Below are 72,089 nucleotides of genomic sequence, written 5' to 3' on the forward strand. Positions count from 1 at the left end.
ACAGCACACAAATTATGAAATATACAGCAGCATAGACACACAAAACCAACGCATGTTTGAAGCTGCTAGAAAGCAGAATGTATGTTATCCTTTCTTATTTGGTTATCTTCACGAAGTCAGTAATAAAGTGTTCTGCTTTTAAATTTCCCCAACTCTAGTGAGCAGCCAGCAAAACTTGTCAAGTATGTGCAAAGTTTTTGACTAACCTTAGGGAAAACACTGTGCAACTGATGGTTAAGCACACTACCTCTGCACATTACACATTTATGTAGAAAGTGAGAAACCTGAATTCTTTCCTTTCCCATGTCATGCTTATGTCACTGAAAACTGCACTCACCTCCACAAAATAATTATTTCTGAATATCATGATCTTTCTATCCTGGCTCTAACCATACTTCAGGTGCTTAAAACCAATACAATCCTGGTTGTTGCTTGTTCTAGTATTGTGAATTCACTTGTTTGCTTCTATTCACTCTGACATGAATAGAAAGTATGTTATATTTTCAGTTTCCGTAAGAAGTGTACTGCCGTATATTAGTTTGTTACAAAATTATGACATTCGAAGCTATATTCTTTCCCTACTTTAAGTCGTAACTGCAACTTTGCATCACTCTAGGTTAGTTGGACCAGCTGACTGGCCAGTGCTCTTCAGAGTTAAATGCAGCAGTAAAGCTGTCTTCTCACATCAAGTCAAAAATAAAACATACCTTATCAGACTTTACTAATCAAGACAGCTTTGCTTCCTCTCCACCTGAAACTAAATCCAACAAGCCTCCTAATATTAAAGCATGCATAGTGTAATGTCTGCATCAGGTTTACTCTTCATGAACACAGTATAGTAATAATTGTAACAGTGGCACTTCGTATCTCCTGGAATCATACAGACTCCATCAATGACAGTTTACTGGGAGTAAAGTGCTGCCATGACATCTTGCTCTCCTTAATTTTAGAACTATGCTCTCAAAATCAATAGACTACATTGATTATTTTCTGCTATTTTGCCTATAACTGACATGGTGAGGTGTGAGACCATGGCTGTGTACAACTAATGTAGGCTGATTCTTACAAATACAGCAACAGCAGTATTAACAGTGGCTTGTTGCTGTCTGTTGTACGAATCTACCTACAGTGATTACTTCCTGCAAGGAAAGGTCAAAACAGGCCATAACCACCTTCAAAGTGGCAAGTTGTGAAATAATGAAAGCCTTTCGAGTTCCATAGCTTTTTCTTCCTACTCCAGCTTTGAAAAATAAATAATTGTTTAAACACTAGGGTTTGCTCTTACAACCATGATTTACCATTCAGATGTATACTTCTGTCAATAAGTTTACAAAATGAATTCAAATTTAAGACTATTCAGACTACTGCAAAGGCAATCTTTAACATTGCATGTTATCTTACACTATTTTAAATAAGGTGTTAATTTGTCTGATGGTTCAAGCATAACACCATCATTTCTAAGCATAACACTATCATTTCTAAGAAATTGAAGGTTTAAAGAGTTACTGCATTCTTCAAAACAAGTAACCCACATTAATCTAAAGTGAATGTTTCCCACCAAAATACAATTGAGTAATTGAAGACTTTAGTAATGTTTCTGTCCCTATAGTGTCGGTTTGGAATTTCCATGTATCAATAAGCATTGCAGAGTTTTCACTATACAACTAACATTCAAAACTGTTCATAATATATTAATATGAATTGCAATGACATTGCTGTATACAGAAAATTTGAGACACAGGCAATTAATGTCACAAGCTTATTGAAATAGCACAGAGCGAACATGTGCACGTGCACACAGTCTCATGTACTTAAACATTCTGACAAACACCATGGCACCTTTATACCTCTTGTGACCTACACCAATTCACAACCATTTTGTCAATAGAACTTTGACAACCACCTTTTTAAATTTCACTATCAATTTGAAATTAAATTTATCAAGTTGTGTGAACAGCAGCATTTAGAGAATCACCTGATCTTGCATGACAGAACTGATTAAAGAATCTTAATTATCAATACCTCTATCAGACATACCCATTAAGTCCAGAACAAATTTAAAGAAAACCAAGTACTGGTGACAACCATCAGTTTCCTGTGCTACAGAAGTTATGAAAACTTAAAACTAAAATTTAATTCAGCATCAAAACTTTGCTTGACATCAAGCCTACATACCATAAACACCTGAAACTTTTACAACTCCATGGAATAGCAACAACTGCACTGCCAAGATGCAAAACTAACAACCACTGCACTGAAAGATGTACATACTTCTTACCATGCAAGACTTGTCTCCTGTTACACAATCCCAAATACTTCTGCCAACACTACCACAGTGAGAAAGTTCGACACCTAGCGACAAAACTGGGTGATCAAGAAACTAAAACCAATAAAAAGTGATTCATATTTATTTAAAATTTGTAGTCCCTTTATTCTAACAAATGGCAAAGATTCTTGAAGTCTACATATTTAAGAACAAACATTTGTATACAGTTTCCACTAAAACACAAATTGATAGTGACATACACACACAAAGCAAGTGAAACTGGCTGACAAATATAAAATGCAGATAAAAAAATGAACTCTGTGGGACGTCCTTCCCTACTCCCACTGTTATGAATACAATAAGGAAAAAACCACCGCAGTTCATTTTCTCGTTCGGCCAAACACTAGGGCAACCTTCTGAGAGATGATACTTGCAGAACCCTAGACTCCGGCAATGACCCTGTCTGTCAGCTATCCTAAGGTGAGCGGTGGTTCGAGCCTGGACAAAACAACACACATAACAGGAAACTATCAAAACACAATAAATTTAAAGTAAGCATTACACTCTTCTTCCTACAGATACAAGTACTTCAAATTTAAGAACTACAGATCCTCAAGCAAGAGCTAAGGCTTCATTTATAAACTTAATTGCAAAATAAGATTGACGACCTCTCAACACACGAATGACTTTGATAAATTCTGCGGTGTTGCCTCACAAAGAAAGCATATGGGTAATTAATTTTAAAAAAGCAGGCACCTAAATGTACCAATTAAGTAACATGAAATATGACATGGTGTACACAATTTCAGAATGCATCTAAAACCTAATTAAGATAGAAGTTGAGCTTTACCAGCCTTCAAAACCTGGGGTTCCTTCATCTAATCCCAATATTACCAACTCTTACAAAAGGAAAGACACCCTGCCCCTCAAAACCGAAGGCTACTTTCCAACATGATTCTCAAAGTGTTTCCTCCGCCTATTTCCAAAGCAATCCCAGGTTAGAAAAGCTAGTGAATCTAACTGATGTATAGTTACATTTCTCATATTTGATAACTGTACTATAGTTTTTAAATACTGCACTGAGGCCAAGCAACCACCTTTAAATTTGGTGCATTTCATTTATGCCTTTATAATAAAAAACAGCAAATTTGCCACACCAATCACTTGTGCAGTGTTGACAATACTTACCTCTGGCTCAGGTTTATTAGTAACGTCGACCACCATAGCCACCACCTCCATAGCCTCCACCTAAATGCAATTATGGACATTTAGAAATGAAGCACACCCAACAATGTCTTAAGTCTAGTTCTATTGCTTATTTAAGTGGATAATGCAAAGACCTTACACCACTCAAAATCTATGTTCATAATTTCTGTTCTTTGACCTGATTCCTTTCTTAATCGAATATACAGTCCTTTTACAACTAGCAACAGTTTCCCCTTTTCAAAACTTACCATCTACTTGCACTTAATTTTAAAGCCTTATCTTTGCAAATATTTGAAATAAGTACAACAAATGTGGAATTATTTCTACAATTTCAATGCATACAGGTGGCAATTTCTGAAAAGTTATGCTTGCCGAATATTTTCGTGGAAAGGATATACTCATGCTTTACAGTACACTTAAGTGCAATTTTTATAACAAAATAATCTCCCTCACAATCAGTATTTTGTATCAGGTGTGGATTCACACAATGGAAGATTCCACCAACTGTCAATAAACAATTGAAATTAACAGGAAACTATAAAGTGATTTGATGTAACTGCTTACTTATGCCTGGCATCAAGAGCCAATTTCACTGCAGCCGAAAGATGTAAAACTCACAAAAGTGCTAGGTCACACAAAGTTAAAGAAACAGCAGAAAAGGGCTGCCTATTTTTGCAACAAGTGGATTCTCAAGCTGGGATCTGAGTGACCTACTCTAACTTTCCTATTAGAGAAAACTATTAGTTCCAAAACACAAATTAATTGTGTGTACTAGCTGTATTGAAATTACACCTGCTGAAAAGTACTTGTCAACAAGTACTAAATTTACATTGGATGTTCAATCTGTGGTAAATGTCAATATATTGCACAAACATTACCAATGGCATACACTATGGTTCTATGAATTAGCCATTTCTTTTAAGAACATTTTTGCTGGCACTAAGACATCACAACCATAACTCACCTCCTCCGGAGTACGGTGTTGCACGGCTACCGCCACCATAACCTCCACCAGCTCCATAGTTGCTGCCACCTCTGACTGGGCCACCACCATAGCTCTGTTGGTAACTGCCACCAAAACCTGTGTCTCCAGCCCAGCTGCCACCACCAGCACTAGCTCCACCGCCCCAGCCACCTTTCTCCCAAGGATCAATGCCACCTGTAAACACAACCTTTCTCAACTTTTCTACATCGCCAGCACAACTAATACAATCTTAATGTAACAAATTAACAGTCTGTGCACAACACCAATCAGATGTTAGGCAATTAACATATTATATATAATAAACAAGTCACATTATATACTGGAACTATAACCAGTTTACAGCATACAGGTACTGTGTTACTAGTGCTGAGTATCCAGCAGCATATCAGTAAATGGTTTGACTATGTTACAGCATCCTTAATTGTGCATTAATGAGCAAAGAGCTTAACACTTGTTCCCAATACCATTTCACTGACATTTACATACAATTTAGAGACCTGATTACATGCATTTGAATGTTGCATATAGTGTTTGCATATTTGATTTCTTGTCATTAGTACTGAATATTTGAACTAAAAACTAATGTGTATTTTGGTTCATTACAATATTTTAAAAATCTAGATGGGTGGATCCTGGGGCTCAACCTTGTTTTGATGTCTCAGTGACAACCTACAACTGCATGTTATCACTAACACAGAGGCTACTAACTGGCAGTTTAGCAGGTACAGGCAGTCAACACACCTGCCACTGACACCCACCACTTAATTCCATCCCATCATACTGCAAGCACTGACAAATTACAGACATTACACAAGTATCCATTGTTTCAGTTCAGTTTTTTAATTTAAAGTTCAGTGTGTATGTGTAGTTGTGTAATGTGTCATGCACCATACCACAAGAAAAAGTTTTGTGGATAGCTTACCATCAAAGAACTTTTACAAATGAAATGTTTTGTATTGTCTCATGTCTACAAGGAAGTTTCAAATAGACCACAGAAAGTCAAGAAAAATCTACATGTCAGAAATGCAACATGAAGGCCCAAAACTTAACAGCAGCAAGTAACAACAGCTGGGATGTGACAGCAGCAAGTAACAGGGATTTAACCTACTATGGTAAACAAAAATCACTTGCTCAAAATACAAAAGATTAATCAACACTGCCTAAAAATTACACACCAACAATTAACCTACATTTTCTAGAAGAAATACATAATGAATTCAAGGACATAATTTGTATTTCAGTCAACTAAACTACCAACACTTGTGACTGTTACACTTCATATTTAATTGTTGGTGCATTAAAACATGTCTTCTTCCTATTTACCACCCTGCAAACAACTCAAAGAAATCATTTGGGAATGAGGATATAGAGAAAATATTTCCAGAACCTTCTGGATTAATCTTTTTCAGATGTTACTTCCTACATGATCTAAGTAGGAAAAGCCCTCCAAGTATTTTATAACATAGTACATTGTCTTGCTGAAGTATAATCCATGGTTGGAAATGTACATGAACAGACTGGATCCACAAAGAAAATGTTTACTGCACCTGCTTGCAACAAGCCCTGTAAAAAACTATTAAATGCACCTTTACATCCCAAACCAGTGGTAACTTGTTGGGGTACATGGGTCAAAGCTGTGTTTTACAATGCACATTTAGAAGCCAGGAGAGGTGAGGTAAAAAACTTCAGGCTTTGGCAATTTGCAAGTGCAACAAAACATTTAATGATTCAGTATTAAAACATTTCTATGATTGTCACCCATTTCCCCATATACCTATGAATATTAAACAGTTTGAAACTAAAGCTGGCTCTGGTATTCAAGTTAATCCAGTGCCAACATAGCACCCAGGGAACTCAAATATTCCCAGTTACCTCAGTTTATGTACAACAGCCCTTTTTTGCCCATAAAAATATTTTTAGTGAGCAACGACACTACTGAACATTAAGAACAGTACTTCGTCTATGTTCACACCACCACCACCACCACCACCACCACCACAGGCTGATTATGCCTTTCAGCATTCAGTCTGGAGCATAGCCCCCTAATAAAATTCCTCCACAATCCCCTATTCAGTGCTAAGATTGGTGCCTCTTCTGATGTTAAACCTATTACTTCAAAATCATTCTTAACCGAATCTAGATACCTTCTCCTTGGTCTGTCCCGACTCCTACCCTCTACTGCTGAACCCATGAGTCTCTTGGGTAACCTTTCTTCTCCCATGCGTCTAACATGACCATCTAAGCCTGTTCATCCTGACTGCTACATCTAGAGTTCATTCCCAGTTTTTCTTTGACTTCCTCATTGTGGACACCCTCCTGCCATTGCTCCCATCTATTAGTACCTGCTATCATCCTAGCTACTTTCATATCTGTAACCTCAACCTTGATAAGGTAACCTGAATCCAACCAGCTTTCGCTCTCATACAACAAAGTTGGTCGAAAGATTGAACGGTACACAGATAACTTAGTCTTGGTACTGACTTCTTCCTTGCAGAAGAGAGTAGATCGTAGCAGAGCACTCATTGCATTAGTTTTGCTACACCTCACTTCCAGTTCTTTCACTATGTTGCCATCCCATGAGAATATGCATCCAAAGTACTTGAAACCATCCACCTGTTCTAACTTTGTTTCTCCTATTTGGCACTTAATCCGTTTATATTTCTTCCCCACTGACATTACTTTCATTCTGGAGATGCTAATCTTCATACCATAGTCCGTACATTTCTGATCTAGCTCTGAAATATTACTTTGCAAACTTTCAATCGAATGTGCCATCACAAATAAGTCATCTGCATATGCAAGACTGCTTATTTTGTGTTCACATATCTCAATCCCACCCAGCCAGTCTATTGTTTTCAACATATGATCCATAAATAATATGAACAACAGTGGAGACAGGTTGCAGCCTTGTCTTACCCCTGAAACTACTCTGAACCATGAACTCAATTTACCGTCAACTCTAACTGCAGCCTGACTATCCATGTAAAGAACTTGAATTGCTTGCAAAAGTTTGCCTCCTATTCTATAATCTCTTAGAACAGACTAACTTTCTCCTAGGAACCTGGCCATATGCCTTTTCCAGATCTATAAAGCATAGATACAGTTCCCTGTTCCACTCATAACACTTCTCTATTTGCCGTACTAAAGATCTGGTCCTGACAACCTCTAAGAGGCCTAAACCCACACTGATTTTCATCCAATTGGTCCTCAACAAATACTTGCACTTTCCTTTCAACAATACCTGAGATGATTGTACCCACAATGCTGATTAAAGAGATACCTCTGTAATTGTTACAATCTTTTTGTTTCCATGTTTAAAGATTGGTGTGATTACTGCTTTTGTCCAGTCTGATGGAACCTGTCCCAACCCCACCCATTTCAATTATCCTGTGTAGCCATTTAAGACCAGGCATTCCACTGTATTTGATGAGTTCCGACTTAATTTCATCCACCCCAGTTGCTTTATTGCACTGCAATCTACTGACCATTTTTTTCCACTTCCTCCAATGTGATCCTATTTCCATCATAATATCTATCCCATTCTACCTCGAAATCTGAAACATTACTGATCGTATTTTCAGCATCCACAGGATTCACCAGCAGTTTTCCTGACCTGTCCAAAATACTTGTCATTTCCTCCTTACCTCCCTTTTGAAGACTGCTAATTACACTCCAGAATGGTTTTCCAGCAGCTTGACCCATAGTCTCCAACCTGTTTCCAAAGTCTTCCCAAGATTTCTTCTTGGATGCTGCTATTATCTGTTTGGCTTTGTTTCTTTCTTCAACATAACTCTGTCTACCTGAGTTCTAGTATGTAGCCATTTTTGATACAACTTTTTCCTTTTACAGGCTGCCTTGACTATGTCATTCCACTAAGCTGTTTGCTTCATCCTACTTTTACACACCACTGTTTCAAGACATTCTTTAGCCACTTCTAGTGCTGTGTCCCTGTACCTTGTCCATTCCTTTTCCAATGACTGTAATTGACTACATTCAACTAACTGGTACGTTTCTGAGATCACTGTTATGTACTTGTGCCTGATTTCCTTATCCTGAAGTTTCTCCATTCTTATCCTACATATGGACCTGACCTCGTGCACTTTCGGCCTCACAATCTCAATTTCACTGCAGATTAAATAATGATCAGTGTCAACAAAGAATCCCTGAATACACGTTTGTCCCTCACAGCCTTCATGTATTCCTGATCTGTTATTATATAGTCAATGACAGATCTGGTTCCCCTGCCTTCCCAAGTATACCAGTGAATGTTCTTATGTTTAAAAAAGGAGTTTGTGATTACTAAGCCCATACTGGCACAGAAATCCAAGAGTTGTTTACCGTTCCTGTTGGCCTCCATATCCTCTCCAAATTTACCCATAACCTTTTCACAGCCTTCTGTTTGATTTCCAATCCTGGCATTAAAATCGCCCATGAGCAGAACACTGTCCTTGTCCTTTACTCTAACAACTACATCAGTGAGTGCCTCATAAAAATTATCTTATTTTGATCTGTCCCTTCACAATGCGAATATATTGACAATCCTAATTTTCTTGCTAGACACTGTCAAATCTATTCACATCAGTCATTCATTTAGATACCTTATTGCAACTATGCTGGGTTCCATTTCTTTCCTGATGTACAGCCCTACACCCCATTGTGCTATTCCTTCTTTGACTCCTGACACTTAAACCTTGTATTCTCCAACTTCCTCTTCTTTCTCACCCCTTACCCAAATGTCACAGCTAAAACATCCAGCCACATCTTACCTGCAGCCTCTACCAGCTCTACCTTCTTCCCAGAGTAGCCCCCATTGATATTAATAGCTCCCCATCTCATTACCATTAGTTTGCCAAGTCATATCTTAGGAGTCCCTGGTTTGTCAGAGCGACTCCGTCACCTCCAAAGGTCCGAGGCATTTTGCTCTGATTGTTGCCAGCATCATATTTAAAGTATCAGGGAAGCAGGTTGCTAGCCTTACTTGCTCCGAGTCCCATTGAGCTTTACCCCTAACACTTGAGGGACTAACCGGTGGATTTGGTAGTCTTTGCTGTATGAGCACAAAGGTGACCACGACTCAGAATATGTCCGAGATGCCCAGCTTTATGCCAAAGTAACTGGTATCCCAACTGTCGGGACCACTTATTTGGCCACTCATACATTGCCTATGGTTCATGAACTAGGACACAACTACAGGAACCCACACTATGAACAATAACATTTACAATAATAAATTTTAAATTTGTAAATGACCTTATTCATTTAATGTTAGTGCTAATCAAAAATTCCTAATTTAAATTTCTTAAATAAAATAATATGTATATCCCACACAAGAAATATGTAAGTTGGATCTGCACATATCAATTTTTTGCAGTGATTTACTTTATCACATTCACTTGTTACCAATGTTATCACAGAAAGAACAATATTTGAAATATTGCAAGAAACTGCAGAAGGATGATGTACACAAACTTATCTCAGAAAGGATGCAGATAATGAGATTGGCTTTCTAAATGTAATAATTTCAAATGTGGCCAGAACTTCCTCAAAATCTATATGCACAGGTCCAACTTCAAGATACATCACACTCAGCCATTTATTTTATCTTTAATGCATCAACAATTTCCATGCATATTTAAGCATTTGAGCTTTTTACATAGTATAGGAAGAGACAAGAAAGGGCAATATATATTTATTTCTTTGAATAACTTTCACACCTATTCTTATAGCACTATCCCTCCAAATCAATTAGCAATGCCCTAATATCGAGTGTCAATCATCTATTCATTCTCTCAACAACCACACCAGCACCAAAACTGAAGGTAACAGAAGGCCTAAACACTGAATTTGGTATTCCTAAGTAGTTTCTCCACAGAAGATCAGAACACTGCCCCTCCTTTCAATAGTCTTACAAAATTCAAAATGGCAGATTACAATAACAGATTGCAGAATTTAAAATCAGCTGAAATTGCTCAATAGCAGAAAGGCTTCAGGACCCAATGAGATACCTATAAGATTCTATAAAGATTAGGGGAACAAATTTCTCCCCTTCTAGCAATAATTTATCATACATTACTTAGGCAACGAAAGGTACCTAACAAACAGAAAAAGCCCTTACTCTTTAAGAAAGGCCATGAGACAGGTGCACACAATTATAAGCCTATACTGTTGACAGTTTTAGAATAATGCAACAGGTTTTACACTCAAGAACTATGGCATTTTTGGAAAATGATCTATAGAAATCAACATGGTTTCACAAACAAATATCCTGCCAAAAACAGCTCATTCTGTTCCTCCATAACATGGTGGGCAATTGCACTCAGGTTTATGCCATGTTCCTTGATGTAAGTGAGGCATTTAACACTGTCCCCCACTGCCATTTATTGGAAAACATACAAGCTTACGGAGTATTGTAGCTGACCTGCGTTTGGAACGAAGACTGTCTTGGGAGATAGAACTCAACACCTTGCTCTTAACACAAACCAACATAGTACCACAGGGAAGTGTGAAAGGACCATTTCTGTTTACAATATATATAAATGATTAGAACACATGGGATGCTCTGTATGGCTATTTGCAGATGATGCAGTTGTCTATACAGAAGTAGCAACAGCAGAAGATCTTAATTTGCAGAACATCATGCAGAGAATTTATGAATGGTGCAGGCTCTGGCAGTTGGCCCTGAATGTAAATAAGTAACACACACACACACACACACACACACACACACACACACACACACACACACACACACAGGAAAAGAAATCCTCTACTGTGCAGCTACACCACAGATGACAAGAGCTGAAGACTGCTGTAAAATATCTAAGCATAACTAGTGCAACCTGAAGTGGAATGACCATACAAAGCATAGTGGGAACAGCAGACACCAAGCTCAGTTACACCAGAAGAAGCTTAAGGAAATTAATTCAACCACACAAGTGGCTTATAAGGCACTCACTCAACTCTTGAGTATTGTTCATCTAACTGGGATCCCTATCAGGTAGGACAAATAAGATCTAATGAAGAGCAGCACATTTCAGCACAGGATTGTTTAGATGGCAAGAGAGCATTACAGAGATGCTAAACTCCACTGGCAGACATATCCGAAGACTCATTGTGCATCACATGAGATACTATTGAAATTTGGGGACAGCACTTCAGGAGTCAGACAACATTGCTCCCCCATATCTCATATTGAGCACAGTGAGAAAAATCAAGAAATTAGAGAGCCAATATAGAGCCTTACGAACAATCTTTCTTCCTACACACTATTTGCTAGTGGAACAGGGTTGGAGGTATCTGATAATGGTACTGAAAGTACCCTCCACCACACACCATTACGGGGCTTCCACAGTACCATGCAGATATGTACAGAGCACACCTCCCTATCCCAAAATTTTTCAAACAGTTTGAAATACAAGCACATTCTGACCAGCCAAGTAAAGTGAATTAAGAGCATGTTTAACAGAAAACTGGTCACCAGACATCACTGAACCAACAAAACTTCCTCTATAAATATCAATCGCACCATAGTCACCTCCCCATCCTCCGCCACGTCCACCCCAGTCGCCAGTTCCTCCTCGACCACCCCACGGCCCCGAGCTGCCACCACCTCGCACATCCCTGCCACCAGCTCCACCACCTCTTACTGCATCTTTCTTGAGAGCCTTCTTCACATCGACTTTCTTCCCTTTGACTTCATGGGTACGTTGCACTGAAAACAGAACAGTAAATGTCATGCCACAGTTTATTATGAGAGAGTTAAGTTGAAGCAGAAAATTTTACTCACTGCATATTTTGTCAACTGGGTCATAGTCATCAAACTCTACAAAAGCAAAGCCCCGCTTCTTGCGGGTTTCTTTGTCAACAACAATTGCCACAGAGACAATCTTGCCAAATGTCTTGAAGTACTCTTTGAGATCATCTTCTTCAATGTCATCTTTCAAACCACCCACAAACAATTTCTGAACTGTAGCACTTGCTTCAGGTCTTCCAACATCCTGCAATTAATAAACACTGATATATTAGGAGTACCTTAACTGAAAATGTGAAGAAACTTCTGGAAATCAGTACTACAGAACATTAAGGGCACCTTTGCACCTTACAGCTAAGTAAGAGTCTGCACAACTGTAACAGGAGACAGTACAAACAGATGTGAATGGAATCACATGCTTATTATCAAGAGGCATGCACCTACACAAATGTTTGTGTGTGGTGGCCAGCAGTCACATGACAAACCACACAGGGTAACAACATTTAAGCAGCACTAACACAAACAGAAAAATCAAAGTTTAAATTAACATACACTTAACCATGGACCATGCCGTTGGTGGGGAGGCTTGCGTGCCTCAGTGATACAGATAGCCGTACCATAGGTTCAACCACAACAGAGGGGTATCTGTTGAGAGGCCAAACAAACATGTGGTTCAAGGAGAGGGGCAGCAGCCTTTTCAGTAGTTGCAGGGGCAACAGCCTGGATGCTTGAAATGGTCTTTTTAACATTAACCAAAACAGCCTTGCTGTGCTGGCACTGCAAACAGTTGAAAGCAAGGAGAAACTACAGGTGTAATTTTTCCTGAGCGCATACAGCTTTACTGTATGGTTAAATGATAATGTCCTCTTGGGTAAAATATTCCAGAGGTAATATAGTCCTCCCACTTGGATTTCCAGGTGGGGAGTACTCAAGAGGATGTCATTATCAGGAGAAAAAACTGGCATTCTACAGATCGGAGCATGGAATGTCAGATCCCTTAATCGGGCAGGTAGGTTAGAAAATTTAAAAAAGGAAGTGGGTAAGTTCAGGTTAGATATAGTGGTAATTTGTGAAGTGGCAGGAAAAACAAGACTTCTGGTCAGGTGACTACAGGGTTATAAACAAAATCAAATAGGGGTAATGCAGGAGTAGGTTTAATAATGAATAGGAAAATAGGAATGCAGGTAAGCTACTATGAACAGCATAGGGAACACATTGTGACCACAACAGACACTAAGCCCACACCTACAGTAGTATAACTTTATATGCCAACTAGCTCCGCAGATGAAGAAACTGAAACATATGATGAAATAAATTATTCAGGTAGTGAAGGGAGACGAAAATTTAATAGTCATGGGTAACGAATTCGGTAGCAGGAAAAGGGAGAGAAGTAAACGTAGGTGAATATGGATTGAGGCTAAGAAATGAAAGAGGAAGCCACCTGGTAGAATTTTGCACAGAGCACAACTTAATCATAGCCAATACTTGGTTCAAGAATCATAAAAGAAGGTTGTACACATGGAAGAAGCCTGGAGATACTGACAGGTTTCAGATAGATTATATAATGGTAAGACAGATTTAGAATCAGGTTTTACATTGTAATCTAACTAATTAATGGAAAATCTCATATAAAGATGTGAAACAATTACTAACAAAGAGAGGGGCTGGCCAGTACTTACCTCAGCTCAGTACAGCCGATAGAAACACAAAAAACAACCGAAAATTTAAGCTCCTAGCTTTCGGAATAAATGTTCCTTCATCAGGGAGGAGAGAGGGGAAAGAAAGGGAAGAAGGGAAAGTGGATTTAGTTACTCACAACCCGGGTTATGAAGCAACAGGGAAAGGAAAACAGGGAAGGTAGCAAGGATGGAGGCATGGTTGTCAGAGGGAAGCTTCTGTTTCTCAGATCAAACAATTTACCTATTGAAGAAATGATTTTTCTTGTATCACACTCCTTTAAGTGTTTCAGTTTTGTGAGACTTGCTCTACTTACAGACTGGAAGAGTGATAACTGTACTTGCAGATGCTCTGGCAGTTTAAGAAGTTTTTCTGAGGTTGCCTCAGAAAAAAGTAACAAAAGTCTTTGCAAGGTCACCAAGCTTAGACTCCAGAAGATGAATTAACAGTATCTTGGAGCCCTCTAATGTCAGCAACAAATTGCAACATTTTGAGCAGTGCTCAACAAGATAAACAGCTAGACATGGAATTTGTTTCAGCAGAAGTCAAAGCTTTAAAATAATTGACAGCTACACTCATCTTTAACAGTTTCAACAAATTCTATTATCAAAGATTCTCAAAGGTATTCAACACTTTCGAACCACGAGTTTCACCAGGTGACGACAGGAATAGGGAAAAGTTTGGCTTTTGTGGGAACACCTACATATTTCTGAGCTAATAACTGTACACATGCTCTTTTTCAGGTAGTAAGGAAGATGTGTTTTGTGTGCAAAACACAATGGTTCAAATCACAAAGCTCCGCAGCCCATACACAACCAACCAAATTTATTTAGGAGCCCAGCAGAGTGGTGGGAGAACGCACACTAACCCTTCTGAAACAAACCCTAACTGCATTTACACACTTGCCCATATAACAGGCTGAATCTGAGGTTATAGAAACTAAGTTTCTGCACTGAATTTCAAGTTCAACCCTAACTCCCAATAAATGATTTCTTACACAATTATAAGACTTCTAGAGTGAGCTCAGGGAAAAATTATTTTTAATATAGGCCTATTCTGAACAAAAATTATTGGCTATCATTATTACCTATTCTTTGCTGCAATTAGCAGACAGTAAAATAATTATTACACAAACGTATGTATTTGTTCATCCATTCTCTCAGCTTCGGATAATCAACTTCATCCATCAGAATGTAAGCCTCAATGAAGGCTCGAGTAGTCAAAATTAATTCTTTATCATTTTTTTGCTCATTTTGCTGCTGCAGTGGCTTCTGTGAGCATAGCTTGTCTATACCAGTAGTTAGCACCTTCCTGCTGTTATGGTAAGAACTGTTAAAGTGTTTCAGGCACATGTCCCTCTGCAACTCAATACTTACATTGCAGTATCTGCACATAAATATCTTCCTACTTTTGTTGAAAACATAAAATCATGATAATTAGTTTTCCCCAGTTGAAAACAGTCACTACCATATTAATCATCTGTAGCACGAAAACAAAATACCACACTCAATGCACCGCTGATCCACGATTTCCAACATGCAATACCGAATACACTGCCAGAACATTATAGAATGTCTTCAGAATACTCAATATATTATATATATTTAAATGGTGTATGATTGATATCTAGACCATATTACCATAACTACATTTAAATTTCTGCAGTTGCGTTCAAATGATGAGAGTTTGCAAAGTTTGATCAATTTTTTGCGATGTCTTAAAAGTAAATAGTTTCAATTTTTCAGCAAACATTGGCAGCTTTAATTCGAGATCCATGTACAAAACTTGGAGAAATGTTAATAACAAACCCTGACTTGACTAAGATATCAGGCACTAAAACCACTACACGAGTCCAGTCCATGTTGCAAATACCCAGGTGTGGTACATGTTCTCAATAATCATTGCAGTATCACAAATGTCAGTGATATTGCCTTTCAATCAACTGCCATCACACCAACACTACAGACTAGTTTACAAAATTTCTATACTCTATGAAATTTTCTAAATGAAAAAACAAAGAAGCTTAAAGTATTAAGCAGTATTTACAAACCTGGCGAGAGATAGCTCGCTTTGTTTCCACAGTTCTCCCATCAATCTTGTGAGGTCTAGCTGCTTGAGCTTGGTCAACCATAGATGCCCTTGAATAGGTGATGAATCCAAATCCCCGAGACCTACAAAAAAGGTAAAGTAATACCTCCCTCACAAAGCAGAAATTACAGGGGGCATGTTCAAGTGTATGCAATAAAAACAGCTTGCCTTTTGGTGACTGGATCTTTCATAACAACAACATCAACAATGTCTCCCCATTGTTCAAAGTGTTTCTTCAATGATTCATCTGTGGTCTTATAGTTCAGACCACCTATAAACAACTTCCTCATTGGTTCAGGTTCTGGTCTTCCATCCTGCTGAAATAACATGACATTGTAATAAATAATCTCAGTCTAATCTCGGAAAGCTTCAGAATACTCAACTTCTATTTCAAATTTTACACTTTAGAAGTCACTAAGTGATAAAATTACTATACAACCCCCATGAGAAATTTCACAATTGACAAAAATAAAATTTAAAATATGAAATCGTTGGAGAACTAGTTCACATGTTTCACATCCAAGTCATGCGACAGTACATGTAATCACTGGCTACTTTATTTCCAGTAATTACTACCCCTCTGCTCAAGACGCCGTTACATCAGGAAGTAACTTTCAGCGTTAGCTGTTTACAGGAAATGAGAGCCAGACTTCAATAAACCCTATATTCAAAATTTTACGAAAATAAAGGAATTTACAAGATTATGCATAGTTTCACCAAATAACTGTATCGCCAGCGCCACAACGCCAGAACGCGAAACACGTGGACCGCATCACGGGGCCCCTATAGCACAACGGACTCCACACCACACAATTTTTCCCAACCCACTACCAATCTATCGCAAATTTTTTAATAGAAATCACCCACAGGCCTGACATGGTGCAAAACTATTGCTTTCAGCAGTATCCACTCGAATGGCCTATACAATAGTTACCTTAACATATATACATAATTAATAATTAAATTCGTTACGAATAAAATGCTTTTACTCCAACCTTTATCACCATCCTAGAAAAAAAAAGCAAACCAAAATAAACTATAGTGTGTCCCAACTCCCGAGTTCACAGAAAACATGTCCGTCTACCGCTACATAGCGGGCAGATGACATAGTTTAAATTTCGTATCATTTACCTCGTGCTCCATCTTCACCATCGTCTAGAACAACAGACTTAGTCAAAATACCAAATGCGCGATGGAATGTTATTTCTCGTACACGAATGCACACTCAGCAACCAAAATACATCGCCAACTACCCTTCGGCTTGGTGTACGAACAATGGCAGCTTTCCGCCAAAGAGACTTCGGGATGGCGTCAGACAAAGATATACGACTAGTTCAACTTCCTGTGGTTGACACGCTTCCGGCAAAGACAAAACACAAGCTACAAATCAAAAAGTTTATACTACTACTTTGTTATTTTATTGAGACCATTTGTAGATTATAAAATTTCATTTTCAATTAGAAGCATAATCTGAAGATAAAGTACAAAGATGGATATGGCGAATGTATTTCGTTAGACATAAAAAAAGAATAATTCGTGAAGCTCTCAAATATTATCTCTGATAGTTTTCGAAATTTTGCAATTTTGTAAACATGAAAAATAAATTTATGATAACTTACAGAACATACTCTTTTTTCTTTATTGACGAAAGATACTTTGATATATGTAGCTCTTACTGTTGATGAATACGCTTTATTATTTCTATGTGTTTTCACACTATACGATAACGTAACTACTAACTTAACTTAACTGCTAAATTAAATTATGATATTTCTTTTTCACTGAAAAATACGTTATATTCACTTCAATTTAGTTTTTGAGAAAATTCGTTGTGGCGCTAACAACTTTGGTGTTTTGAGAGTGAATACCTTTGTTTAGAATTTAGAAGCTAAAGCAGGTTCATCCCGCCAACTTCTCTTTGGCGCCGAAAAATTTCTGAAGGCTCAAATCAGGCGAAGATAAAAAGGTTTGTAGCTTTATGAAACATCGTTTATTATAATGTAGTCTATTTAAAAATAAATTACAAGCTTCCTTTTACGTAATTGTTGTTTTCATTGCTATTTAATTATTAACGCTATTATTATGTCACGCTTTCAAATCGTAAAATATAGAAATTAATATATATGCGACGCAGAGCAGACATTCGTTTTAATGCAAATTTACTAGTATTGCTAATAAATCATATGTTAAAATTTTGCTGTTGTTTCAGGTCTTCTGCACCCTCTCAGCAAAATGTCGAAAAGTAAGTAATACATAAATTAATAGTATTTTAATTGAACAAAAGACTTGCTTGTATGTAGTAGATTCAAATTATTCGTCATTTTCACTATTCATGTGAAGAATCAACATGTGTTGTCGTCCCTGCAATGTCGGTAGTATTTGAATTGAAATATGTTTAATTAAAGACTAATTAATTCATTTGCAGTGTGTAGTTTGCTAATTCTGTTTTATGTTCTCCGCTCTCCAGTTTTCATAGTTTGTGTACGGTATGTTTAAGTAATACGCGTTGGAACACCTGCTGTAGCCTCCTAAATAATCCAATGTAGATTTTCTCGTTTTAACATGCAGATTTATTTTTTTATGACGAACGGTACTTCCGATATGACGCGAACGTGAAGATTACTACGTTAAGATTGGCAGATTTTTTAACCATTGATCGTTGGTGTCTGTTGTTATGCAGTGTCCTTTATATTTTTTTTTGTTACTGTTCACTGCGCAGGCCATTATGTCATAATTTTAAAAAGGTAATTAGTTTCATTGCTCATTTAAGGAAGGCGGAGAGGGAACTTTATTTTTTTTTATAGGTTATTGCGGTGGAGGGAGAATGTAACCTGTTGTCTATTGCCTCTTTTGTTATGTGCCATGATTGGTGGTCACCGTGAATGAAAAGTTAACAGCTGTTTACCAACTGCTGGACATCGGCTGTGTGGCGGCAGTTACTTGCCAGTAGTGCTCGTGCCTTGTGTTGACATTGCGGGCAGCCAAGACGGGGCAAGCCTGAGTACATCCTCCCTGTTCATGTTATTAGTGTGTTCAAGTGTTTCGATGGCCCCTCTGATTTTGTGTTTCGTCATAACTGGCTGTTTGGCCAAAACACGCGCTTCGCTGAATTTTATTTCTTTTCTGCAGTCTTGCTGATGTTCTGCCACTGCCGATTAGTTGTGTTGCCCTAGACGAATATAGCGCTCATGTTCCCGAATGTGTGTTGCTGTTGGGCTACCAGTCTGACCGATGTATGCCTCTCCACAATCACATTCCACGTTGTAAACTCCTGCAGTGTGTAATGTATCCATCTTATCCTTAGGGGAGCCTAGCACGTCCTGGATCCTAAGACCACTATAGAAGACAAGCTGCACACCAACGCTGTGAAGGTGTTTGCCTATTTGGTCAGTAACATTTTTCACATAAGTTAAGCACACTGTTGGCTTCAGTTTGTCTATTTCTTGCTTATCCTTCTTGTGTTTATCGACTTATGGCTGTAGCCGTTAGTTAGAAACATTGTGCGTAGCCTTTTAAGCTCAGGTGTGATGTTTTGAGCATCACTTAGGCACTGCACACAGATTGCCAAATAACGGAAGACGGAGTTCTTCTGCGCTGGGTGGTGGTGGGATTGGGTGTGCAGATACTTGTTTCTGTATGTGTAGGCTTGCGACTCACTCTGTGCTCCAGTGTGCCCTTCGTTCTCCTGTATACTTCGACATCTGGAAAAGGAATTTCACCATTCTTATCTACTTCGAGCACGAACTGTGTCTTCCTGTGCATATTGTTCATATATTCATGGAACTTGTGTAGCTCCGTTTCACCATTAGGTCATATAGTGAATGTGTTGTCCACTTATCTGAACCAGCAACTTGGGTGTGAAGGAACTGAACCAAGGGCTGTTGCTTCAAAGGCTTCCATGAATATGTTGGCTGCCAGGGGGAGACCCCCTTGCTACACCGTCTGTCTGCTCGTAGTATTTTCCTTGCCATTTGAAGTACGTTGAGGCAGGTCGTATATGTCTAGCTGGACGTGCTCCTAAAGGATGTGGATACTTTCATCACTATTTATGAATGTGCCAGTAGATAAAACTATTCGCATCCTTCAGGACCGTGTCTCCCCAGACATATGTGACCTGGTTGAGTTGTGCCTGACTTACACGTATTTCAAATGGCAAGGAAAATACTACGTGCAGACAGACAGCACAGCAATGGGCTCTCCCCTCTCTCCGCAGACAGCCAAAATATTCATGGAAGCCTTTCAAGCAGTGGACCTCAGTTCAGCTCCTTTACGCCCACGTTGCTGGTTCAGATAATTGGATGACATGCTCACTATATGGCCTCATGGTGAAACAGAGCTACACAAGTTTCACAAACATTTGAACAAGATGCTCTGGAAGATATGGTTCATGCTCAAAGTAGAAAAGGATGGTGCATTTCTAGACACTTGAAGTAAACAGGAGAACGGATGTCTCACTGGGGCACAAAGTACATAGCAATCCTATACATACAGACAGGTATCTGCATGCCCAATCCTACCACCACCCAGCGCAGAAGAACTGTCATCCGTTCTTTGGTAAACCATGCACAGCACCTTAGTGATGCTCAAAACATCACACCTGAGCTTAAAAAGCTACGCACAACATTTCTAGCAAATGGCTACAGCCATAAGTCGATAAACACAGCCTTGTCGACGAACACAAGTAAGAAAGATAAGAAAGAAATAGACAAACTGCAGCCAACAGTGTGCTTACCTTATGTGAAAAATGTTACTGACTGTATAGGCAAACACCTACGCAGTGTTGGGGTGCAGCTTGTCTTCTATAGTGGTCGTAGGATCCAGGACATGCTAGGCTCCTCTAAGGACAAGGTCGATGCATTACACACTGCAGGAGTTTACAACGTGGAATGTGATTATGGAGAGGCATACATCGGTCAGACTGGTAGCCCAACAGCAACACACATTCGGGAACACGAGCGCTATATTCGTCTAGGGCAACACAACAAATCGGCAGTGGCAGAACATCAGCAAGACTGCGGAAAAGAAATAAAATTCAGCGAAGCCCGTGTTTTGGCCAAGCAGCCAGTTATGACGAAACACAAAATCAGTGGGGCCATCTAAAAACTTGAACACACTAACAACATGAACAGGGAGCATGTACTCAGGCTTGCCCCATCTTGGCTGCCCGCAATCAGAGCCCAACAGACCGCACTGTCAACACGAGGCACAAGCACTACTGGCAAGTAACTGCCGCTACACAACCGACTTCCAGCAGTTGGTAAACAGCTGCCAACTTCTCATTCACGGTGACCACCAATCATTGCATATAACACAAGAGGTTACATTCTCCCTCCGCCGCAATAACCTATAAAAATGAAGTCCCCTCTACTTCTTCCTTAAGTGACCAATGAAACTAACTACCTTTTTGAAATTGTCATCATGGCATGCTCAGTGAACAGTAACAACAAAATATAAAGGACACTGCATAGCTAGAACGCACCAGGAGGAGGCCTCTGCAACTGTGACTGAAACATTGTGTGTGTGTGTGTGTGTGTGTGGGGTTTTTTTTTTTTTTTTTTTTTTTTTTTTTTTTTTTTTTTTTTTTTTTTTTTTTTTTTTTTCCCCCCCAGCACCATTAGTCTTTTACATTATGGCACAGTATCATACCCAGCAAACTTTTATGTCGAATGTCAGCAGAAAGTTTTCATTAAGGCCGTAAAAATTAGTACACCAACATCTGATGATTATTCTGCAACTCCTAGTCAGGTGCCTGGCAGAGGATGTATCGAACCACCTTCAAACTGTTTCTTTACCTTTCCACTTTAAGTGCTGGGGGAAAAACACACATTAAAATCTTCCCGTATGAGCTCTGATTTCTATTATTTATTTCTCCCTATGTATGTGGGCATCGACAAAATATTCTCTCTCTCTGAAGAGAAAGTTAATGATTGAAATCTCATGAGAAAATCTTACCCAATGAAAAAGCCTTTATTTGTTGCACCCCCATTCTTATAACCGTAGCATTCCCCCCCCCCCCCCCCCCCTTCTACCCCCTAAGCGCTGCTTTGATGTGAACATTTCGAATGTCCTCGGTCAGTCCTACCTGATGATACCACACCACAGCAATACTCGAGGAGACAGCTGACAGCTGTAGTGTAAGCAGTCGGTTTACTAGACGTTTTGTATTTTCTAAGTGTTCTGCCAGTGAATTGCAGTCTTGTCTGTTGCCATTTCAGATTGTCTGTAATTGTAATTCCTGAGTGTTTGATTAAATTTACAGCCTTTAGATTTGTGTATTTTACCATGTAATTGAAATTTAGTGGATTGCTTTTAGTACTATGTTGGTGTCTTCATGCTCTCTGACATTCAGTCAACTGTCACTTTTCGTTCCGAGCAGCTATCTTGTCTAAATCATTTTGCACTTAGTTTTGATCATCTGATAACTGTACAAGACAGGAAATGATAGCATCATCTGCAAATAATCTAAGAGAGCTGCTCAGATGGTCACCTAAATCATTTATCTAGTCAAAGAACAGCAAAGAACCTATGATACTTCCTTAGGGAATGCTGGGTATTGTTTTATTCTGACTTCGTGACAGTTACTGTAACCATTCTGAAAGGAAATCACAAATCTTGAGCCTCACATCTGAGATGTTACTCCTTACGCATGCAATTTGATTTTGAGTTGCATATGAGGACTGGTGTGTAAAGCCGTATGGAAATATAAGAATTTGGAATCAAATTGACATTTCCTGTTGATAGCACTCGTTACTTTGTGAGAATATAGCTAGTTCTGTTTCACTAGAAAGATATTAAATGTATGTTGGCCATTTGTCAATAAATCCTGTTCTTTGAGGTAATTCATGGTGTTCAAACACAATATGTTTGTAATTCATTGCAACACTACTATATTCTTTCTTAGGTGTTTGTGTGACTTGTGGAGCTTTATCGTCTTTAGGTACAGATCTTTCAATGAACAAGCAGCTGTATATGGTTGCTGAGTATGGCCTGTTGTAGCAGCGTACTCTGAAAGGAACAGGACTCGTATGCGGTTTGGACTGGAGGCCTTCCATTATGATTTAAGTTGCTTTGCAGCACCGATGATACCTTCTCCTAAGTTACTCATGTTGGCAGTTCTTGATTTGAATTCTGTGATATTTACTCTCTTGGTGAAGGAATTGTGGAAAACTTTGACAACCCTACTTTAGTGTCACTGTCATCAATAACATACCCAATAGTATCACACAATGAATGAATTTCATTGAATCTTACCACTGGTGTACTTTACATACAATCAGAATCGGGTTTTGTCAGATTTCAAGACAGAGTTTCATTGTGGAAACAATTACTAACACCTCACATTTGAGCTTTCATAAAACTTTGGCATGCTATTTTCGTTACTTCTGCAACAGTATTCTGACCTGTTTGAGTACCGTGGGGGTCAGTATTATCTCTTATTAATTTGTTTGGAATATATTTCTCTATAGCCATTGCTACCATTTCCTTGGATTCAAACCGCATCAGGTCTATGCTTTCATAGTCAGATTGAATGGAGTAGAGACTGTTTTAGGAAGACGTCAAGCAAATTTTTATCTGCTTTGTTAGATAGACGTATTTTGCATTTGTCTTTGGTGGGTTTGGATGTTACAGTATTGTGATGTGTTATGATGCATCTTGTTTTCTCAGGATAATCTGTTGTTGTGAGGTCAAGCGTGTTTTCACAACCATTTATGTTTTTGTGGACTCCTGAACTAATTGTTCAAAATAACTTTCTCAGAAAGTACAGAGTACTATTTTGGACTTCGTCTTTTGTGTGCCATCGACTTTAAACTTATTTTCACCTAAATATGTATTTCCCCAAACATATTAAGGATAGATCAAAGTCATGATAAACTGTAACTCAAAGAGTGGGGTACCTATTTGAAGTAACTTCGATTTTCTTTGAACTGTGCAGCAACTGATTCATCAGAAGCCAGTAAAAGGAACCACTCATTTATTTCAGTTATCGCCTATAACCTCGTCATACTAACTCACAGGAACTATCTGCTTCAATTTCTCTACAAAGTAAACTATTTTGGCAGCAGTAAACACTCACCAAGAATTACATTTTGTCTGTCCTTCAGGAATATGGTTAAGCCCTTTGTAATAAAAATAAAAAAAATTCGCCTGAGTTTTTTTGGCTTTAGCCATCTGTGTGTACTTAAGATTTGAGCTTAATTACTTTGTTAGTGATTGGCGCTCTGGTTCTTTCCCAACACAGCTACGACAATTTACAGCAGTACTGATCATTGCTAGTAGTGCAGTCATCTTCTGTTTGCCCTGCACCATTTTGGACTGACAATGAGCTGTACCTGTCACAAGCCATTCTGGCAGTCTTCACCATTTCAGCTACCTACCCAAAACCATACAAAATTTCTTCTTATCCAAAGTGACACACATTGCTAGTAGTTACATGAGCCACTACCACAGTTGGCTGTACCCAGTGCTTTTCTTGGCATCTGGGAGCACCCATTCCACATCTGGGATGACTCTTGCTCATGTGCACACAGGCTTCCTTCGTCCCCTTTTGCAGCCATATCTCAATGCCCTATTACACGCCTACTATTGGTGCTCCGATATACCAGTAATCCCTCCCTCAATGAATTCCCATACCTTGCAGGCAGAGAGGTGTCCTCTGGAACAGGGCCAGTGACAGCACTCGGCTTGGGGGGGTTTTGGCAACCACACAGTGCTCAGAACCTGCTCATCCGACGAGCTAGAGAGGCCCTCCGATCGTCCCCTTGGAAAATTCTTCGCTGCCTGCTACATGTTGGACTAACCTTCCACTTAACCACTGGTAAGGGCAACCTCAGTGTGGGCACTACCTGGTGCAGCTGCAGTAGTTGACCAGTTAAGACACATTTGTGAGATGCTGCACTCCCTCAGATTACCATATCCGGTCCTCCACATTTATGCCTATTAGCAACAGCCTGAAGCTGTGTGACCAAACCCAACACCACCTTAAGCTGTAGGCAAAGGGTCACACACTCAGCTTGCATGTGTAAGAGCAAAGTTCTTATCCATACTAAAGACATTGGAAATATACAATAGACACTTCATAAAATGTGGACTTCCATCTATATACAACGAAAATAAGTTCAGAGATATTCAGAATTTCAATCTGGAAACCTAAAAGATATCCATTGCTGAAACAGTTGTCGATCTGAAGTAGCAGCAATGGGAAAAATCCTGTAAATTTCATCACAAAGATGCACTGTTATCTATGTTATATTCTGTTCTGCCACTGAATATCAAGCTCGTGTGATCTGATTTTATGGCTATCATCTTTTTCTGCAATTTTATTAAATTCTTAATGTTTGGCCAAGCCTTTTTTTAAATTAATTAGTAAGAATGTTTGATTTTGAAGTGTGACGTTGTAGATGTAATGACATGAACATAAAACTGTATTAGTAGAAGTAAAGGAGACCCTGACACACAATCATCTGCTGTGTAATTAAGAATATGCTGACAAATTGATAAGACTCCCTTTTTCATTATTTACCATTGATTTCTGGATCATTACATTTTATTTTTTCAGACGATGAACGATTAATCTTGAAATTTCAGGTAATATGAAAAAGATCTGTGACCCTGAGTAAAGATATAAAAAGTAAAATTACTATTTACAGAAATAGTGTGGGTGTTTACTTTGTATGTGTGAGGCATTTGGTTTGGCTATAAGTGGTATTCTGATCATTAGTGATGAAAATATTCATTGTGGAATTTTCTGTTAGACCTATTTAATAAGTGATAAATAGATATCTTTTTAATAACTACCTCGTATGGAGTGTAGCCGTGTATGGTAGTGAGACATGGACGATAAATAGTTTTGACAAGAAGAGAATTGAGGCTTTACAAATGTGCTACAGAAGAATGCTGAAGATTAGATGGGTAGATCACATAACTAATGAGATAAGTATTGAATAGGATTGGGGAGAAGAGGAGTTTGTGGCACAACTAGACTAGAAGATGGGATCGGTTTGTAGGACATGTTCTGAGGCATCAAGGGATCACAAATTTAGCATTGGAGGGCAGCGTGGAGGGTAAAAATCATAGAGGGAGACCAAGAGATGAATACACTAAGCAGATTCAGAAGGATGTAGGTTGCAGTAAGTACTGGGAGATGAAGCAGCTTGCACAGGATAGAGTAGCATGGAGAGCTGCATGAAACCAGTCTCAGGACTGAAGACGATGACAACAACAACCACCACCACCACCACCACCACCACCACCTTTATCTCGAGATCCATGAGTGCTATAGCATAGCATGGTAAAGCGAATGGCATGGCAGGTTTTGTTGTGTTGGTAAAATACAATAACAAAGTATCTGCTAATGTTTTGTTTCTTTTGACATAATGTAAGATCTTTTAATATTTTACATGTATGAACGTACGGGCTTCCTGCGTCATTGTAGCTGCACAAGTGCGATGACGCCTGTCATCTGGCGCGACTGCTGAAACTAATCTATTTCTAACAGGTTGCAGGAAAATTTTCACAATGGTTGTTTGAAAAGCATTATTTTCAAGTAAAGTAAATTTCCTTTTACACAAGATGAACTCTGTGCGCAAATGTCCGATGAATTTCTTAAATCACAGTGCGTTTGACTCTCGTTTAAAAAATCAGTGAGCTACAACTGGGCTTACAAAAACGCATGACAACCTTGATTTCAGTCCTTCGGAAAGTAACATGCAGTGTTTGGTGGAATTCGTATTTATACTTTTGTAATACGAAAATATGCGGTGTACGTGTTGCTGCACATCAGACATCTTTCCAAAACGGGTTTTTTCCCCTGACTTTGGTTTTCTAAAGTGCCGGAGAATAAAACCACAACCATTGAAAGGATTATTAAGTTTTACAGTTCAGAGGAGAGGTATACTGTTACTTAACACGGAAAAAGTGTATTTTCATCTGTGAGAAAGTGTACTTTTAACCGGAAAATCTGGGAATTTTTTTTTTCCTCGTCCACATATACACCCTGTGTTAACATTTATACTGAATTAACTAAAAAGCTGGCACGAATGTACTCATGCCATGCTGTTGCAGAAGGTGTCAAAGGCAGGAATATTTAGAAAATTATATAGTAAGCTTGTTAGTGGACTTCCTCAATAATATGTAGCACATGTTTGTCGTGTTAGACATACTTTTGGGTGCCGCTGTAGGACCGCTTTGTTGTCGTCTGTTTGTTGGGCTGTATGTCTGACTGACTCTGAAACACTTTTTCTCAGTAACAGGTTGGTGTATAAAGTTGAAATTTCTCATACACTACTCCCCCCCCCCCCCCCCCCCCATGAACCATGGACCTTGCCGTTCGTGGGGAGGCTTGCGTGCCTCAGCAATGCAGATAGCCGTACCGTAGGTGCAACCACAACGGAGGGGTATCTGTTGAGAGGCCTGACAAACGTGTGGTTCCTGAAGAGGGGCAGCAGCCTTTTCAGTAGTTGCAGGGGCAACAGTCCGGATGATTGACTGGCATGGTCTTTTAACATTAACCAGAACGGCCTTGCTGTGCTGGTACTGTGAACGGCTGAAAGCAAGGAGAAACTACAGCCGTAATTTTCACTGAGAGCATACAGCTTTACTGTATGGTTAAATGAAGATGGCGTCCTCTTGGCTAAAATATTCTGGAGGTAAAATAGTCTCCTATTCGGATCTCCGGGCGGGGACTACTCAGGAGGATGTCATTATCAGGCGAAAGAAAGCTGGCGTTCTACGGATCAGAGCGTGGAATGTCAGATCCCTTAATTGGGCAGGTAGGTTAGAAAATTTAAAAAGGGAAATTGATAGGTTAAAGTTAGATATAGTGGGAATTAGTGAAGTTCGGTGGCAGGAGGAAAAAGACTTCTGGTCAGGTGACTACAGGGTTATAAACACAAAATCAAATACGGGTAATGCAGGAGTAGGTTTAATAATGAATAGGAAAATAGGAATGCGGGTAAGCTACTACAAACAGCATAGTGAACGCATTATTGTCTCCTAGGTAGATACGAAGCCCACACCTACTACAGTAGTACAAGTTTATATGCCAACTAGCTCTGCAGATGACGAAGAAATTGAAGAAATGTATGACGAAATAAAATAAATTATTCAGATAGCGAAGGGAGATGAAAATTTAATGGTCATAGGTGACTGGAATTCGAGTGTAGGAAAAGGGAGAGAAGGAAACGTAGTAGGTGGATATGGATTGGGGCTAAGAAATGAAAGAAGAAGCCGCCTGGTAGAATTTTGCACAGAGCACAACTTAATCATAGGAAACACTTGGTTCAAGAATCATAAAAGAAGGCTGTATACATGGAAGAAGCCTGGAGATACTGACAGGTTTCAGATAGATTATATAATGGTACGACAGAGATTTAGGAACCAGGTTTTAAATTGTAAGACATTTCCAGGGGCAGATGTGGACTCTGACCACAATCTATTGGTTATGAACTTTAGATTAAAAGTGAAGAAACTGCAAAAAGGTGGGAATTTAAGGAGATGGGACCTGGATAAACTGAAAGAACCAGAGGTTGTACGGAGTTTCAAAGAGAGCATAAGGGAGCAATTGACAGTAATGGGGGAAAGAAATACAGAAGAAGAACGGGTAGCTTTGAGGGATGAAGTAGTGAAGGCAGCAGAGGATCAAGTAGGTTAAAAGATGAGGGCTAGTAGAAATCCTTGGGTAACAGAAGAAATATTATATTTAATTGATGAAAGGAGAAAATATAAAAATGCAGTAAATGAAGCAGGCAAAAAGGAATACAAATGTCTCAAAAATGAGATCAACAGGAAGTGCAAAATGGCTAAGCAGGGATGGCTAGAGGACAAATGTAAGGATGTAGAGGCTGATCTCACTCGGGGTAAGATAGATACTGCCTACAGGAAAATTAAAGAGACCTTTGGAGAAAAGGGAACCACTTGTATGAATATCAAGAGCTGAGATGGAAACCCAGTTCTAAGCAAAGAAGGAAAAGCAGAACGGTGGAAGGAGTATATAGAGGGTCTGTACAAGGGTGATGTACTTCAGGAGAATATTATGGAAGTGGAGGAGGATGTGGATGTGGATGAAATGGGAGATGAGATACTGCGTGATGAGTTTGACAGAGGACTGAATGACCTGAGTCGAAACAAGGCCCCCGGAGTAGACAACATTCCATTGGAACTACTGATGGCCTTGGGGGAGCCAGTCCTGACAAAACTCTACCATCTGGTGAACAAGATGTATGAAACAGGCGAAATATCCTCAGACTTCAAGAATAACATAATAATTGCAATCCCAAAGAAAGCAGATGTTGACAGATGTGAAAAATACCGAACTGTCGGTTTAATAAGTCACAGCTGCAAAATACTAACACGAATTCTTTACAGATGATTGGAAAAACTAGTAGAAGCCGACCTCGGGGAAGACCAGTTTGGATTCTGTAGAAATGTTAGAACACGTGAGGCAATACTGACCCTACGACTTATCTTAGAAGATAGATTAAGGAAAGGCAAACAGACGTTTCTATTATTTGTAGACTGAGAGAGAGCTTTTGACAATGTTGACTGGAATACCTTCTTTCAAATTCTGAAGGTGGCAGGGGTAAAATACAGGGAGCGAAAGGCTATTTACAATTTGTACAGAAACCAGATGGCAGTCATAAAAGTCGAGGGGCATGAAAGGGAAGCAGTGGTTGGGAAAGGAGTGAGACAGGGGTGTAGCCTCTCCCCGATGTTACTCAATCTGTATATTGAGCAAACAGTAAAGGAAACAAAAGAAAAATTTGGAGTAGGTATTAAAATCCATTGAGAAGAAATAACTTTGATGTTCGCCTATGACATTGTAATTCTGTCAGACAGAGCAAAGGACTTGGAAGAGCAGTTGAATGGAATGGATAGCGTCTTGAAAGAAGGATATAAGGTGAACATCAACAAAAGCAAAACAGGCATTATGGAATGTAGTCGAATTAAGTCGGATGATGCTGAGGGAACTGGATTAGGAAATGAGACACTTAAGGTAGTAAAGGAGTTTTGCTATTTGGGGAGCAAAATAACATGATGGTCGAAGTAGAGAAGATATAAAATGTAGACTAGCAATGGCAAGGAAAGTGTTTCTGAAGAAGATAAATTTGTTAACATCGTGTATAGATTTAAGTGTCAGGAAGTCGTTTCTGAAAGTATTTGTATGGAGTGTAGCCATGTGTGGAAGTGAAACATGGACGGTAAATAGTTTGGACAAGAAGAGAATAGAAGCTTTCGAAATGTGGTGCTACAGAAGAATGCTGAAGATTAGATGGGCAGATCACATAACTAATGAGGAGGTATTGAATAGGATTGGGGAAAAGAGAAGTTGTGGCACAACTTGACGAGAAGAAGGGATCGGTTGGTAGGACATGTTCTGAAGCATCAAGGGATCACCAATTTAATATTGGAGGGCAGCGTGGAGGGTAAAAATCATAGAGGGAGACCAAGAGATGAATACACTAAGCAGATTCAGAAGGATGTAGGCTGCAGTAGGTACTGGGAGATGAAGAGGCTTGCACAGGATAGAGTGGCATGGAGAGCTGCATCAAACCAGCCGCAGGACAGAAGACCACAACAACAAGGTTGATAGACCTTTTGTGTTATAATAAGCATTAGTTTCTATGTGAATGCAGTCGGAAGTATGCCCATTTTTCAAATTTTGATGATGCTTGCAAACCTATAATATGTTTCCCATTGATAACAATGGCGAAATTTTGCAATTAGTAAGGTTTCACAGTACAAATGAACGAAAAACCCCGTAAATTGTTAATTTGTAGCTATATCACATGAAATAATGGTTTCCTTTATCATTTGTTATCCGATGTCAAACTTGAAATTAAAGAATTAGTAGTTCTGCATCCTGGCAGAGTGGGTCGCAATAGTAAAAGTTAAACATCAGGCAAAAAGTGACTTGCTCATATGAAACGTTTTGGAATTTACCCATCGTCAGATATCCAGGAGTGATTACTGATGGATATGTGGCAATAAAAGCTGTATATGGAAAATATTTATAGACTAGTCTGAGAATGAAACTTCTGAAATGTTTGTTTCACATTCAACTTGAAATGTCATATCTACATGTGGAAATCACTCCTGATCCGTCATGCGAGAAGTAAAGTCATTTCTTGCCTGATGTTTGAACCATTGCGAGACTGTCAGCCTGTTTACAAAACTACTGATACTACAATAGTGGTAGACTGCCTCCTGGCTGTTATTTTAATCAGATTTGTGTAGTTGAAATTAGGACATCCTCGAAAAAGAATTCCTGGGACTGATATCTTGCTAGCATCAGTGTCAGTAACTGGCAAAAATGGTAGAGAATCTAGATTGTGGAAGTGGGTAAACTATCTATATACGCGATTAATTTTGTAGGGAGCCCTCAGTGCACCAGTCCTGCTTGCACCTGACCACTTTTTTATTTATAAAAGTGGTAGAGAAAAATGAAGATAGCAGTTTAACCTTACATTTGAGATGTCATAGTATGTAATGGTAAATAACTGGAAAGAAACTATCAAGAGTAAAATGCAGAATAATGCTGAGCTTCATGTCAAATGAAGCACATTGCAGAAGATGAGGGTTAATAATATTGCCTACAGAATGTGTTTTGCCAGTTTCCCTGAATGATTTCCTTGTCTAATCTTTCATTCATCCATTTCACTTTCATTTCTCAAGTGATTAAACATTTACCATGAAGAGCTAGCATTGCTGTTCTCATTTTCTGCTCTTGTAAGTAGGCATTTTTGTTATTTGATAGTGCTTGCATTTTGTAAAGATTTCTTTAATGAATTGATTTTTTGAATGATTTGAGGTGACAAACTTTTGTTTAATAGCATACTTCTTAAAAATTTTTAGTGGAAGGCCCCAGTCGAAAGACCAAAGATAAGGATGCTGCAGGAAATAATGCGGATGGGGAGGAGCCAGAGGAAGAATACTCAGTTGAGAAAGTGTTGGATAAGCGAATACGCAATGGCAAAGTGGAGTACTTATTGAAGTGGAAGGGGTATTCAAAGTAAGTGTTGAATAACTTGTCACACAGTATCATGATTGAGCCAGTTTCCAGTCGTCATATATGAGAGAGAGAGAGCAACAAAATTAAGAGATATTTTTGCTGTTGAGTCTCTCTCTCTCTCTCTCTCTCTCTCTCTCTCTCTCTCTCTCTCTCTCTCTGGTTATTTTTACTGGTAAGAACTGTGTCAGAGTACTTTCATTTTCATCTGTCACTCCAACATCATTTGTGAGAGGGTCATAAATTCACATTACTATCTGTGATAAATATAAAACTGAGAATCAGATCTTTGAATTACTCCTTAAACTGTTGTTATGGGTAGGCTAAAGCATGCAGTGTATCAACTGTAAGTTGGCTGATTGGTGACCTAGGTCCGAATCTGCAGAATTTGGAAGGCTTCATCTGGGAGTCCTTAGTTTTTGATTGCAGCCAATTTTCCTCAACTTAAAGTACTTCGTGAGGTCACCATTGTTATCTGCTGTGTTGCGCTACAGATTTCTACTGTTTCCTTTCCTCGTTGCTGTGATTATACTCATGTTAAAATTATTTTTGATTGAAATATTTTGGTGCTGGAATCAGTGAAATGTCAATCACAAAGTAATTTTAATCAGAGTATAGTCTCTTTATTAAACCTTACACTGTTACAGACATGCTCTCCGCATTCTCTGTGGAGTGTGGCTTTGTTGTCGCTGTACTGATAGCCAAATGCTGCTACCTTTGCGGGGACAGTGTTCCAGCTGCTATCAAATACTTAACCATCCAGTTTTAAGAAAACTACTTGGTGAAAAAGTTTAGTTTTTCTACATCTTTCTACATATCTGCTCAATAAAAGACTGGATTTCTTTTCATTATTCATCATAGTTACTGTGCTATGTGAAATTAAGTAAAACATTGAAAGAAATTTTAGAGTTTGCAGAGGTAAAAATGCAAATACATGAACTTTGTGTATGATTGCATTTAGCACATACATTGCTGTGTATAAAATATAGAAAAGATCTCAGAATTTTGTTTAAAATTGAGAGAAGGATGGTACCTCATCTTGTTCTAAGAGTTCATGGTTTTTTATATTAGGCAGATGCTAAGGTACAATGTGCCCATTTCTGTATCTGCATGCCAGGAATTGGGCGGCTGTCAGTCATAATATTTCATAAATGATTGAAATTTTTGGAACAAGGTTTTCTGCAACCAATACCATGCAATACGCAATACTAAATACTAGAGATGTGGAACTAACTTGTCAGCAGCAGTGAGAAGTCAATGGAACAAGATGCTTGATCCTTTGACTGCTGTGGATGAGTTTTCCTCATGCTCCCCAGGTGCTGAGGATGTGTTTAAATGCCTGGGTTTTTGTTAAGCACTGTTAACATGTTTGAGTCCCATTCCATTGACCTCTCACTGCTGTGAATAAAAAAAAGTAAAATATTTATAATACAACATATGTCTCTCTTTGCATGCCCTCATTTCTGAAAAATCTTGTTTCCATATCTTGAAACATTTGTGAAATATGATTGTTATGACCAAATGATTCCTAATGTACAGGGATGAAAATGGACGTGTCATGATCGACCGTCTGGCAAATGTAAAAACCAGCAGCTCAAGAATGAAATTAGGTGTTCTGCTCTGATTTTAAATGAAATTTTGATATCTTATTTACGTTTCTTACACCAGTGTAAGAATTAAAATCAACCGTTTGTATAGTTTAAGCAATGCAGTTACAGTTTATGCAATGCAGTTTTTAGCACTGCAAACACTTCAGGATATTGTGCAATGATTTATTTAATTTGATACAATATGGTAACCATGACAAATAGTGAATAGAAATTCATTCCTTTATTGAACACAGATGTCAGACTGTTGAAAGGTGCAATTTTTATTTTATTTTATTTTTTCCCCCCTGAATTGTTCTATTAAAAGTATTTCGTAATGACCAGATTGCCATCTCTCGGCACAGGTAGCAACATTATAAGAGCAGTACAATGAAAACAAAGCCGTACTCAATTGCAGAATGAATTGTGCATGTCTAGCAGTCAAAGGGTTACGGAAAACCTGGGGGGCTGCAATTAAGAAATGTATTCTCAGCCCCTGCGGAGCATGATGAGTTAACTTGCCTACAGCAGTCAACACAGAATTTGTTCAGTTTTCAAGCTGTAAATAGCATTTAAATGGTTTTTATACCTGTGTGTGACCTCTGCTTTCACAAAAGTGCGGCCTCTGCACAGCTTCTACTACCCTCAACTTCCCACCTCCACACACACACACACACACACACACACACACACAAAACCCACCCCACCCCACCCCCTTCACCCCTCTCATGTGAGGGTCCAGGCTTGCTTTTTCTGCTCCCTGCCATCCCCTCCGGCTGTTGGCCAACTTTCTGGAAGAAGGCACCCGGAGAGGTGGCTGATGGGAGCAGCTGAATCCAGTGTTCTTCTTGCCAGATATTTACTCTTTCTGGTAGCTGCCAGATTTATTAACTAACAGGCAACACTGAAGTATGTAAGGAAATTTCAAACACAACTGCACACATTTGGGCAATTGTTGATTCAGTGTAACTTCTGTTATTGCAGATACAGATGTACTAAACATAGTGTGTTCTTCTAGCTCAAATTGGCAGCCGCCGGTAATGTCTGTTTTTTGTTATACGAAATAGTAAAACTAAGTGTGGTCTTAGCCTTCATCAGATCTCTGTGTGAACCTTAATATACAAAGTACCTTCTCACAGTTGTCCTCTGCATGTGGTTGTAGGTAAATATCTTGTATAATGGTGTTAGCAGATTTTGTTCAGCAGCTGGCTCATGTTGCCATACTTGAAAATACATTGAATTACTGCATTGGAAATGGAAACTGGCTTAGTCACAGTGTGCATTGTGATTTTTGGGTGTTATGGAATTCTCAGAAATTATTCTTTAATTCCATAATTGTAAGTTAATTCCACAAAGTGAAATATTGAACCTAGTGATAAAACGTGTCTACTTTGACCCACATCAATGACTCATTGAAATCTAGTATTTGTAAAATACATTCTGATGCAAGAAATGTAGTTTTTTGTCGTCACATTCGTTTACTTTGCCAGCTCACAAATAAATTATCACCTTCCCATCAAACCCCTATGTTTATTTGCAGATAAGTGTGTTACAACACTTATGGGAAGAAAATTTAATGTGGCTCGGAGCATTTTTGATAAACCAATAATTAAGTAAATAAATCCAATTAGAGATGTGTTGCAAAGTTCTTGTGGAATGTAAAATCTTCTACATTAAAGGAGACCAATCACCAAAAAGAAACAGTTATCGATAGGCACACAAAAAAAGAGGAAAACCTGTGTGTGTGTGTGTGTGTGTGTGTGTGTGTGTGTGTGTGTGTGTGTGTGTGTGTGTGTGTGTGTGTGTGTGTAAGACTGGCTTATTGAGGCCTACTTATTAACCCTCAAGCGAGTGCACAGTTTTTCGTGACACAAACGGGCGTGCGGCACACTTTGTACACGTATAGAATAGCTTTTTTTTAAGTTACAAAGGTAAGTCATGTATGGTCAAAACCACAGTTTAACCTTATTTTATTTAAACGAGAAAGTAAGCTTACATAATTAGCTAAACTACTGTTTTATTAAACAATAATTCAATAAATTTTCACTATATTATTAACCACTGCAGTTGCATCAGATCCCAACCAGCTGTGTATTCTATCACCAATTGCTTCAGTGTGGGATTATGCTGCTAGTTCGTAACTGGGGTCTTTTTTTTTCCCCCACAGATAGTAAATTTTTTCTCACCTAGCTTACTCTATTTTATATTACTGCTGCTCTGTTGGGTGCTTGACAACACAGTGTATCACTGTTTTACCTGAAGCAAATAATGAAGGAATAGGTATGGGTAGTAGTTATTAAATTTTGGATTGAAGTGCCCTATAGATTGCTGCTGTCATTTGTCAAAGCTATTCGCCAATCTTTTCTTACCTCCTCCCTAAACAAATGAACAATTTGGAGTCATTGATGGAAAAATCTACCCAACATGACTATTTCTTAAAGTAGCTCTATGGAGAAGATAGAAGATGGAAGAATAATGGAGCATACTAGCATCCCCAAAATGAAAAATTACACACAATGTATCCATACTGGCAAATCATGTGTGCTGTGGTATAATCTTAAAAACAAACATTGGAATACAACCTTTCAATATAAAAGCTGTGGGACAAAAACTTGTGTAAACTGCTGTGCATTGGTAGTAAAAGATTTACCATTCCGCTAAAAATATAGGTTCTCAACTCATTACGTAATTTTTACTGGACACAAATCTTTCCTACTTCGCTCTGAGGTTTTCTTAACATAGAAAATTAGAAAAAATGGTATTCTCTTTCAGAATATTATTAAAATGCTGAGCAATTCTGAATGCTTTATAATGATTTCACAGTATTGAAAACAAGTCATCTGGTGTTTAACTTAAAGAAGTGAATTTCTGCAGGTTAGACTTCAAATTGTCAAAGACAGTTAGTCATCTGTGGTCCTTGCTAGAAAGTTCTGGGGTTTGTCGAACTGGGCTAGGGAATTCAGAAAGGGCACATTGCTCATAGTGCCCAAACTGTATGTAAGAATTAGATTGTCTGGCTGGCAAGCAGTGGGGTGCTGGGCTCTCGGCAACCTGTCACCGGATGTTTCCAATGCCTGGGAGCTCTGGAGAATCATTGTCCAGGCAAGTCAAGCACCCACTGCATCCATCATTATTTTATCTTTAAGATACCGCTGCCACTGGATCCAACCACGTACTACTGTACTTACTGACTGTGCGAAGCAGAGCTGATAATGTTGTTTACCCAGTGGCACACCGCACAGTAGCTCCAAGTGTCTATTACATAAAAAAGTGACAAATGCAGTCTGAAAACACCTGTCATGGAGCAGTTCATGACAAAGCCTGAATGATGGAAAAATTAGAGATACTTAGATCTCCAAAACGAAATCGAATGGAGACAATTGGCATTTGAACCAGTTGGCAATGCATGAAGGTGTGGAATTTCCATGGTTTTCAAGGGAGGAACTAACTGACAGAGAAAGGTGTGTGTGTGTGTGTGTGGGGGGGGGGGGGGGGGTGGGTGTCTTCCCAAATGTGACAGAAAGTGAAAAAGAAACATATTCCCGAGCTGCTAGCTGGCAGTAAGCTATTTTTCTGACAAAATTGTAGACTAATAATTTTTAATAAATTTAATGTATAAGGGGCAAGTTTCCGTCTGAAGGTATGAGCAGTGTAATGTGACTTTGATGCATGTGTATAAACATTGACATTTATGTGAGGGATCATTGTGGCATAAATGCCTTTCTGGCATGTATGCAGTAAATGCGGGAAAGAGAACTGTGGCAATGTTATTACCAGATGCATCCAAACGGGACCAGGGTGTTGTTCTTTCCTCGGGTGCTGAAGGACGAACACTAGCACGCATCCACTGAAGAGTGAAGAATCTTTAAGCGGCAGCATGTCTTTTGAAAACTACCATTGGAATGGTGCACCAAGTTCTGTGCAATTAGACCAGCACATAAAGATTTATTTGCTAGCAAAGGATCTCGAGCAGCATGGAGCACATTATCAGGCAGGAGTTAGGCAACCTTAAGGTCTGTAGCCAGTGGATACCCCAGATGCTGAATGCTGAACAAAAAGCAAACCAGATAGCTGTTGCCTTCAGTATTGGGCACATTGTTGCAGGCGATGAAAGCTAGTGCAGTCACTGGAAACTGGAGTAAAAAAAAGCATCAATGTTGCAGTCGTCTCATCCATAGCCCCCCCCCCCCCCCCCCTCCAAATCTCACAAAGTCAGTCAGCCATACCCTGTGAATGTAATGCTTACCCAGTTCTCATTGTTTATTGATTTCAATAAAGATGAGATCTGAATCACAGGGGGAACAGTACTTGTGGCATGGTAGATAAATTATGCTGTGCAGTTAAGTCAAAACATCTGGAAAAGCTGCGACAAGGGGACTGCTGCTTTATGCCCACACAGGTCCCCATATCACAAATATTGTTAAGTAGAATTTCACGAACTCAAGTGGGAGACACTATAGTGCTGATCCTTCCCCACATGATTGTCACGCTTTTGGTCCCTTGATGATTCTTGCTGGACAAGGATGTGCATCAGGCAGTTACCATTTAACTCATTTTTGTATTGATTAAATTACACCAATAATTGCATATATTTCAAGCATAAAGCCAAAGACGAAACAAGATGTATTCTTTCAGTTTATTACGTGTTTTTACAATGATCGGCTGCATTTTTTTTTATGGCAAACCACAAATTTGTTTTCAACTCCACTAAGAAATTTTACTCTTCCGCCTCTTCTTGGTAAGGCTTGGCACTGTGTACTAGATGACTGGACAAAGATTACTGAAAGCTGTTTCACCTCAGAATGTGATTCTGCACACAATATACTGTATGTTGTTAGTCTGCATGTACAGTAGAGCGTCGATTATCCGAACGTCGGTCAACCGAACGACCGCTTAACCGAACTGTGTACTTGCACCTGTTACTCTCCCACCCTACCGTCCATCATCCCCGTCACTCTCAAACCAAGTTTCCCACAGTAGTCGCCGCACTGTGCCACCGCTGGCAGAACATTGCTTCTAATGGGGGCCTTCACAAGATGCCAATCGCTGTGTTTCAACTATCAGCACACTTCTGTCGGCTTGGCACTGGTAGTAGAAGTAGCGGCAGTATCAAAGCTGTTCACAGCAACAGCTGCGCCAGCTTCAAGTTGAGGCGTTCCGCTCCGTGCAGTTAGGATTATGCGCCCCCAAGAAGAGCTTCTCACGGTGCAAACTGTGTGTATTGTTCATGCAAAATGCGTATGTAATATGTATATATATTTATTTAATGAACTGTGCCACATGCTATATATTCCTACTGAAGTTGCCTTTGTATGTTACTTTGTAATACTAAAAGAGATGCCTGTTTTATGAATAAATTTACTGTACAATACTTCTTTTTGGCAAATAAACATGTACAGTTTGATTATCCGAACAAACGAGTTTTCCGAACACCCATGTCCCCCAATTACTTCGGATAATCGACGCTCTACTGTACTAGATCTTTTCAGGTGATGTTCTTCTTAGTCCTTGTTCGTCACTTCAGTTCCTTCTAAATATATTCCGGAAAGTTAAAAATTAAGGCCTATTTTGATGAACTTTGATGTGCAAAATATTAGTAATTTCACACACACACACACACACACACACACACACACACACACACACACACACACACACACACACACTACAAAGTTACAAAGCCATTGACATATTGGCTGGGGATGTAACCTTAATTGTTTTTCAGGAAAAAAAATTTGTCTATTGTAAATGTTTCAGTATAGTGCTAGCTTTTACGGAGACATCTGCCACTAGTATTTTGAATACTAACATTGATTTTTGTTTCTGTAAGTCACAGGTTCTTGCCACAAGGACAGAAAATATCAGGGAAACAATAAATTGTTGGGGTCATATTATTTCATGAAGAACTTGTGTGTGCATGCATACCAGGTGCAACTTGCAAAGCAGGCTAGGTGTCCTGGTTGCAGGCTCTGACTGAAGAGTGTTATTTGAAGTTAATCAGCAGTTCCAATGTTATGACACTATAGCAAGCACAAATTTGTTGAAAAATGAGAAAATTACACAACTTTATCCTAAGGGTGGCAGGTGTAAACGTAATTGTTTTAGGTGCAGTTGAAAAGATTGTTTGCGGGCTACACTGAGCGAGTCATCTTTCTTCCCAAATTGATGTAGCCATGATCTCTGATTACTTTTTTCCAAATTTGTAATTTATTCTGGGTATTTTTCTAGGCCTTTTGATTGTACTCTCCATTGTTACTTCGTTTACCTTTCTAGTGTCTTTTGTGATTTGAATTATATATTTTTCCCCCCTTGACTAATAACCTTTTTCGCATGAGTTAATTTGATATTTTGTTTATTTATCAGCAGGTATTTAGTTTTGTCTGTCAGTTCTGGTTTGTTTGTTTGTGTGTGTGTGTGTGTGTGTGTGTGTGTGTGTGTGTGTGTGTGTGTGTTAGTATATATGATTTTGAGGTTTTCCTGGGAAAACACATACCTGAACAATTGTCAAGTGTTCAGATTACACTGTAGAACTCTCGTGGTATTTCAGCAGCAAACGTGGTGCCATTATTAGAGATACGTATATCCACCACACAAGTATTGTGCTGCAATAAAATTTCTAGGTGCACTGGTTTGATTGCCCAGTTTACAGGAATTAGACCAAACCAATGCATACTGATGAAGTAGGGTTTTTTTACAATACATTTCCAGGAAGAAGTCACCAGTCAGTAACTGTGTGTCATTATATTGTTTGCTGTGCAAACAGATCTCCAAGCAACAGTTCACAGTTCTGAAATATCGAGAGTTCTACTAAACTTTGTGACAGCTGTTCGAGGAACTTGGCGTAGTTTGTAATTGGTGTTTTTTTTCTCCTTTCTCTTACATGAGCCTTAATGGAATTCCTTCAGAAAGAGGTAATGTGCCATGAAATGTAAACAGATCTTTAATTGTCATTTTTTCCTCTTAAAAAGTTGTTTGCTTATTTTTGCCTTCTGGCTTTGTTTCACCTTTTCTTAATTAGTGAACGCTCTTGCTATATATTCATTTTAAGTGCTGTTAAACTTCTTTCTGCCTCATAGCAAAGTTAACTGGAAAGTTTGTGTTATTAGACATGGTAAATTCTTTTTTATGAAGTCTAGCAATTCATGTGCACACAACAAGGACAGGACACTGTATTTTCAATCTGCTAGTGCTCTTCGCAGTTCCTCTGGCTTGTGAGGCAGTTCGGGAGGCGAATTTTTGTGTCCCATTTCCATTGTTGTAGTGACGATAACACATGGGAACCAGAGGAGAATTTGGACTGCCCGGACCTCATCAGTGAATACGAGTCGAAGAGGGCAGAGAGCAAGAAGGGAGGAAGTGGCAGTGACACGGGGTCAACCAGTGTGAAAAAAGAAGACCGCAAACGCAAGTCGAGTGCTGTAAGTGAGGAGAAGAAAGGTTCCAGCAAGAAGAAGCACACAGAGGTAAATTGAAACTAATGGTTCCTGATACTGCAAGTTAGGTTCAGTTTTTTGAGCATTCACTAAGGCACAGGCATTGTTGAGTAACAGGTGTAGTACGGAAATCTTCTAACTCATTACCAGCCAATAATGAAGTGTGCGTCGTGATGAAGGTGGTGGTGTTTCGAACTGCACTGCGCATTCGCTTTCATTAACTGCTGGCCGCCAGTGAGGTTTAGTCTCCAAATACTTCATAATGTACTGTTCGTCAAGGGCTTTGACTGATTAGATAGTACACAAGAAGAAATATCGTTTTCTGCTTCAGTCACTTTTAAATATCACTTCACATTTTAACGGACACAGAAGATATTTGTCGCATACTTTGGTCATCTATTTCGTACTGAAAGTTGAAATTAAAATGATTCTTATTTGCTTTCTTTGGAATATTTGACTGTTCTGAATTCTGTTAGCTAACAACTTTGTAATATTTATTAAATTAGGGATTCTTGTTTATATTTAGATTATTGCAGCCCCTTTCCTAAATTTTGTGTGCTAAAGCCACATAAACAGTGATTCTTATTCTTCAGTTATTCAGTGAAAAAATAATTCTTCTATATTTGGATGTTGAAATATTAGGACATAAAAGTAAGTTCAAATATCTTGTATGGACTGTAGTTAGCTTGTACTAAACTGAAAGTAACACATTAATCATGTTTCTTCACATCAATGGAAATACACAGGGAAGGTGTATTCTTGGGGTCCTCTTGTGCATTCCGTTAAACGATGGTAGTTCCGTGCAGCATCTGCTATGACATAGAGATTTCGCTGTCGAACTCCACTTAGTGTGTCCTGCCCACGTAACACCTCAAAAATATAATAGAAATGCAAAACAATTTTGAACATATGTAGGATACCATTTACACATAAATAACAACTTTTTGGGCTACTTTGTTGTATTTAATCACATACCCTGATCAGCTAGAGCATTATGACTGCTGACCTTATATTGATATAAATCTGTCCAGGTGATACCACGATGCATGTAGTGTCTGTGGGTTTCACCGAGGGCACATTGTGCTGGCCCGGAGGCTCAGCACAAGCATTGCGGAAACTGCATGACTTGTTTGGTGTTCGTGGAGTGCTGTAACCACATCCAGGTGTTGGGAGGGATTGGGTAGCCACCTTCCCATTACAGATGTTAGACGTCATAGGCTGGCAGACTGGTAAAACAGGTTAGGCAGCGAACTGTGGTGGAACTAACATCAGACATTAATGTTGGGCAGAGAACAAATGTCTGAACTCACAGTGCACCGAACACTCCTAATCATGGGCCTATGTAGCCAACCGCCTATGCATTTGCCAATATTAACACAACAACATAGGCAACTGCAGCCGAAATTGGCACGTGACCATCAGCACTGGACGTTGGCATAGTGGCAGGTAGTCGTGTGGTCTGACGAATCCTGATACCTTCTTCATCGTGCCAGTGGGAGGACATGAATGTCATCTTCCTGGGGAGCAGCTCCTTAGCATCTGTACCGCACAATGGAGACAAGCTTATGGTGGCTTCATTATGCTAATCGGAACACTCATTTGGGCATCCATGGGTTCAGTGGAGCTTGTGTAAGGCACCATGACAGCTAAGGACTAACATACATTAGTTGCAGACTGCACACACACCTTCATGACGATAACGTTACCAGAAAGCAGTGGCATTTTTCAGCAAGATAATGTGCTGTCACAAGGCCAGGAGTGTGATTGAGTGGTTCAAAGAGCACAGTAGCAAGCTCCAGTTGAGGTGCTGGAGCTGCAACTCTCCAGATAGGTGAAACCGATCAAACACATCTGGGATGTGATTGAACGTGCCATCAGAGCTCATTGTCTCCTCCCCATAATTTACAGCAATCGGATGCCTTGGGTGTGCAGATGTGGTACCAACTCCCTCCATCCAGCCAAGGCATCATTGCTTTCATGCCAAGATGCGTCGCCACTTATCTATGCCAAAGGTGGATATACTGGCTATTAAGCAGGCGGTCGGAATGTTCCGGCTGATCAGTGTAAAATTACTGTGCTCATTTATAGATGACGGGTACAGAAAATTTTGTACCGCTGATCTTTAAGAGAGAATTTCCAAATTTATTTCAGCCAAATTCCGTATTATCACACATGCTGTCCCATATAAGTGAACAAGAGTATTTCTGTTTTCTAAGCCATTTAATTCAAATCAGAAATATCATAAGAATAATCCTTCTTTCAAGTATGCAACAAATGCTAGAGTTTTTGTCGTGTGTATTTCTCAATTAATTAATTAATTATTACTCCGTTAAAAAAATCGGTATCTTCTCTGGTTTACTTTTGAAGGCCTCTGCTTTATGAATTTATTCTGTCTGTCTGTGTGTGTGTGTGTGTGTGTGTGTGTGTGTGTGTGTGTGTGTGTGTGTGTGTGTGTGTGTGTTTGTTTCCCAAGCCAACCAACTGAATGGACTTCAGTGGAAGTGGGGGCATTGACATAATGTCTCTAAATAAGAGACTTCATTTATCATTATATTTTTACAATTGAAGCTTCACATGCAGCTGGGTTCTACTTCAACGACCTGTCAATCTGACCTGGTATGATCTTCCACTTATTGCAACAAATGTTTTGTTAAATGTTCAATGACAGTATTCAAAAAGCATTCATGTAGTCAACTTTTATAGACTATTACATTACATAAAATATGCACTCCGTATTTGATTAACAGAATATATTTTAACATACGTGAATGAATGTGATTTATTACTTAAAAGAATATGAAGTTCTCTCCGGTGTGATACCATTAAAGGAATAGTTTGACTGGAAGCTGTTTCTACATTGTTTCAGTTCATTAGGTAAGGCAAAAATTGGAAATAGGCTTGACTACTTACGTACTAAACCTAAGAAAATTATACAAATCCAACCATACTATCATTCTGAAAATCAAACAGTAAAGTCTCTGGCCAGTTGTCACCATTTAGTGAATCAGACCTATGAAATCCCACTAAAAATAAAACTATGTACCAGTAAACTTACTCGTGTCAGGGGACTGATGCAATCATTAATTTGGAGCATGAGTAGTGCAGCAAAAGACTCCCAAAGGATTGTTTTTATCCCCCAGCATCGACAATATTAGCATTGTCATTTCTGATGGGCTCTCCTATGTGAGCTAAATTCTAACCAGTAAATTGGTTCCTAACTGTTAACAAGGAAAAAGGCACTTAACTCTCCAGAAGTCAAAGTAATTTTGTCTGTAGACACATTGTGCTTCAGCAACGTACACCAGGATTGGTACCCATCCATCTAAGCATAAAAATTGTTTCCAAGATCACAATATTAAATAATGCTAGAACTCATTGAGTCACCCAACATAATTCATGGCAGTACAGCATGAGTGGTACTGCCTCTGGCTCAGAGGCTCCTCAGATGAAAACACATTTGTGTTCATGTGTGTAAATACATATATAAACTAAAGCCAAAACCTACACTTTCCAATAGTTTTCCGGCTCTCCACACTACAATCCGGCTCTCCACACTACAATTGCATCTCCTGTTTTCATCCTTTAACATGCCACTACAGTTAAATAGCGTAAACAAATGTGGTTATCTGTCAGATCCTCCAAAAATTACGTTGTCAAACATTTATCCTCCACCCAGGTGCCCATCCATGGTGTGAAGGTACTTCAGTGCCAAAATTTTTGAGATTATTTCTCCAATGTTTGTACTTTGTCTGCTCACCAACAAATAATCATACATTTTGTGTGCTGAACATTCACTGATCTTTCCAGTGGTGGGATTGGCCGGCACCATTGTGTTGGAGTGTGGCTTACTGATAACTACAAAGATGTTACTAGCTTTCCTTTTGTTTCTCTCCCTCCTTGACTAAACATATGTTAATATTTGTATCTGCTTCATCTGGAGGCCAGTCTACACGTTTTAGGTGGTGGTGCGTTTCAAGCTGCTATTCTGCTTTTCCATAGGAATCAATTTCAGCAATTCGTTCGTCACCATTTCAAATTCCTCAAGTGTTTCTACCCATGTGGAATGCTTATTTGCACAATATTTCCTGCTGAGTTGACCTAATTCACAATTCTGCCATATTTGCTTCTATCTGTATATCAGTATACAGTATACATTTTCTCACACCAAAAATTCTTTGAGCTTTTTTGCAGAGAATTGAGATAGATTAGCTCACAACAATTGTTGGGTTCCATATATTTTTATGGTAATGATCTCCTAATTTTCTACTTGCAGTAGCCCTTTCTACATGATACATCGCTTCACCAGTGTTGACCAACATTCAACTACTACAAAAGTGAATGCCATTCCTCCCAGACCACGAGGCAGTGGACCAAGGAAGATTCTTTAGGCTTTCTCATATTACTGTTTACGAAATAGTATGTCTACGTGAACTAACAACTTCAATTTTCTTACACATGCTACATGTTTACAGTACTTTCTTTTTCATATGCAGTCTATGCTTTTTGGGATCAAAATATAAATATTTAAGTCTCTGCTTGTATCGTGTATGACATACTCAAAATTCAGGTAATTATGGGTATGTGAATCCTGTGTAGCAGAGCTATCATCCCCATTGTTATGAGGTTCCTACCTCAGCTTGCACTGCAGTAAGAGAAGATAGTAATCTGTCATCCATTAAATCCCTATTGCAATCAGTTCCTTCACTACCAGAGGATCTTGCACTAACTTCTAATTTTTGCAAACTTAGTTCAATTTCATTTTTATATCCTCTATGTGTTTATAAACATTCCTTTGTAACTTTTTGTTCTCCAAGTCTAGATGATGATCCAAATCTTGGGACTTTTTTTAATCCTATTTCAATTCTCTTTCCTAATTTGTCCATTCTCCCTTTGTGAAGCAAAATCAAGCAGTCTAGCCCTCTATTTGAGAAAATCCTTTGCCTATTCTTGTTGGCTTCTTTCCCACTATGAGATCAATGGTTGTCAGTCTCATCACAGCTAATAACTTTTTTAAAATCACAGAAATTGTATAGGCAATAATGTAGGTACCAATAGTGAATGTTTCTTTACTATATCACTTGCAAACCAGTAAAGTTTGTCTAAATTGAAGTTTGCCTAACAAGGGAGCTGTATAAATTAAAATTAATAATCCGCTGTGTAATAAATTATCCTCTCTAAACAGAAACCATCCAGTTTTAATTAGGCCAATTAGTCCATATTTGTCATGCTCTCTGCTTGTGTGTAAAGGTTGCATGAGCTCTGCTGTAGTCGAATGCCCACTGCATTTTCTGTTGCTCCCGCCCTGAACTGTTTTTCCCTTAAAATGAGCTACTTAAGTCACACAGATAGTGTGAGCGAAGCTTCTGTATGTAGCTCTGTCACTCAGCTTTGGATTCTTCCTCTCAGCACTGTACATAATTATATTCAATTTCTAGAAAGTATTCTTTGTGTTTAATATTGGCTGCAAAATATTGCAGAATGGCAGTTAATATTATTTATTCTTGTTGAATGTCGTGGTGGCTCTTTCGTATATTCCATGAATGCAATATTAGTTATTCTAAAATGTTTAAATTTCAGATCATGACTTCACTAATACAGGGAGGTCCAGAAAAATGTAGACGCTCTTTGATAGTCACTCTTAATGTACCAAATTGACATACTGCTACAATACTTTCACAGGGGGGAATGTTATGTGTGTTCAGAGTGACCCCCATTAGCAGTCAAACAATTTCAATGCTGCTGAACTGTTGACCAAATTATGGCTGTTGGTGTTGCCTGTAAGATAGCCACACAGGCTGCCTCAATGGTTTGAGTTGCTCATTCCCTCACACAGGTAGATCCACCCAATTAGGCTCTGACATACCTATGGTATTGAGGCAGAGCACCATCTTGTTGTAGGCAAAATCTTTCATTTCAAAATGCCTCTCGGATTGCAGCTAAAATCGATGTTTGCAGCATATGAAGATACAAGTCATCATTTATTGTACCTTCAAAGAAGAATCGGCCAGTCAGACCACGCAGTGACAGGCTGCACAACACCTGGTACATTGACATGTTTTCCATATGAACATGAAGATTTTCAGGAACGCACTACATGCAGTTACGGTGGTTTTAAATTTGAATTGCGCCTCCTTAGGCCATATAACCACTCCTACAAACCATTCATCCTCACAAAGCTTGCTTTCAAACCACTCACAGTACTCCATCCTTTGATGTGGATGACCTTGCTCAAAGTGTGCAGCGATCTTGAAATGTACACTTTCCACTTTGCAGGCTTCAGAATTCATTGTGCGCGTGATTGGTTTATCCAGCTTTCACGTGAAACCTGCTTCACACATTTTTTAGGAGACCAAGTAAAATGTTGCAACACAGCAGCATGGGAAGCTGGACTCACTGTTTTTGGATGCCAGACCGTCATTATGCACATCCTGAACAGTACTGTCAGCTTAAAGTTTATCCCAAATACCATAAATTGTTGTACGTCTTAGCGGCTGAGTTCCGTACACATTATGCCATTGCCATTGTACTTTCGTACTTCCAGTACCACTTCAATACAGCATTGTGTTTGCTCAAATTACAGTCTTTCTTCATTCATTGCAGCAGCCATGTGATGGAAATGTGTGCCATGGTCTGTTGAGAAAATAGTGGGCTACACTACCGCACAAAATTGCAATGATGTCATTTTGTTCATAAAATATTTAATCATCGGAATGTTTTCTGGACCCTCTGTATGGAGTGAATATTTTATGTTAGTGTGTAAAAAGTGGACTGCTTGGGGACTCTATGGATATTGTCATTCATAGGTCAGTAGAGTCTCTGATGTAATAAGTGGAAGATCATGACAGGTCCCTTAAAAATGAAACCTAATTGCAGATGGCAATAGTTCCAGTTGTAAAAAATGAGTGGTTGTATAGGAGATATGACAAGGCTATCAATTATATTGAATTCCATATAGTTCTTTGACTTTCAAACAAAAATGAGAATGATACAAGAAATGATGATAAAGAATACACACACACACACACACACACACACACACACACACACACACACACACACACACACACATGCAGACAAGCAAAAGAAATTCCCAGTTAAAAATACACATTTTCCTTGTTGGAAAACAGTTTCCCTTGGGGCTGTAAACTTATTTATTAAGCATTAGTCTGTTGATTCTTAATTGGTATAAATGTAACATACACGTAACTCATACACCACTGAACTGTGGTACCTCAATATAACTTTAAAAGAGCCTATCTAGTATCTCCAGAAAGGCAACTGTTAGTCCAAACTTAAGTTTTGTAATAAAATTCAGTATGATCAAGAGTGTCTACAGGTCTTTTCATGTTGCTTGGTGTTGAGCAGTGCACTATAGTACTTCCACACACTATAACATGATATGAATTTTTCTGCTTCTTGCAGATTTAGTCTTCACTATGGGTGCCACATAAAAAGTCAAAATTCTACTATGGTTAGGGCTCAAATAAATAAGTATTTGTTTTTTAATATAGCTCTTTTCTTTCCTGAATTTTCAAAACCAACCATTTTGTGTCATTGTAACATAAATCAAATTAGGACTACTAGTTGTTTAAGGAAATGGGCAAGCTTGCAGAGTAGGTGGCTCTCTTCTACTAGAAGAATTGAATAGGGATGATGGAAAAGGACTGATGAATTTTAGTAAATGGGAAGTGTTTGCAAAAGTCACTCAGAACCCTGGGTCAAGGAAAAGTGATCAGATTGGTTGAGAAGAAGACTGTTTGTTAATAAGGTTGATAGCTAATTGTTATGTGTGGTAGAGATAAGGAAAACTAGATAAGTGAACAAAAGAGCTCCAGAATAAAAAAAGGATTGAAGAAAGGAATGTTTACCGAGACCGAAGACAGTAATGTACATAAAGTCCACCTGGGTAGCAAGAACCAAAATCATATTGTAACGTCAATTCTCACCTGCAGAGTTCTGAGAAACTGGTGTCTGAGGAAAGATCCACATGGCACATTTGGTGAAGCAGGCACTAAGGTCACAAATCTCATGGTGTAGAGCATACTGTGCAATAAGATATTGCATGCTGCCAGTATACACCCTCTTCGTACCCAATTCATCCTAACTGATAACTTGGTGGTAGTCATATCAATGTGAAAGGCTGGACAGTGTGTGCATAACAGCAGATGGTTCTTCCTTCAATAGTATATATTTCACCTATTGCCGCCACCCGTGACTGTACCATTGCAAGACTTACACATCCTCCTACCACCACATATATCAGTGCTGTTACTGTACAGTGAAGGTATTGATTGCATCTTGCCACTGGTTTACTTCACATAAATGAGAATCTCCTGGTTTCTGCCAGATTTCAAGACAGTTTCATTGTGGGAAGTATTAAAAGCACTTTACATTGAAGTTTATGCTAAATTTTGAGCTTCCGTAAAACTTCTACACTCTCGGGGTTTTTGCAACACGTTTCGGGTTTTTTGATTCTTTCAAATTTGGCATCCTTTTTTTTATTTTTTCATTGCTTCTCCATCAGTGTTCTGTCCTGTTCTGCATGCCATGCGTGATCAGTACCATATCTTATTAATTTGTTTGCTATATATTTCTAAATAGCTGTCTACACAACTTCTTTTGAATCCAAAATGCATGTGGTTGCTAGGGTTCAGTTAGTTTATAAACTACATCGTTGCTGATTTTCAGTTCCAAGAAGTTTGTAAACTCCCAACTCGAAAACTCTTTTTATGTCTGTAGTAGTAGTCTATGTACATCAAAACCAGAACTCGTAAACTTTGATTTGTGTGAAGGCTTTTATTATGCCTTTGATTATGAGCATGATCTGAGGATTATCAGTTGGTATATCTCATTTTTAGCAAACTTCCAAAGGAAAAAAAAAAACACTATCCATACATCACTGTTTACATTATTACTCTTCTGGTTCTTTGTATTCTGTATAACAGATCTTCTGTTACTAAAGTTTGTTCATTTATATTCAAAGTTGGTACAAGATTCCACCCTCAATCAATGAAATGATTTATTTCCAAACACTTTGGCCACAGAACATCTGGTCTCTGCTTTCATTGTCAGATTATAAGGAGTAGAGACTGTCTCTTAGGAAAGCACCAAGTAAATTTTTATTTAATTTTTTAAATGGTTGTATTTTGCATTTATTTTTGGATTGATTAAGATGTTCTGGTATCCAGTCTCACAAAAAAAAAGAACCTATTGGTCAGTAATCCCTGAATCTATAATTATGCTCTATATTTGCTCAGGATTATTTGTTGCTAAGAGATCAAGTATGTTTTTTGTAACCATTTAGATTTTGGTGGGCTCATGAACTAATTGTTACAAATAATTTTCTCAGAAAGCATACAGTATGATTCTGAATGACGTTTTTGTCTACTACTTTCAACATTTAGTCTCACCAATGTATCAGTGGTAGATTGAAGTTGCTACCAATTGAGATTGCATGAGTGGGGTACTTACTTGAGATGAGGCTTAAGGTTTCTTCACTGTTCAGCAACTCTTTGTCATCTGAGTTGGGAGTAACCGGGGGGGGGGGGGGGGTGTACAGTAAAAGGAAACGGTTATTTATTAATTCTGATTGGCAAGTATAAGTTCTATCCATACTAACTCTTAGGAGCTATCTACTTCAGTTTCACTACAAGATAAATTACTAAACCAATTTCGACAGCAATAAACACTGCACCACCAACCATATTTAATCTTCCCCTTCTGAGCACAGTTAGGTCTTGTGTAAAAAAAATTTGGTTGAACTTGTTTCCAGCTTTCCGTATCTAGAATCATTTGAGCTCCAGAGCTTTCCTTGTGGTTCTTTTTCAATACATTTATGACAGTTTACAACTACAATAACAATTGCTGCTAAGTCTGTACACGGTCCCTGCTACCCGTGTAACTGCTTCCTGTGTGTGGGGGACCCCTGACCTTTTAAGTGATCGCAGAAACCGTCCACCCTACTGCAAAAGTTTAGCGGTCTGCAACACCTGTGGTTGCAGAACTGTAAGAGCCTCTGATTCAGACCCTACATTCATCTCTGTCCAAAGGCCCACATTCGGTTCTGTCAACAATGCTGCAGATGAGCTCCCTTTAAATCTCACAAGCAAGATTGACAGTCTTCACCATTTCAGCTAGCTGCCCGAAACCAGACATTCTTATGATCCAAAGTGATACACACTGTCGATACAGACATTATCCATGACCTGGATTTAGCTGCACCCTGTGCTCTTCATGGCATCCTGCCATATATGTAATGACTCCTCCCAATATGCACAAACTGCCCACAATTCTTTCTCTCCTTGGCAGCCATATTGCTTAGTGGGCCCAATCGTGTACTAATTTTTGGAGCTCCGACCTACTAGTAATCCCACCCTCTATTAAGTGCAGACCTCGCAGACCAAGATACTTTCTCTGGAACAGGGCTACAGACTACATCCGGTTCAGGGGCTTTCAGCTGCAGGTAGTGACCCAAACCTGTTCATCAGATGTGGAGGCCCTCAGATTGGCCTCTCGGAAAGACCTTTACTGTCTGCCAAACCTTGGAATTGACCACCCCACTTGGCCATGGGTGAGGGGCAATGCCAGAGTATGCAGGACCCAGGATGGCCTCAGTAGCTGACCAATCGTGACACACATGTAACTTCCAGGACGTCCTGTGGATCCCTATGTTTGGTCTCCCACTGTGATGCCCAGTGGCAGCACCCTCACGCTGTATGACCGAAGCCAGTGCCACTTGGAGCTGTGAGCAAATGGTCAGAAATTCAGCTCACATCTGGACATAGCAATCACAGTCCATACCCTTACCAGTGACAGCAAAATTCTTCACTACACTCAGTGTATTGATCTAAACTAGTAATCCTACAGATAACTGAAAATAAGTCACTCCTGTGAGAAGCTCGTTAAAATAATTCACGAACAACTAGTGTATTCATCTTAGCTGCAGCAGGCATAAAAGGAGTGGCCTCATTGACAGTGTAACAAACACAAAGCTGTTTTAACCAAAACAAAGAAACAGAAGCATGTGAAAGATTGAGGGTTGATGCAAGTGGTAATACTTTAAACAGAGCTACTATTAACGAAAGACTATGACCACATAGAAAGCAGCACAGTGTTTGCAGCTCAGTTTTTAGATCATTTGACTGTGTCCGCAGATAGCCCTGCCTCTGATGGGATAGTAGATCTGAGAGATGGGACTGGAACTTTTGGTGGTGGTCGTGGTTGTGGTGGGAGGATGTATGAAAAAGGGCTTTTGTTTAAGTCTGTTGCAGGCAGATGAGCCAGAGTTGAGGCTTAGAACAGGGATGGAGTAAAGATGGACAAAAATATTGAGTAGGTTTGACAGATGGCAGAAGAAATTTCTACCATTTGACTGTTAGTAAGATCCGACTGACCGAAAAATGCAGTGTATATTCCTGCAATAGATTAAGATGCAAGACATGCCCCATACATCCTCACACCACCACCACCACCACCACCACCTACTCCAGTCTGGTTGCAGGTGTCTCCTAGCCCACCAAAGCCAGGGCTTATTCAGAAGCTGCCAGACTACTGCTGTCCTAATGCTGTGACCACTTTCTCAGCAGATATGCATGCCATTTGTCGTCGTGCATGGCCACCCATCCTATGCCTCCTCCTTTGATGAATCCTTTGTTCACTAGTAGGGGGTGTGTCCCTTTTCTCTCTTGCCTCCTGGCATTTACTTTCGGCTCTTGCTCCTGCAGCTTAACTGAATGCTACCTGCCACTTTCGCAATGGCTGTGAACCCTTCACCACTTTGACTTTGTGCTGTGGTATGTGTTCACCTTGGCCTTCATTTGCTTCCTAAGGTCACTCCCCCAGCCTTGCTCTATCACCTTCAGTTTCACGACTTTCACAAGGAACTGCATGATAATACTTTTGTGTATACTGATGCCTACCGGACTGACTGGGTGTCGGGTGTGCCTTCGTCATTGACACCAACGTTTTCCAGTATTGGCTTCGGGAACAGTGCCCAGTATTTACAGCAGACTTCTTTGCCCTTTATCATGCCACAGAGTACATACTGTGATACAGGCTTTTCAATTGTCACATGCTTTCTCTCTGTACCTTTCAAAGCCTCTGTGCTGTACACCGTCCATCCCTTAGTGCATGTCCAAGAGAGCTGTCACTTACTCTTGATGGAGCCACTGTGATGTTTATATGGGTTTCCTGGTCACATCCAGTCTGACAGGAAACGAAGCCACTGACACTGCTGCCGAGGTGCAGTCCTCCTACCTCAGCCTGCTAGTTCTTACACTCCCTGTGATGATATGTCAGCAGGTGGTGTGGCTTTGGCATCACCACTGGTCCTCCATCTGTAGGAACAAGCTCCAGGTTATTAAGTCTCTCCTAGCAACCTCTTCTTGGCTCTCTTGCCGTGAGATCACCATTTTAGCTAGGTTGTATATTGGGCACTGTCTTTTTAGCCATTGCCATTTGTTAAGTTCGCTCTCCCACCACTTTGTGCTCATTGCCTCAATCCTTGATGGTCCACAATTTCCTGTCAGAATACCCTTTTTTTAACGATTTACATTCTCATTCGTATTTGCCATCTGAGTTTTTGGCTGTTTTAGTGAACGATGCGCTAGCTGTCCACCACATTTTGCTTTTATCTGTCATAGCAATACAGAAAAGGTCATTTAATCTTTAGTTCAGGACCTCCATTTCTCTATGGCGTATTTTATACATCTTTCTCCACATCCCTGTTTTTAGCTGTCTTTTCATCTGTCAATTGGGATTAATGCATATGACCATTGTTGTTTTGCACCCTAAACCAAAACAAAGTTGGGGCTATCTATGAAAGCAGTCATGTAATTTGCAAACTACGCTGCAATCATTTCAGTACTTTCTGTGTGGACGAGAAAGACAAGTTGTTTGTCTGCATGAATGGCCATTAACAAACTAGCGAAGACAGGTGGCCTACCCTGTTGCTGAACATGCTTCACAACATAATGTGCATCACTTCAACAATTGCTTCACAGCCTGTGCCGTCTAGGTCTTTCCTAACATGAGTGTTTCTGAATGACATTGGTGGAGAACTCTGCCTACAATATATCCTATGTTTCTGTAATCTCTTCATGACTTCGACCTGCGATAGACCTTGTCCACCACTTAGATGCTCCTGCTCCAGCACAACAGTTTTCCATTCCACCAACACACCCACTAGCCCTTTTCCTCCCCCCCCCCCTTCCCCACACCTCACCCCTCTCTCCAAACTTCCCAACTCTATCTAGGAGTCCTACCCTACCCCAACCATGCCCATCCATGTTCCCACAAGCCACACTAAATGTTCTCGCACCAGGCCCTTTCTCCTCACTGCTCTCTGCTTCCTCGTCAACCCAACCATCAGACCCCATGATCCAGAGACAGCAACACTAGCCACTAGACCACGAGCTGTGAATAGGTGTTCTGGACATGTACACGCTCATCATTATGATTGTCCTGCAAAGTTAGCAGGCCTGAATGTATGCTGAACTGCCAGCCCCTTGTTGCTGCAAATAAGTTACTTCAATGTCTGTGACTGAAAAAGTTTTGAATATTTATCATACAACATGTGCCTCATTGAGAGTTATCATTTGCAGTAAATGTCATTTCGCTACCTTGAAATGTTTGACATTTGATGATTACTATGAACACAATTCACAGTGCCCTCAATATAAATAAAAATTTAGTATCTTACCTATATTTCATTCATTTCCAATGTAAGAGCTAAAGTCAACCATACATAAAGTTTATGCAATGCATTTTTACATATGCAACCTCATTAAAATTTCATGCATAATTTGATACAACGCATTAATAAGATGGACAACGAAAAGCAGCTCAGTTCTTAGAGTGGAAATATCAGACAGTAATACATGCAAAAGTAAAATTTTTCGCATTCTAGTTTTTGAAAAATTGGATGACAAATATTTCAAAATGGCCAAACCGCCATCTCTCAGCAAAGGCACCAGTATTTGGCGAGCAGTACATCCATAACAAAAACACTCAGCACGGAATGTAAAGAACTACTTTGTTGCAGCAAAAGGGTTAAAATGACAATATATGGGCAGCTTACTCATAGCTGCAAAGTACTGAAATGGGGTATGTGTGCGTCATCTTGGTTGAGATGTTGCTTTTGGTAAATGAGAAATCCGTGTTTAGAAATGTGGTCTGGCACATATTTAATTTTTGCAAGAGACAAATAATATTAACATATTTTCACATATCAGTCTCTTGGAAGAGCACAAGATATGTTACAATGCAGACAAAATTCTGTGTACACACTAACTGCAAAAGGCATTGCAATTTTTTCTTAGTGTTCAATGTTTATAATCCTCTTGGTACAATCTCCTGTGAGTATTGAAACTGTGATGCTGTTCTGTTCCCTGCTTAATCGTCATAGGTGTACCCTATTTTTGTGTGTGCAAATGTTTACATATTGTAGGCTGATGCAACTGTACTGGACAATTTTATTGTTTCCTGTTACAGAACATTATATTGAACACAATTATATCTATAACTTTAATTGGAAGGGGAGACAGCAGATAACCAGGACTTGTCTTCAGAGGATATAATTTTAGGTGCTGCCATTAGAAACAGTAGTAAATAGAAAAAAAGGTACTATTGCAAGCTATCAGAGCTCGTATGATCCCCTGAGAGAAAAGATGGATGGAAAGGGGTTGAGGCTGAAAATTTGAAACGTTTCACAACTTTTTGAAATGGTATTATTCTCTTCAAACTGCCTAACCGCGCACTTGTGTTGGGGCAGCTACAAGTTAGTATGCAACAATTCATTGTAGGCCATTGCATAACAGCTCCTTTCTTTTATGAGAAGGTGGTTTGTTTTGTTTTCAGCTTTATGACAACTTGTGTGTTTCTAATTTAATTCCAAAGTGTCGCGTTGTGTAAATTTTCTACAGCTGTTACTTACCAGTATAATGTGCTGTCATTTGCAGGAAGACAACAAACCGAGGGGTTTTGAACGTGGTTTGGAGCCAGAGAAGATTATTGGTGCCACAGATTCGAGTGGAGAGCTAATGTTCCTAATGAAGTGGTAAGGATAACAGAATACTTTTCCTTTAAATTTTGTGGGTAAATAGTAGCATGCAGTGAACAAAATCCTAAAACAACAAATACTATAACCTATATTACATCCAGCATAGGTGTCGGGTTATTCTAAAAGCTTATGCCTTTCTTGCAAAAGAAAAATGTTTGAAGTTTCAATGTGATGAGTCAAAACTTGGGTGCACGGCTAGGGATCAAACCTGGGTACTGTCTTTCGCAGTCAGCTAATTACCTCTTGCAAGATCTGAACATGTCTCAACAGACAAAATTGGAGCTTTCCTTTTATCACTGCATTTTCCTCTTACTCTCAAACTGCGAAGAGGCTTTTCCTCAATTTAGTGGGACTATAGTTGTTTGCACATAGGGCAGTAGTCAGTGCCATGAGCAGCGTACTATGACACTCCAGCCAGTAGTGTCATTCCGCTACATCTACCTTTAGTGTGTATGTGGAACATGCATTTGCACATTACTTCAGGTATGGTGACATTACTTAGCCACTATAGTGTTAATTATGAGTGGCATAAAGCAATCATAATAAGTATTAAGCTCATAAGGGATGGCAATAATTTTCTGAGCATATAAATTCTGCTAGGGAGTCAGAAGCAGAAAAAACTGGCCTGGTGTACCCCTCACCATAGCATTGCCAGTTATCACTGCAGAATGCAACGTGCAGTTTCCTCCTTACATACAAAGCACTATAGCACCTTTGGAAGTTCTGTAGCCTAAGTTTTTAATACAAATTATATATCGTATTTGTAGTGAACGTGCCGAGTTTGGTAGTTGTGGACACACACACACACACACACACACACACACACACACACACACACACACACACACTTTGATGACACTGAGTTATCTGGGAACACTGTCTTGCACTGCTTGTGTACACTGGTGCATTCACTCCTCCCAATGCTCATAGTTTAATCTCCATATAGCAATCATGTAATTTTTTAGAGCACCGTCAGTGACACTGTGTTTTTGTTGTATGTTACAAAAATGGAACAGTGGAATTTAGAATAACGCTATGCAGTTAACGAATACACTAACCGTATGTATGCTATTGTGGAATCAGATCGATATTTAACAATAAGGATGATTGGTGACCTTTTAAATGTAAATACTTTCACCATACACCAAATTTTGACCAAAGTCTTACACATGCAAAAAGTTTGTGCCAAAATAGTGCGGAAAATCCTCACAACTGAGAAAAAGGACAATCGAGGAAACGTGCATTGATCATTGCCGTTGGCCACTAATGGTTCACTAGTGTGATCACAGGTGATGAACCTGGATTTTTTAGTATGATCCTGAGATGAAGTGGCAGAGTGAGGAGAGGCACATTGAGACATCTCAACCAAAAAAAAGCCCGAACAAACAAATATCAAAGGAGTGATGACTTTCTTTTTTGACAGCAGAGGTGTCGTGGATAAACAGTCAGTTTCTCCAGGACAGACTGTCAACCAGTTGTTTAACATAGATGTCCTTTAAATGCTCAAGAAAAACATGAATTGAGCAAGACCAGACATTACAGACAAGTGGATGCTGTATCAGGACAAAGACCCATGTCCCTCGGCCACATCCATCACGAAATTTTTTATCTCAAAAGGCATTCCTGTTGTTCCATAGCCGCCCCCCCCCCCCCCTTTCTCTGTTGACCTGATCAAAGTGCTTGCGACTCTTTTCTTTTCCCAAAATTAAAAATGTATTAAAAGGACGTCATTTTATGACTCCGGAGAACATTCAAAAGAATGGCCAACGTGTTAAAGGCCCTACAAGTTGAAAAGTTGAAGCCTTTCAGTGCTGGTACTAAGATTGGAAATGACTCCGCCAGTGTATAGCTGCCGAAGGGAATTACTTTGAAGTGGACAATTTTGTTGTTGTTGGTTTTCAGAACCAGTATTAATGACTCCTTAAAGAATTCATTTACTGTACACGAGGAAAATGTGCCTTTGCATGCGTGCTGTAACTTTTGTGGTGCCATGGGAAGACATTGTACTCGTGTGTCACAGCAGTACTTGTGTGTTAATTACTTTAATCTCCTGCATACTCTGTGGGAGCTAATAGCGTGTGACATTTGTCTTGCAGGAAGGGCACTGATGAAGCAGACCTTGTACCTTCAAGCCAGGCCAATGTGAAGTGTCCTCAGATTGTGATAAAGTTCTACGAGGAGCGACTGACATGGCACACGTCCAGCCACGACGAGGAGGAAGGAGGCAAGGCTGAGGGGGCAGCCTAACTGTGGACAAAGGCAGCACTTGGGGGTGCATTCCAGCAGAGTTACTTCTTCTGGCTCCATAACTAGTTCTAAGACAAATTCCCTTTAGATATTTTAGATCAATTTTCACTTTTAATCCATAATACACACACACACACACACACACACACACACACACACACACACACACACACACACAGTTTTAATTGCGCAGAGCACTTGGTAGTGTGAAATTGACATCACACTAAATTTTTCAGTGTTGCCTCTTTTGTGGCTGTGTTTTCAGTAGAGTGCATAATAAAACACACAGAATAGTAACTTCACATCAATGAATTTGAAGTGACTGAAAATTACTTTAAGAGGAGGTGGCGGTAGTGGGAGATCCTCCAGTCGATCAACATTTCTTCTGGAAATTCATTTATTTTTGCATTTCTCTTTTGTTTTCCTTAGATTTGTCATATTTGCAGTTTTAAATGTTTGAAGTAGCAGTGTTGACACTGCTTGTTGATAGTAAATCGTGTTATTAACTGTAGTGCTGTCTCCCACATTTGTAGAAAGGGCATGTTAAAGTCTGTGTTTATTCAGTAGTCTCCATCACACAGTTTCACTTTTTGCATGTGATAGTCTGCTCTTATTCACAATCCTTCATTCATGTGTTTAGGTTTACAATCAGAATGTTTTATATTTGTGATGATCTTGTATGATAATTGTTTAGTGATGTACAGGTTCCAGTTTGTGCAACTTAATTTCTACTGCTGTAATGAAGTGCCTGTGTGATCTTCAGTTTTGTTTTAGAGTTTGTCATTGTACATTGTGAAATGAATGCTCTGAGTATGTGGTATAGTTGAGTGTGTAACATCTCCATAGATTACATTATTCAGTGTGTAAACATAAAATGTTCATCAAGGGAATGCTTATTACAGAGTTTCAGTATATAATTTGTAATATTTCTCCAGCTGTAAGCTTGGCTTGTTTAATTGCTAAGAGTCATGTTATACTAGTAATAAGGATTATTTTTCTGTAAAGTAGTTTTGTTTATGTGATTTGTACATGTAAAGTATGGAGCCAGTAAATTTTTACTATTGGTTTATCTCTCGTTTCAATATTGGCTTGTCATGCTCCCCTCCCCCATTCCTGATCCTCAAATTACTACAGAATTGTGTCACTGGTTTGTGACTGTTAATCTCGCTTTCTTCTTCTTTTTTACATTGTAGAGGTGTGCTAAAGTTTATTTGAGGTGTTAATACTTTTCTTAACATGTACAATGGTGATGTGAAAAGTATGTGGAAACATCAGACCTCATAACTAGCGCAATGAGGTTCCTTTGTCATAACAGGTCATCCTGTGAACAAACATGTAATGCATCAGAGCTCTGGATAGAGCTCTCTTGTGCAGACATTTCTTCGTTGTTTCCATGTAGTGATTTGTGAAGATGGAAAATTTTGAGGTTCCAGCAGTGATTTTAACTTCATAAATAAATTTATGAATGAAAAGGAAATTCATGTCAGATTTTCCGGACACACTGGGGGACTCATCTCCTTGACATTCAACTGTTGCCAAGTGGACAAACAGGTTTAACTTTCATCACGATAGGTCAGGTGTGGTTGGCCAAGATGCACCACTATTCCAGAAACTAATGCAAGGATTGCTGACTGGAAGTGTGTGAAGCTGTGTAGGGATGTCATCTGAAGGGGCAATTGCATTTTAATAATGGAATTGAATATGAGAAAATTACCTGTTAAATGGGAACTGCAACTTAACTACAGGACCAGAAACACATTGTAATGGAATTGTCTGAACAGTGTTGGATACATTTTCAGAGCAACCAACAATCTTTTTTGTGGCCACAGATCAAACTTGAGCCCACTACTCTACCCCAGAGACTAGACAACTGTGTGTGAAACATTATGATTCACCACTACCAAAGGAAGCAAAGGCAGTACAGTCAGCTGGAAAGGTCATGGCACCAGTTTTCTGGGATGTGAAAGGGTCCTGCTGATGGATTATCCTCCCACTGGTCAGATACAAGACATTACAACTATCCTAACCTCCTGGACAAACTATAGCCAAAGATACACAAAGAAAGGCATGATTTGGCAAGGAAAAAGTTGTCTTTCATGTGCGGGGACACTGTCATTGCCACGGAAGAAATACACAAACTAAAATATGAATTTTTGTCACATCTGCCGTATTTACCTAGACTTCCATCTCTTCCTCAAACTCTAAATTTTCCTTGGTGGAAGATTTTTTGAACTGAAGAATTAGTAGCTGAAGTTGACATGTGTTTTGCAGTCCTGGAGAAATCTAATTTTGGAGATTGGAATGCATCCTTGGAACATCACTGGACCAAGTTCACATAAGTGTTGCTAAGGTAAATTGTATCTTTTTATTCCATTCCAAGAACTTTTCATACCATCTTCGTATCCATAGAACACAAATATGCATACTCATAGAACACAAATACTTAAGTGACCTCAGTAACATGAACATCCTCTTTCTTTGTCAGAAACTAGTGAGAAAGAACAGTACATGTTAAGGTAAATTCTTGAATTTAACTGCAGTTAAATGGTATACTGAACATACTTTTGATACCTACTCTGCCAAAAAATACGTTAAAATTGAGTCACAATCTGAGATTTTGCAACTCAAATTTTGTGTTTAAAAACAACCTTCCAGCTGATATCTGTGGGAAATACCTTATGATATTACTTTCTTAGTAGGCTGTAGTTAAATTTACTGCTTACAGTTTACGTAAATTTTAGTATGAGCAGATGACTTGTAGCCAAATGAGGAACTTAACACTTTTTACGATAATGTTAATACTGGGTATCCCAAAAAGAATGACTCGATTTTAACTTTCAATAATTTTGAGCCAAATGTCACTAGGTAACTGAAACAGTGCTAGAGGTAATTGGCAAGGTCTAGAGTTTGAGAAAAAATTCGGTAGGTGTCGCTATGAGTGTTGACCTGGAGCATGCAGCCAATCTCGCGCAATATGGCGTTCGTGCAACAGAAGACATATTGTGTTGTTGAATTTAGTCGTATTCGTGTTTGCAGTTCAGCTGGTGTTTCATATTCAATTTGATGCTAAACCATCATTACCAAAGAAAATTCGACGGTGATATAAACAGTTTGAAGAAACAGGATGTCTGTGAAGGCATAAGTCCTTTCCATCCAAGTGTTCCTGAACAAATCCAGTGAGCATTTGACCGGAGCCGCCGCAAGTTGACGTGCCTTGCTAGCCGAGAACTCGCGTTACCGCGCATGACAGTGTGGTACGTAGTTGTTTTGCCCTCAGACCGTACCTAGTACAACTGGTACAAGCTCTTTAAGATACTGACAAAGTGAAGCGAGTGGACTAGCAATGCTACTCTAGAGGACATGGAAGGCGATACTTTTATGTCAGTGTTGAGACAACTTTCCATATTAGGGCTAAGGTTCAGTGTCATAATGTGTGTATATGGCAGCTCGAAAATCCTCATGATACAATTGAACACAAACATGATTCACCAAAAGTGAATGTTTTTTGTGCTGTTTAGCAAAGCATGGTTTATGGACCCTACTTTTTTGAGCAAGAAACTGTAACGGGACAATCGTATCTTGCAATGCTACGGAACTGGTTACTCCCACAACTTGACTCTGACAATTTCATACATCAGCAAGATGGAGCACCACCGCACTGGCACAATGGCGTGCACAGTTTCCTCAATGCCAACGTGACTCAACGTTGGACAGGGTGTGCAGGACGGCGAGACCAGGCTTCACACTCTTGGCCTCCTAGGTCCTCTGACTTAACGCCGTGTGATTTCTTCCTGTGGGCATATGTTAAACAATTTCTTAACATTCCTCCCTTACCTCGTGACATTGACGAACTAAAAACCAGAATATCAGCTGCTGTAGCTTCAGTGACAGAAGACACTTTACTCTCACTTTGGGATGAATTCGGCTATCGGCTAGATGTCATCCGTGCTGCCAATGGAGGACATTCATGATGGATTTTTATAAAATCCTGTATTTTGTGAGTAATTTAGTGTGCAATTTGTCAGTGTTAACCCCCTTCTTCCTGATAAATAATTCTATTTAAAATCTGGTCATTCTTTTTGGACACCCTATACAGTGACCTGTCCACCACACACACGGTCATTCCTGATTGAAACTGAAAAGATGCATGCACACTTATTAAAATTGTATGTACTGATTCTCGTGATGTTGACTTCATTCTCTCTTCTCGGGGATATGGCATTGTCCGCAGGTTTTGCTTGTACAAAAAAGGGATACTGTTTCCAGGATTGTGAAGTTGAGTGGTACACCAGCTGATAACTGAAGAAATGATCACATTTTCGTGTATTTTGAACTCTTCAGAAATCTGATTGACAAAATTTAGCATCTATTCACCTTCTTGAGCTTCAAATTTCAGTGACTAAAACTCCAAGTGTTTCCGGCAGCAACTACTATGTAACAGCTTTACGTGTGTAGCAAGTGGACCATCAGACCATTTAGCACAGATTTTATTGAGTTGTTGGTATTCTGGAGCGGTATCTGTCCTGAGTAGCTATAAAGCAGTTTTTCCTGTAATGGCCCCTGGTTTCTGAAGAAATTGATATTGAATTTTAATGAGAACAGCCTTCACTCATGTCGTTAATTGTGTTTCAGCAAAGTGAATGTACTGCATTGGATAAAGTTTACAGCTACTATCGTGGTATGGATTAAATTCTGGCATGTGAACTTTTTCCCCAAATTTCATCATACATTGTTAAATAGTAAATGTAGGGACAGGGAAATGTCACAAAAACGAAAATGCCAACATGGTATTTTTTTGTGAAATAATGTGGAATTGACATTTTAACAAAATATCTTAAAATTAGTCATTTCCTTGTATAAAAAACGTTACAAATCTGAGGATGACAGTTCACCAATATTTTATTAAATTTATTGAATGTTGACATTGTAGTTTGCCCTTCGAGTTGGTGTACGAGGGTCAGTCAAAAAGTAATGCCTCCTATTTTTTTTTCTACGTTTAATTGTCAGGAAATTTAAATGCAATTACATAGGTTGAAAACCACAACATTGAGGATCATTTTGTCATTTTTCAATGTAATCTCCGCCCATCTCTACAGTTTTGGTCCATCTTTGAACAAGGGCATGTATCCCAGCACGGTAAAAATCACAGCTCTGCTTCCTCCATTGACGCACGGATGTTTTGACGGCCTCCTCATCTTCAAAATGAATCCCACGATGAGCTTCTTTTAGTGGTCCGAACAGATGGAAGTCTGATGGTGCCAGGTCAGGGCTGTATGGGGGATGAGGCAAAACTTCCCATCCAATTTTGACAATCTCGTCAGAGGTGTGACGACTGGTGTGTGGTCTTGCATTGTCATGCAAAAGAAGAACATCTGCCATTGATTTTGTTGGGCGTACTCGCTGAAGACGTGCTTTAAGTTTTTTGAGGGTTGTGACGTATTGAACAGAATTTATTGTGCATCCCTGCTCCAAAAAATCAACCAGAATCACACCCTCTGTATCCCAGAAAACTGTTGCCATAACTTTCCCTGCCGATCGCACAGTTTTGAATTTTTTCTTCCTCGGCGAGCTTGTGTGACGCCACTCCATTGACTGCCTCTTTGATTCGGGTTCAAAAAAATGCACCCATGTTTCGTCCCCGGTCACAATTTTTTTCAGAAACTCATCTCCCTCCAAACAGAAGCGCTGCAAGTGTTGGGAGGCTATTGTTTTCCTTGCCTATTTATTCTGATCGGTTAACATTCTTGGAACCCACCGTGCACAAACTTTTGAGTACCCCAATTGTTTAATAATCGTGATCACACTGCCTTTACTAAGAGAAATAATGCGACACACTTCATCTGCAGTCACCCGACGGTCACCACGAATGATGTCATCAACTTGCTGAATGTTGTGTGGAGTCACTGCACTCACCGGCCTGCCACTCCGCTTTTCGTCAGTCAACGGTGTTTGCCCTACAGCTTCCTTACAACGACGAACCCATCGTCTAACAGTGCTGACATCCACTGTCACAACACCATACACCTTCTTCAGTCTTTCATGAATGCGTATGGGCGTTTCACCTTCTGCATTCAAGAATTCAATCACACAACGCTGTCTCAAACGAACATCGATGTCGGCCATCTTACAAACTTCTGCTGTGCTGCCACCTGTTGACACAGAAAGTTACTACTGCAGTGGATTGCAGAAGAAGGTTTGAGGAATGGCGCCAAATTCAAATTTTTCACTTAACTTAATTTTTTTAAGTAGAAAAAAAAATGGGAGGCATTACTTTTTGACCGACCCTCGTATAATCTTAAAATGACAGTTAATTTTGTGCTTAACTAATTATGATATGATGTCAAAAATACCACTGAAATTAGCAAAAGAATAAAACCGAATTTGGCAAAAAATAACACCAAAAAGTGGAAAATAGAACACCAAAATTGGTAAAACAATACAACGATAAGAAAAAAAATATAACAAAGTTGTCAAACAGAATTAGACAAATAACTAATTTGGCAACAAAATTGTGCTTTATATGACAAGTAGCACCAAAATTCGGAAAATGACATGAAAATTGACAAAAAATTATTTGGCCATAAAATAAAGATATTTTCCTGTTCCCAAAATATATGCCATTCAAAATCACTTACTTTTACGTAGTAGTGTCATTAAAAATCAGTCATTACAGCAGTAAACTTCTGTATACTTGGTGTTACATAACTTTCTTACTAGCTATTGCTGTCTGTGCTAGAACTGAGTTCCAGATAGTATTTGTCATAGAAGCAACTGAAAGAGAATATTTTAGAGCACCTTGCACATCAAATCAGAGCTGCTGCCTTGCAGGCACACAGATTTTAGATGTGATGCCTGAAAACACCATTTGCATTCAAAAAGGCTGTTCTCTTTTCATGTGAGCCTTTTGTAGTCGATTATTTGTGTGGAGCCAAGTGCACAAAATCGACACAGTATTAAATAGTGTATCTTTATGGATTTCTCTTTGCCTTCAGAGAGCTGGGGACATTTTGAAATTTTTTGTGAAAATTTTAATGTAACTAAAACTAAAAAAACATCACAGGGTCGGCAAAGTGGAATCCATTTCGGTGGCATAATTTTTATGCTGCAGATGCACCATGAAGTGAGTGATCAGCCTGCTGTCCCATGAATCAATAATGTAAAGAAATTTTTCTTGTCCCACATATGGGAGAATGTCGGATTTAAAGAACATGCCATATAGAACTTTCGGGAACTTTCTCGATTTTGCACAGCTCTCACAAGCCTTTTTTTGAAAAATCTGACCAAATTTCCCAAACTGTTCTTGCATACAAGAAAACATCTCCCATGATTCAGTTTTTGAAGTATACCGTGCTGTGACAGAATGGCTAATGCTGTTCAAATCTTTTTTTTTTTTTTTTCTGCTCAGGGACAGTTTTTAGTGCTTGTCCCACTGTTTTTCGATTGGTACTGGCAACAGTTTAATTAGTATTAGTTACACAGTTGAGGTCAAAAGGGCATGGACAGGATTTGAATCCCTACTGTCAGCATGGTAATTATGAACCTTAGCTGTTGTGCTATGCTTGCTTGCTCAAAATATGTTTAACACAACTGGTATAGAAGGTACACCTAAAGCTTCAGTATTGATTTTCTCAGAAACTAAGGGTAATCGTATGAAAAGGCATGAGCCAGCTACTGAGGACAGATCCCTCTACAATATAGCTAACACACAAACCTCCACGTGTAAGACACTTTGATCGGTACCAAACATTCATAGAATATCAAACAAAACTCCAGTTTAGTTCATATTACATGCTGTCATCCAGCAGAACGGGTGTAAACGTTAAAAGTAATACCAGAACTACGGAGCACATCAAAAGCATAAGTGTAAGAAACCGTCACGCACTGTATCTGTTCTAAAGTTGGTAGAGCCTTAGAACCTCCTACCAAGGGTCCGGGGTTCAAACCCCAATGACTAAAAATTGTTTTTACTGTATTGTGCATAATAGTGTTACATGGGGAAATGTGTTTATGACATGTAAAAGGTGGCAGTCTGCTTTCGCTTCGTTTCTTTGAAAGTAGTAAACCTATAAACCACTTTTGTAGTTTCACAGAATATAGAATCAAAACAGAAAAATAAAGAAACAATTACATCACACATGCAGAAGTAATAGTAGTAGTAGTAGTAGTAGTAGTAGTAGTAATAAACAAAACAATAATATCAATAATAAGTACATAACATTCAATTACCAAAGTGAAGGTAGACTACCAAAAGTACTTTGTCTTTAAAAAAATTGACATCAGCATGGTTTGAACACGACCTTTGGCATAACGACCGAATGCTCTACCTTCTCACCCACTTGAGATCGGCAATCCAATTACTCACAGATACACTTTTTGTGTGCTCCATAGCCCTGGTTGTACTTTTAATTACCTTTTACCCAAGTTCTCCTGGACGACAGCACAAACTAAATGAGTGTTTTGGTTCATATACTATCAACATCATTTGGTACAGATCTGAGTGTCTGACATCTGGAGGTTGGGGTGTAAGAGTCATCAAAATCCTTGATTAACACATGTGGTGGTCCTTTTATAAAAAGTAACTGCATCTTACAGTCTCAAACAGGGCTGCTTCTTACAGGTCTTGCCACCTAAGTGTGAGCAAAGACAGAGACAATATACATATAATCCTAAGATTTCAATTATTTACACAGATAATCATCAAAATGTTCAGTCTTACATAAACTGACTTGTAAATATTACAGAAATCTATGTAAACATTTACGCAAATGGTATAAAATTGGCATATTTATATCATTGTTAATTTAACTACACAAATATTAAATTTGTATGGAAGTGTTACATGTTGAGTTGCAGTTGTTATGTGTTCCACTTCATGGGCGATTTGTCACCTCGTTGATATATGCATGCCAACTTTCACCTTATAATTGTCTTGTAGGGGGACAAGAAAGGAGCCTCCACGAAGAGTATGTGAATTCAATACACATACTCGGGCGTCCCCTGGGCGGTTGTATACCAGTTGATCCTTTCACTCCAGAAGCAACATGACAATCCTACAGAAAAGGACCTTATCAGGCCCAGCACTGACGATTATCTCTGTAAATATTGAAGGCCTGTCTGCATGCAAAGAACGTCTACTACAAGACCTCTGTCAGAAAGAGAAATGTGATGTCCTGTGTCTACAAGAAACTCACAGAGATAGCACACTCAAAAGACCCAAGATAAACGGCATGCGACTAGTAGCTGAAAGGCCACATCGACAGTATGGCAGTGCAATCTTTACCAGACCAAACATACGGATCCTTTCAAGCAGTATAAATGACATCAATGATACTGAAGTGCTAACCATTGAACTTAGTGTCTGCACTGTTACATCAGTGTACAAACCACCAACTGTGGACTTTTCCAGCTCCAACATAAACAATTTTAATAAAGACAGAATTAATTTTGTAATCGGTGATTTCAACAGCCACAGTACACAGTGGGGCTACCAAGAAGACGACGACAATGGCACGGCTGTGATCTGCGGGGCCGAGCTAAACAACCTAAAACTGATACATGACAATAAACTACCTGCTTCCTACAACAGTGGCAGATGAGGGAGAGGTTATAACCCGGACCTCATCTTCGTTAGCCATCAAGTAACGTCCCAATGCTCAAAAGGAGTTTGCTCACCAATACCAAACACGCAGCACCGTCCAGTAATGTGCCAGATCACATCTGTTGTTAAACCCCATAGCGTACGTTTTCGCCGTAGGTACAATTTTAAGAAAGCAGAATGGTCAACCTTTCAAAACCTCATGGAAGATTCTGTAAACAACCTACCACCTGGACCAAGATTCTATGACATTTTCGTGAAGGCTGTGCAGTGGTGTTCCAAGCAATCGATCCCTAGAGGATGCAGAAGCAATTATGTTGAAGGCCTTACGCCAGAATTAGAGGACCAGTTGCAGCAATACCTGACATTGTTTGACGCAAACCGTCTATCCGCGGAAACTATCACTGCGGGCGAGCAGCTAACCGAGTCACTAGCTAAAACCAGGAAAGAGAAATGGCTGAGGACAATAGAGGAATTGGACATGAAAAGGAGCAGTCAGAAAGCCTGGACACTCCTTAAACGTCTCAACAATGATCGGACTTTCTCTCCAGGACATGCTCCCGTCACAGCCGACCAAATAGCCCACCAGCTTCTCAAGAATGGGAAACCCGACATCAAAATCAGGAAGTCGGAGACCAAAATAGACAGGATTGAACACCAAGAAAATTCAACTCTGACCACCCCTCTCACAATGGCAGATCTGGACAAAGCCATAGCGAAATGCAAGCTAAGGAAGGCCCCGGGCCTGGACGGGATTTTTGTTGAACAGATTAAACACTTTGGTCCCAACGTTAAACAATGGCTACTGAAACTGTTTAACAATTGCATGGAAACATGTCAAATTCCCACAATCTGGAGGAAGGCTAAAGATATTGCCATTTTAAAACCAGGCAAAAATGCTGATGACCCCAGAAATTTTTGACCTGTATCACTTCTCTGCCATATCTTTAAAATCTTTGAAAGAATACTCCAGGATCGCCTCTCCAGTGCCATAGAACCCTACCTAATCCCCCAACAAGCAGTTTTCCGCCCAGGGAAAAGCACTACATCTCAGGTAATTAACATCACGCAGCTGATTGAAGACGGCTATGAGAACCGGAAAATAACCGGTGTTGCCTTTATAGACTTGACAGCCGCATATGACACCGTCTACTTACGTCTGCTAATGAAGAAGCTGTATGCCATTACTAGGGACTTTAAATTCACATCCACAGTTAGAAGTCTGTTAGAGAACCGTAGGTTCTCTGTAGAATTCCAAGGGAAGCATAGCAGGTGGCGGGCCCAGAAAAATGGTCTCCCTGAGGGCAGCGTACTGGCACCCTTACTTTTTAACATATACACCAATGATCAACCACTGCCAGCTGGTACGGAAAACTATATCTACGCCGATGACCGTGCTATGGCCGTACAGGGTGACTCCTTTGACGATGTTGAGACAAAGCTCACGGATGCGCTAGACATGCTCTGTCAGTACTACGCCGACAATCAACTCAAGCCGAACCCTAGCAAACAAGTTTGCGCCTTCCATCTCCGAACAAGCAGGCATCCCTTAAGCTGCTTGTCTTCTGGAAGGACACACTCCTCGAACACTGTGTTAACCCCAAATACCTAGGAGCAACCCTAGACAGGGCTCTGACATATAAACAGCACTGTATTAACACCAAAATGAAGGTGAGCGGCAGAAATAATATTCTTCGGGAAATAACAAACTCCTCCTGGGGCGCAAAGCCAGAGGTAGTGAGGACCACAGCACTAGCAGTTTGCTTCCCAACAGGCGAATATGCAAGCAGTGTCTGGTACAACTCTACCCACACTAAACAGGTCGACATTGCTCTGAATGAGACCTGCAGGCTCGTCACTGGATGTCTGAAACCGACGCCAACAGACAAGCTCTACCATCTTGCTGGGATTGCACCTCCTGCAGTGCGAAGAGAAGCAGCAGCCTATAGTGAAAGAGCGAGGGCTGAGATGGGAGAGAGCCACCTCCTCCACAAAACTCAGCCAGCCACCAAACGCTTGAAATCTAGACGCAGTTATCTCAGAGCTACCGAAGATTTTAGCGACCAACCTGGATCTAGGGTGGAGAGATGGAAGCGGTCAGGAGAAGCGCACTGGATGGAACCAAAGGAAGAATTGGCACCAGGTTACGATGAGGACTGGGTGGTCTGGAGATCACTAAACAGGCTACGCACCAACACTGCACGGTCATGAGATAACCTTCTGAAGTAGGGATATTCTACTACATCTAATCTCTGCGAGTGTGGAGAGGTGCAGATGACCCAGCACATGTATAACTGCCCTGAATGTCCTTCACACTGCACTTTAGAGGATCTGATGTTGGCAACCCCAAATGCTGTCGACGTAACCCGCTTATGGGCCAAATGCCTGTAACATTTTGTTTCTGTGCACACATATTTGTATATATATTCATATATATTTTCATATGCCTGTAATTAATTTTTTTTCTGTGTGCTATTCATTTTTTTATATTCCTGTATCCATGGTGCTTCTGACACGAATAAAAAAAAAATTGTCTTGTGCATGCCATTCTTGAATTTCTTGCTGTAGTGGACCTGCTATGCAGTGCCATAGGATCATGACGCGTGGCTTCTCCACCTTCTGCTGTGGGTGGATATTGAAAAAGATGTTGGATCTATTCAGGCTATTAAATGACATAAACAAAGGCCTTTAAATATGTCTGCTTGTGTCTGTGTATGTGCGGATGGATATGTGTGTGTGTGTGTGTGTGTGTGTGTGTGTGTGTGTGCGAGTGTACACCTGCCCTTTTTTTCCCCCTAAGGGAAGTCTTTCCACTCCTGGGATTGGAATGACTCCTTACCCTCTCCCTTAAAACCCACATCCTTTCGTCTTTCCCTCTCCTTCCTGAAGAAGCAACCATCGGTTGTGAGGGCTGGTAATTCTGTGTGTGTGTTTGTGTGTTTTGTTCATTGTGCCTGTCTGCCGGTGCTTTCCAGCTTGGTAAGTCTTGGAATCTTTGTTTTTAATATATTTTTCCCATGTGGAAGTTTCTTTCTATTTTATTTACAGTATGTTTTTATTTTTATAGTCTGGGTTCTCACTGCCAGTCTTTCCTTTCAGCACAGCATTGTTTCCTCTTTTATTTGTATATATTTTGATTGTTATCGCTTATAATTTTGTCACCCTATAGTGCCCTCCAGTACCACGGAAGTCGTTTCCTGATACCAGTATCTCATGTCCTATCAAGTTTCCCCCTCCAAGTTACTATTACCCACATATTCCTTTACTTGCTGGTGGTTTGAAGAACCACCTCATATCTTATCAGTCTACTTAACTTTCAAATGTAGCACATTTCAGATGCTTAAATTTCCTTTCCACCTTCAATGGGGATAGCAGTGTCATCTGAGATGCTATCACTGATATACTCAGCCCTGAATTTTAATCCCACTTCTGGATCGTTATTTCTTTTATTTGATTATTCAGTAAAAAGATTGAACAGTAGCAGAGAAAGGTTGCTTCCTTACCTTTCTCCATGTTTAGTAGGAGCGCATCTCTCTTGGTCTTTCTTCATGTTCCCTAATACTTCTTATACATAAGAGCCCATTTAAGCCCAAGTGGTAAATTCCACTTTCTACATATTTTTTGATAAGGTCAGGTCCGTGTTCAGCATGTGGCATTATGTTAATAGCACAAATGGTGTAACTTCCATAATGATTGTCATTGGTAGCAGGTCAAGTAGCTTCTCTTAAGTACACACATCTGACAGCTGTAGTGCTGTTGGGAGCTAGACCACTTTGCTGCTACTGTTTTGAGCTTTCTCAGTTTGGTGTGGATGTTAGATCTCCTGACTGTTACAATAATAGCATTTTACTTTGAATTGTGTGTAGTGTGATTCACCAGAGTGATAATGGGAGAAACATCATCAGGGAACCAGTCATATGGGATGGTAAGGGCTACAACAAATGTAAATAAATTTTACACAGTTTCATGGTCTGATAAAACAGAAAACACCACTATCTCATCGACCAACAAAAGGCAGTAAAAATAAAAAACTCCAACTAACATTAATGTGACCATTGATAGAAAAAATGATACAGTATGCAAAAGAGAGAGAGAGAGAGAGAAAACCTTCTTGGGAACATTCGAAATCTCTGATGATAGAACAATCCAAGCCATCAAAAAGATAAAACTTTCAGGGCATCTATGTGAATATAAT

The 72,089-nt window shown here is 39.4% G+C and overlaps 2 protein-coding genes across 5 annotated transcripts; one reads left to right on the top strand and one right to left on the bottom strand.

Annotated features, from left to right (window-relative positions):
• Positions 1-2,390: 2,390 nt before the first annotated feature.
• LOC126293590 (heterogeneous nuclear ribonucleoprotein A1, A2/B1 homolog) lies at positions 2,391-17,298 on the bottom strand. 4 transcript variants are annotated; one of them, XM_049986865.1, is made up of 8 exons: positions 17,104-17,298; positions 16,141-16,286; positions 15,935-16,055; positions 12,244-12,454; positions 11,983-12,168; positions 4,437-4,631; positions 3,455-3,514; positions 2,391-2,764 (listed from the first exon to the last, which is right to left on the bottom strand). In XM_049986865.1, the coding sequence occupies exons 1-7, from the start codon at positions 17,122-17,124 to the stop codon at positions 3,471-3,473; spliced, it is 924 nt and encodes a 307-aa protein (XP_049842822.1). In that variant the 5' UTR covers positions 17,125-17,298; the 3' UTR covers positions 2,391-2,764; positions 3,455-3,470. The 4 variants fall into 4 exon arrangements, with proteins under 4 accessions (XP_049842822.1, XP_049842823.1, XP_049842821.1 ...); XM_049986866.1 differs by having other exon boundaries at positions 11,992-12,168; positions 16,141-16,289; positions 17,104-17,295; XM_049986864.1 differs by having other exon boundaries at positions 16,141-16,289; positions 17,104-17,294.
• Positions 17,299-17,363: 65 nt separating this feature from the next.
• LOC126293592 (chromobox protein homolog 1-like) lies at positions 17,364-59,368 on the top strand. Its single transcript, XM_049986868.1, has 6 exons — positions 17,364-17,938; positions 18,182-18,214; positions 31,822-31,978; positions 40,823-41,024; positions 55,952-56,049; positions 58,149-59,368. Exons 2-6 carry the CDS (start codon positions 18,205-18,207, stop codon positions 58,297-58,299), a joined length of 618 nt encoding a protein of 205 aa, XP_049842825.1. The 5' UTR covers positions 17,364-17,938; positions 18,182-18,204; the 3' UTR covers positions 58,300-59,368.
• The last annotated feature ends 12,721 nt before the right edge of the window (positions 59,369-72,089 follow it).

The sequence above is a fragment of the Schistocerca gregaria genome, chromosome 10, assembly GCF_023897955.1.
Source record: "Schistocerca gregaria isolate iqSchGreg1 chromosome 10, iqSchGreg1.2, whole genome shotgun sequence".
NCBI lineage: Eukaryota > Metazoa > Arthropoda > Insecta > Orthoptera > Acrididae > Schistocerca > Schistocerca gregaria.

Bases quoted from the DNA above. Each gene is read 5' to 3' on its own strand.
- LOC126293590 (XM_049986864.1), bottom strand. From the start codon at position 17,124: ATGGTGAAGATGGAGCACGAG. The intron at 12,455-15,934 runs GTTTGTAAATAC...TATTAATTGCAG, and splicing joins AGCGAGCTATCTCTCGCCAG to GATGTTGGAAGACCTGAAGC. The intron at 3,515-4,436 runs GTGAGTTATGGT...AATTGCATTTAG, and splicing joins AACACCGTACTCCGGAGGAG to GTGGAGGCTATGGAGGTGGT.
- LOC126293592 (XM_049986868.1), top strand. The intron at 31,979-40,822 runs GTAAGTGTTGAA...CCATTGTTGTAG, and splicing joins AAGTGGAAGGGGTATTCAAA to TGACGATAACACATGGGAAC. The intron at 41,025-55,951 runs GTAAATTGAAAC...TGTCATTTGCAG, and splicing joins GCAAGAAGAAGCACACAGAG to GAAGACAACAAACCGAGGGG.